This window comes from Saccostrea cucullata, unplaced genomic scaffold (genome assembly GCF_032062105.1).
Source record: "Saccostrea cucullata isolate Sc308-1 unplaced genomic scaffold, CSIRO_AGI_Scuc_v1 ctg8824, whole genome shotgun sequence".
NCBI lineage: Eukaryota > Metazoa > Mollusca > Bivalvia > Ostreida > Ostreidae > Saccostrea > Saccostrea cuccullata.
In genome coordinates, this window is record NW_026935185.1 from 1 (window position 1) to 64,400 (window position 64,400).

The 64,400-nt window shown below is 33.0% G+C and overlaps 5 protein-coding genes and 1 non-coding gene across 6 annotated transcripts; 3 read left to right on the forward strand and 3 right to left on the reverse strand.

Annotated features, from left to right (window-relative positions):
• Positions 1–1,245: 1,245 nt before the first annotated feature.
• Positions 1,246–18,088, forward strand: LOC134242099 (ATP-citrate synthase-like; the record flags this gene model as incomplete). The annotated part of the gene is made up of 17 exons (XM_062724119.1): positions 1,246–1,363; positions 5,422–5,567; positions 9,659–9,906; positions 10,031–10,083; positions 10,211–10,326; positions 10,547–10,651; positions 10,812–10,903; positions 13,747–13,933; positions 14,301–14,411; positions 14,546–14,673; positions 14,880–14,973; positions 15,655–15,809; positions 16,177–16,327; positions 16,577–16,720; positions 16,972–17,085; positions 17,509–17,668; positions 17,809–18,088. Coding segments are annotated over 17 exons (2,241 nt in total), but the record flags the coding sequence as incomplete, so codon positions are not given.
• Positions 18,089–23,540: 5,452 nt separating this feature from the next.
• On the forward strand, positions 23,541–23,612 carry Trnad-guc (transfer RNA aspartic acid (anticodon GUC)). Its single transcript has one exon. It is a non-coding gene; the product is annotated as a tRNA-Asp (tRNA).
• Positions 23,613–29,061: 5,449 nt separating this feature from the next.
• LOC134242097 (uncharacterized) lies at positions 29,062–30,101 on the reverse strand. The gene is made up of 2 exons (XM_062724117.1): positions 29,757–30,101; positions 29,062–29,594 (listed from the first exon to the last, which is right to left on the reverse strand). The coding sequence occupies exons 1-2, from the start codon at positions 29,817–29,819 to the stop codon at positions 29,100–29,102; spliced, it is 558 nt and encodes a 185-aa protein (XP_062580101.1). The 5' UTR covers positions 29,820–30,101; the 3' UTR covers positions 29,062–29,099.
• A 2,225-nt stretch (positions 30,102–32,326) lies between these two features.
• Positions 32,327–33,801, forward strand: LOC134242096 (uncharacterized). The gene is made up of 4 exons (XM_062724115.1): positions 32,327–32,467; positions 32,630–32,888; positions 33,022–33,473; positions 33,620–33,801. The coding sequence occupies exons 1-3, from the start codon at positions 32,405–32,407 to the stop codon at positions 33,276–33,278; spliced, it is 579 nt and encodes a 192-aa protein (XP_062580099.1). The 5' UTR covers positions 32,327–32,404; the 3' UTR covers positions 33,279–33,473; positions 33,620–33,801.
• A 7,076-nt stretch (positions 33,802–40,877) lies between these two features.
• On the reverse strand, positions 40,878–41,801 carry LOC134242098 (collagen alpha-1(X) chain-like). Its single transcript, XM_062724118.1, has 3 exons — positions 41,751–41,801; positions 41,419–41,573; positions 40,878–41,318 (listed from the first exon to the last, which is right to left on the reverse strand). Coding segments are annotated over exons 1-3 (450 nt in total). The 5' UTR covers positions 41,753–41,801; the 3' UTR covers positions 40,878–41,025.
• Positions 41,802–54,198: 12,397 nt separating this feature from the next.
• LOC134242095 (complement C1q tumor necrosis factor-related protein 3-like) lies at positions 54,199–54,977 on the reverse strand. Its single transcript, XM_062724114.1, has 2 exons — positions 54,840–54,977; positions 54,199–54,590 (listed from the first exon to the last, which is right to left on the reverse strand). The coding sequence occupies exon 2, from the start codon at positions 54,586–54,588 to the stop codon at positions 54,199–54,201; it is 390 nt and encodes a 129-aa protein (XP_062580098.1). The 5' UTR covers positions 54,589–54,590; positions 54,840–54,977.
• Positions 54,978–64,400: the final 9,423 nt, after the last annotated feature.

The window sequence follows — 64,400 nt, forward strand, 5'->3', positions numbered from 1 at the left end:
AATTTTAATTTCATAGTGTTTATTTGAATTTACTTTATAGATGTTTAAAACACAAAGCATAGGGGGTGTCGCCGCCTCACAACGGAACGTCAATTTTTTTAAGTGTATTTTTTTTAGAATGAAAAAGACAAACACATTAAAAAGATTCTAAAAAAAACACCTAATCTCCCATTTTTTAAAAGACACAATTCTCGTCATTTTCTAGTTTTTAATTGAAAATTAAATGACGGCATTGATATTTGTGATCATAAACATTTTATTCTGTTGAATTGAACAAAGGGATTGTCAAAATGGGAAAAAACGGCCTCGACGAGTTGTAATGCATTTATTGCTTCAAAACATGGGAATCATCACAAGCGACAGTAACGTTAATTAATCAGACTTACAGAATCGAGAATCTAAATAAGAGACATCTTAATAGATGGTTTCAGCAATTTTTAGCGGGTGATTGGTCACTGAATGATCAGCAGAGGACAAAAAGACCGAAAGATAGGAGATCGGACGGAAACGTTCAGTGGTGTCTGACGTCAAAAAAGACAGATGGATAGAGTGACACGTATATGTGAATTTCTAAGTTTGTCTTTGCTACTGTTCAAAATATTTTGACAGAGGGCTTAATTATGAAACGAGTGAGTGTATAATGGTACCAAGAACTCTTAAAGAAAGTGGAATTGGTGAAAGTGTTTGTGAATCACAAATATTTTTTTAATGAAACGAAGGGGAAACGCTTAAAAGTATGACGGTGCGCATCCGTCATATGACGTTATATTTAGGTGCGGCGACTACCGTAAACGCACATTGTTTAAAATCCGATATTTTGGAAAGTAAACACCATATTCCTTTGATTTTTTCGGGTCTGATTTGAAATAAATAAAGCTTCCATCATGTATAATTTTGTTGCCTTACGTCGATTTATAGCAATTTTATCAAAGTTATGACATTACTTTTGGATCAACCCTCGTATGTGGTGTCACAATAAAAGGCTTCAGTCCCTGCCATTATTATATATTTATATTGTATGTCATCCACCCTCACTGTATATCTCTTCCAGTACCCCCCTCCCTATGGTAATTTTGCTTTGAGAAGAGTAATTAGTATTGCTTCGTAAAAGAAAACAAAAAAATACTGAAATTTTATCTGATTCAAAATTAATTCTTTAGTTTTACATATCTTAATATTATTTATTTTTTAAAGTCATTGATTTCTGAAGGATGATAGATAATAAGTCTGCTTTTTTTTCTCCAGGGCATTGTTAGAGCTCTGAGAGAATACCAACAGAAGCTGATAGAAGGCAATGTTACTGTGTATGTCAGGAGGGCAGGGCCAAACTATCAGGAGGGGCTCAGGATCATGAGAGAACTGGGTATGTAAAATGGATGAAAGTTTTAAAAAATTATTTGTTTACTTCAAATTTTATTGAACTTAAACATTTTCTTGTTAAAAAAAAGTTTTCTTTACTAAATTAAATAATTAGGGCCCCGCAAGGATTTGTGGGTGCCCTATAGTAATCACTCTGTCTGTCCGTCCGTCTGTCTGTCTGTCTGTCTGTCCGTCTGTCACTCTTCCGTCCACAAATTTTCTGTTTTTTTCTAATAACTTTTTTTATGGTTGCCCAATCAAGTTCAAATTTGGTATGGTAGTTCAGAAGGCAGAAATACATATTTTGATGCTAAGTTTGGTTTTCTATGTCTTCTGGTTTGGAGCTGGGGTGGTGGGGTAGATTCCTTAACTATGCATAAGAATGAATGGGAAACTTTTTTTATGGTTGCCCAATCAAGTTCAAATTTAGTATGGTAGTTCAGTAGGCAGAAAGACATATTTTGATGCTAAGTTTGGTTCTCTATGTCTTCTGGTTTGGAGCTGGGGTGGTGGGGTAGATTCCTTAACTTTATATAAGAATGCATTGGCAAAGAGAGATAACTGCTGAAGATGTTCCCACTGTAAACTGAATGCTGCTACGAATCCCTTGGGATTAATTAGCTTTCCTCCTAAAGAAAATCCAGAGCATTATCTTTATCTGTCACATTGAGATGAATTACCACCTCTGTCTGCAAATGAAGTTTGTTTTGAAGTTAAGTCAATTTGGAATGCTATGAACACTCTGAAATGTGGATTTAAATATAAATTTTCATAATTTATTTTTGTTTAATAGTTATGATTTCATCGAATTCTAAAAACAAAAAATAGATTAAAGAAGATTTTTTGATTTACTTTTTTTCACTTTATGTTAATTCAAGAATATTATTAATTTTTAAAGGTACATGTAGTTGTATAAAAACCCCATTCTATCATTAATACTGAAAAAGTTCTTATTGTAACTTTAAAAGATAAAGTGCCACGCCACAGCATGATACGCCCGTCAAAAAATTACAATTACAATGTATCTTAAACAGTTAAAAGTGCAGGAAAATCATGTCAACCTTGATTTTAAGATTTCAATTATTTTTACACACCTTAAAAAATTTGTTTATCCATCTCCTGTGGTGTAGGCATTAATTATAACAAATATTGCATCATTCGTTGATTTCTATACTTTGCCAAATGCCTATCATATTAAACAATATCAAATTAGTCTTCACAACTTAATCTATACCTAATTAATTTTGGAAATAAAAGGCTGGCCATCAAATATAAACTGACCAGCAGTTCTTCTGTCTAATTCCCAAAGGATGCAGATAAGACCATGCTCTGAAGAAATGAAAGAGACATGCTGCTAGCCTTCCTACATTGAACACATTAATTAATCTTTAACTGGATACTTGTCTACTCATTACTCCCAAAAGATTATTGGATCTGCACTATGTACCACAAAACATTTTTAAAACATATAAAACATCAATAATTTTTTTTTTTTAGATTTGATGTCAGACAGTTAATTGTTAATAATATGCAATTCATATGGACATGCAGATTCCACCCCTACCCCCATAAAATTAATTTTCAAGTTCATAATATTATGTACCGGTAATATCAAAATAGTTTAATATGCAATATCAAATTAGTTTTAATTACTTCTCATCAAATTCATTTTAAAACTTCTGCTAGCCCAACGAGAGCTATTTTTAATCCAACAGGCTTACCCATTTGGCCCAACAGTCAAGGGATATAGATAGCACTGATGCTCTTACAGCTACTCCTCACACTAAACTCATTAATTTCTCTCTCTAATTTGACATGCAATTTTCTGTTATCAAAATTCTTCTTGACCAGTTGCTTGATAATTAGACTCATGGGAATGGTGGAATTTCTCTAACATACATTATATTTGTTATAGATTGCTGTCAAGTATATGCTAAAAAAATAAGTATTTTCTTGATTTAACATTTTTCTAATAAGGTTAGTGCAATAGTTTTACATTTTTGTGAATGTGTAAATGAATAGTGAAAACACACATTTTTTTTTTTAATTTCAATTAAATTAAAGGTCACAGTGACCTTGAAATAGGTCGCGACACACCTTCTACCTAAGATGCATGAACTGGCCAAGTTTGATGAATCTAAGTCTAATAGTTTTCTAGTTATGGACCGGACAGGATTTTTCCATATTTGGCTATAACTTTTTATACCCCCCGCAAACGAAGTTTGGGGGGGTATATAGGAATCACCTTGTCCGTCTGTCTGTCTGTCCGTCTGTCCGTCTGTCTGTCTGTCCGTCTGTCCGTCTGTCTGTCTGTCCGTCTGTCCGTCTGTCTGTGCAATCGTGTCCGGTCCATATCTTTCTTAGAGAGGGACATTAGAATCTACTACTCCACACTAAGATTGCTCATAACCTAAGGGTGTGTCATGACCTTGACCAAAGGTCATTTGGGGAAGTTGAAGGTCACTGGAAGAAAAATTTCATAATTCGTGTCCGGTCCATATCTTTCTTATGGATAAACTTGGTAGGTTCTCATTTCACACAAAGATTGACCATGACCCAAGGGTGTGTCATGACCTTGACCCAAGGTCATTTGGGGAAGTTCAAGGTCACTGGGAGAAAAATTTCAAAATTCATGTTTGACACATATCTTTGTTATGGATAAACTTTGTAGGTTCTCATTTCACACAAAGATCGCTAATGACCTTAGGGTGTCTCATGACCTTAACCTTGGTCTCATGACCTGACCCAAGGTCATTTGGGGAAGTTCAAGGTCACTGGAAGAAAAATTTCATATTTCGTGTCCGGTCCATATCTTTCTTATGGATAAACTTTGTAGGTTTTCATTTCACATAAAGATTGCCCATGACCCAAGGGTGTGTCATGACCTTGACCCAAGATCATTTGGAGAAGTTCAAGATCACTGGTAGAAAAATTTAATAATTCGTGTCCGGTCCATATCTTTCTTAAGGATAAACTTGGTAGGTTTTCATTTCACACAAAGATTGCCCATGACCCAAGGGTGTGTCATGACCTTGACCCAAGGTCATGTGGGGAAGTTCAAGGTAACTGGAAGAAAAATTTAATAATTCGTGTCCGGTCCATATCTTTCTTATTGATAAACTTGGTAGGTTCTTATTTCACTCAAAGATTGCCTATGACCCAAGGGTGTGTCATGACCTTGACCCAAGGTCATTTGGGGAAGTTCAAGGTCACTGGAAGAAAAATGTTATAATTCGTGTTTGATACATATCTTTATTATGCAAAAACTTACTTCTGAAAAACCCAGCGGGGGGTATTTTGTCCTGATTGGACAGTTCTAGTTAATTATAGGTCAGAGCGACCTACTTTTTGTGCGCGACACACCTTCTACCCAAGATGTATCAGCTGACAAAGTTTGAAAACTCTAGGCCTTATAGTATTAAGGTTATGAGCCGGACACGAGAAAAGCTAACAGACAGACGGACAGACAGACGGACACGAAGACTATAACATAATACGTCCCGTCTTAAGACGGGCGTATAAAAATGATGAGAGAGGCACAATTAATCCCTTGGGATTAATTATCTAGCCTGCTGCAGAAAATTTAGTAGGCTTTTCTTTATCTGTCACTTTAAGATTAATGAAAACCTTTGTCTGCAACTGCTGTTTGTTTGAAGTTAAGGTCAAGCCTTCATGATATTTGCATTCATTGAAGGCTGGATTTTATATAACACAAGCTTCATAATTGTTTAAATATACATTCAATGTTAAGTCGTTCTTTACTGCCTAATGTAAGTACAAGGATATTATTTTCAGGTTTTTGAATGTTCAGGAATTATCTTGAAATTTTAAGAATACAGTTGCTGTTGCTTATTCTTCATACATTTTTTAATCATTCCGTAAGTTGCACCCTTTTAATTCTACCCCATGGCGGGGCCCTTGCTGACTGGTCAGTTTTCTAGTTTGTACATTTCTGATAATATTTTGTATGCTTGCATTACTTTGCAATAACAATTTTATATTTGTTTTTGCATTCTATTAAAATAATGATGATTCCTTAAATGTTTTTTATTTTTATCACAGGAAATACCCTGGGAATTCCAATCCATGTATTTGGTCCAGAAACCCATATGACAGCTATTGTCAGTATGGCTCTTGGGAAAAGAGAGATTCCATTAACGCCACGGCCCATGAATACAACGGCAAACTTTTTGTTGCCAACTGGAGGGGTAGGTGTCTTAAAGCATATGTATAAACGTTCATTGTTATTGCTGTATAATATCAGAGCATGCCAGTGCTTAACACCTGTTTTGTCAGAAATTAAAAATGACGTGTTTTTTTTAAAATGTAATCAAAACTTTCCACAGCATTAGCAGGAAATGCATATAAGTATATTTAGCAATTAAGGCCCATTTAAAACCTTTAAAATGAAAATAATTTTGATAATGAAATATTACAATTAGTGAACATTTATTTTTATCAAATTTCCAGGTTGTTCAGGTAATATTGAGCACTTTGATATTGTGATTAGTATAGCTATAGAAGTGTAACTTGTATGCAATATACTATGGGATAAATCCAGAGTAACAAATTTACTAACATTTTTCTACTCTAATTAAAGTGAAGGCACCTGCATTCCACCAAAAGAGCAGTCATTTAACACTACATATGTACACTTAATAGTAAAAACAGTAAACATTGGTATATTATTATAATTATATAAACTATATAAGAAACTTCAAAGAATAATTGCTTCATGTGTCTGTGTCTGTTGCATGTAAATTTTTTTCTTACATTTGCTTGTTAAAACGTTCATGACTATCAGGTACATGTTTGGAGATTTTCATATAAAACCTTTGTCTATCAACCCCTTCAGATACTGCATGCATGTTAACAGCATGCAGACTTGATTCAATCTAAAAATTATGTTGAATATTTCTCTTCCCTAAAATTTATCTTTTGTTGCATTTTAATTCAATACGTGCAGGCTTTTACACAACTGGGTCATGTATTTAAGACCTAATAACATGTGTAAGTTATAGCTAAAGTGCACATGTAAATGTTATACATGTAATATTTTAATTTTTTTCATGACATCATCACACTGTTTGTGATTTGGTTTGATGTACCTTTCATGGTTTACGTAATATTTCAGGCTCCTTCATTTTACTGCCAGCAGGGGATGTCTTTGGGGGTAAAGTTTTGATGTTGTATTGTGAGCATGCAGAGATTGTGATTCCTTTTTTTTCTCTCCCATTTTTCATTATTGAAAATGCAGCATTCATAGTTTCTTTTGCAAGATGAGTTTCCAAGAATAATGATTCTGAGTTTCTAGTGATTGCTGAAAGGCAATGCCATGATAGTGTATGAGTTTATTGTGTTGTTTTCTCTTCCAGTCTATTGCATCGCTTCCAATCTGCAGACTAGACCAGTTCTCAAAAACTTTTTTTCTTTTTTTTTTTTTTCATATGAAGAACTTTTAAGACAGGAGTTTTTTTTTTTTTGCATATTCTTTGAATTAAATATGATTAAAACTGTTCTATTAACTGTATCAGATATATTTAAATTCCATGGTCTTAGAATAGTGAATATGAGATATTGTGTGTCACTTTTTCTCTAAGGCTCTGAGTGATGTTCTCATTTCATTAAGAATGTATTTGAGAAAAATGTTCTGCATAATTATTTCCAGGTCAAATGATCCAAAAATTTAAATGAGGTGGCAAGTTATTCAAGATTTTCTTTTTTTTTAATGAAATTTTGTCTGTGCCTTTTCTAAAAAACGATGAAAGATTCAGTCAGGAAATTTTTGTCTGATTTTGATCTGTACATTTGTACAGGTCTGGTGTTTTGTTTTTTCCGGCATTACTTCCGTTATCCACGGGAAGTAGTTTAAAAATATGCATTTTTGAAAAATTTTCATGTTGAAATGTTTATAGCATAGACATATAGGGTGTCTCAAGTCATTTTACATCAACCGGAAGTTGGGTCTTGAAAACCGGATGTTGGGTATTATAAACTGGAAGTTGTTCAAAAATGCGTTTTTTTCATTGAAACTAGAGAAAAGTCAGGGACACAGTCATTGTGGAATTTTAAGTTGTTTGAGCACTTCCAGTCACACTGGAAGTAATTGAAAAAGAACCGGAAATGACCAAATATTTAATAATTTCATTTTTTATGTGTTTTGTTAGCATATTTTGAATAATTTTAGCATTTATTTTATTTATCTTTACTTGCTCTTCCATCTTTAAGTGGAACTTTTAATGTCAAGATCGTAAATAGGTCTGAAGACCTACTCGTTGCTTTGCAACGGGCTCGGCTCTAGTTATTTACTATGTTGGCTAGGCAAGTGTTATTCTCAATTGGCCTATTGTTTTTAGCTCACCTGAGCCGAAGGCTCAAGTGAGCTTTTCTGATCACATTTTGTCCGGCGTCCGTCTGTCCGTCTGTCTGTCCGTCTGTCTGTCTGTCTGTCCGTAAACTTTTCACATTTTCGACTTCTTCTCAAGAACCGCTGGGCCAATTTCAACCAAACTTGCCACAAAGCATCCTTGGGTGAAGGGGATTCAAGTTTGTTCAAATGAAGGGCCACGCCCTCATTCAAGGGGAGATAATTGAGAATTAGTGAAAATTGGGTGGTATGTTTTAAAAATCTTCTTCTCAAGAACCACTGTGCCAGGAAAGATGAAACTTATGGGGAAACATCCTCAGGTAGTGTAGATTCAAGTTTGTTCAAATCATGTCCCCCGGGGGTAGGGAGGGGCCACAATGGCCGACCAAAGTTTTACATAGAAATATATAGGAAAATTCTTTAGAAATCTTCTTCTCAAAAATGACAAAGCCATAATTCATCAAATTTATATGGAAGCATGCTCAGGTAGTGTAGATTCAAGTTTGTTCAAATCATGACCCCCGGGGGTAGGGCGGGGCCAAAATGGCCGACCAAAGTTTTACATAGAAATATATAGGAAAATTCTTCAAAAATCTTCTTCTCAAGAATGACAAAGCCATAATTCATCATATTTATATGGAAGCATGCTCAGGTAGTGTAGATTCAAGTTTGTTCAAATCATGACCCCCGGGGGTAGGGTGGGGCCAAAATGGCCGACCAAAGTTTTACATAGAAATATATAGGAAAATTCTTTAAAAATCTTCTTCTCAAGAATGACAAAGCCATAATTCATCATATTTATATGGAAGCATGTTCAGGTAGTGTAAATTCAAGTTTGTTCAAATCATGACCCCCCGGGGTAGGGCGGGGCCAAAATGACCGACCAAAGTTTTACATAGAAATATATAGGAAAATTCTTTAAAAATCTTCTTCTCAAGAATGACAAAGCCATACATGTAATTCATCATATTTATATGGAAGCATGCTCAGGTAGTGTAGATTCAAGTTTGTTCAAATCATGACCCCCGGGAGTGAGGCAGGGCCAAAATGGCCGACCAAGGTTTTACATAGAAATAAATAGGAAAATTCTTTAAAAATCATTTTCTAAAAAATAGCAAATCCATGATTGGCCATGGGACTACTTTTGGAATTAAACTTTACAATAAAAAGCCATTTTCTACTTTTTCCTACCCTTAGTGCTCAGGTGAGCGATGTGGCCCATGGGACTCTTGTTCTGTATTTATATATTTAGGAATTATATGTAAAGTATGGAATTTACATGAAGTAGAATGAATTGAAGAATTAATTGACCAAGGAATCCATCTGATTTTTCGTCTATTGAGCAGATCGTGAGAAAAAAAAATTGAGAACTGGTCATTTAAATATTTATGGACCTTTTACACCAGTCCTGTGTTGTTTAAAAAAAAAATCAAATTATAGAAATACATTTTTACTTTATGTATATAAAAATATATGTGCATATATATATATTACATTAATTTCTTTATCATGGCTTTCTAAATTCAGTTTAATATATACATGTACTATTTATCTTGATACATGCACTACATATTGCAATAATGCTCAATATAAAGTCATGTAAATTGGTTGTTGCTCATATTCAAGTTGTTGAATGATGTGTTGTACAGTAATACAGTAAACATTTACTTATGTTTGAAGTGTAAGACTATATATTTTTGTTAGAAACAATTTTCTTGCACACTTCACACAATACACTAATAAAGATACAGCCAACAATACAGTAGTACAGTGTATTTAAATCTATTACACAGTTATCTAGAAAATGTGTACAAGTAAAAATCTCTGGATTAAAACATGGTTTTCATATATGATCTTCAAAATACTTGCAAAGGCCATTCAGCATCTCAAGTATACAAGACAATGTATTGTGACATAACTACATCTTTTCAGGCCTCTCCCTCAACTAGCAGAAGAGGATCAGTTAATGAATCCACACCGAAATCTGAGGTCAAGGTCACTGTTCAAGGTGAAGGTCAAAAGGCCACATCAAAGTCTGAGAGTACACGGCCCCTGTTTACAGAGAAGACACAGTGTATTATCTGGGGAATGCAGCAGAGAGCCGTACAGGGGATGCTGGATTTTGATTACGTCTGCTCCAGGCGAGACCCTTCTGTGGTGGCCATGATTTATCCATTTACGTGAGTGGATAATTGTCGGGATAAATTCTTTTGGATTTTATTCATAGTCAAGTGTTTCAAGTCACTAAACATGTTGAATGATTGTTAAGGTACATGATTGTAAACTTGTTTTGACTATTGACAGGGGAGATCACAAACAGAAGTTTTATTGGGGACATAAAGAAATCCTTGTTCCAGGTAGAATAGTTTTATGTGTATTGGATATATACAGAAAATACTGAGTTGTTGCAAAGAAGTATGATTGGTTGTGTTTTATTTATATTAGTAGAAATTTCATCATAACATGTTGGGTATTGTTTTATAGTTTACAAGAACATGGCTGATGCAATGAAGAAGCACCCACAGGCAGATGTCCTCATCAGCTTTGCTTCACTAAGGTCGGCTTTTGAGAGCACCATGGAAACTATGAGATACCCACAGGTATTATAGAAAGCTTAAAACATTTAATAAGTTATTCAAATCATAGTCTTACTTAATTGCTTAATTTCTGTAGTGGAATTAGATAAAAAGGATGCGCTTGTACAAAGTTTTCTGTTGAAATTTAATACGTGGTATGCTTATGGGGAAAAATACTTAAATTTTTAGTGCTGGAATTAAGAATTCAGATGAATTGTAAAGATATTTCTATATTTATCTATAGATTCGTACTATTGCCATTATTGCTGAGGGTATTCCAGAAAATCTTACAAGACAGATCATTAAAGAAGCTGACGAGAAAGGAGTGTTCATCATAGGACCTGCGACAGTAAGTTATAACTATAGTCTACCAAGAAAAGCATACTTTGCAACAAAATAACATTAGAAAGGAAGGTGCCCACTTAGATTTTACCCACAAGATAGCTTTAAGCCTCTAACTTGCACAAATTACACATGTATTAATATATCATTGTAAATTTATAATGTAGGTAGGTGGCGTGAAACCTGGATGTTTTAAAATTGGTAATACTGGAGGAATGTTAGACAACATCCTGGCATCTAAGCTCTTCAGACCTGGAAGGTAAGAAAAGTATGATGAAGGGGAAAATATACATAAAAGGATGCTGAGTATCTACATGAAGAAATAATCTACTAGTATATTGCTCCCTTACAAAATATTTGTAAAACATTAAGAGGCAGTCCAACGAAAATCCAGGCAGTATTGTATTAAAAGGCGGCACATCGAATGTGAGGAATATTTGGTATTTTATTAAAAACAGTATCAATGTAGTCCTAAAGGAATAATGTAACTGAAGATTTGTTTGAAAATTGCTTATTTAGTAAAATATCCTTGTGTTTTGTGTTTTTGAATTCCACAATATAAACCATTGAAAGTAGGTCAGAAACAAAGAACTGTAATTTCCAATACAATTTTAACAGGACTATAATTCACACTTAAATAAATCTAGAAATATTTCATCTTTTTGTTTAAAAAATAAAATCATTGGGAAAAACACTTTTAATAGAAGTTTTCTGGCAAAATATATAGACGTTTTTATGAAAATTTGCGATGCAAGAGTTATCTCCCGTGGCATTGGTAAATCTGCTAAACACATCGGAATCCTAGTGAAATATTTAGAATCAATACACTAAAGAAAATTATCAAACTCAAAATAAATAATTTGTTTTCAGAATGTAATTCATTTTCGCCTCCAAACATAATATTTAGATTAAAATTGGCTATAAGATTCAGGTTAAATCCAGGTTCCCATTGATGTATCAGCGACGTCATAATATTGCGTTACAATGAAAAAGTTACAAGTTTTCCAGAGAAGTTTGTAAATTCTTTGCGTAAAGTGTAAAGAAAAATATAAAAAAAAAAAAAATTATTTCTCTTTTCTCTTCTGTTAATTACTCCTCAGAGTGCATTATACTAAATGTTAAATAATGTTTTAATATCAAAATGTATTTTACACAGTACACGGGCGGCGTCTCAGCAAGATGACGTTTTGATAAGTAATTTTATACATGACCGAGAACTAATTTTTTTGAAATTGATTTACCAGGATATGCGTTAATTAATTAATGAAGTGTTTATTATGAACATTTCTTATAAAATTGGGAATCAATGATGAATGTTTTAGATTTACGCAACATTTAATTAATTCAACGAAGTTGGTAGACGTAAAAACTACAACTCAAATACATTTATCTATGCAATCAAATCAAAATAAATGATCTTCAGTACGATTAAAAATGAAAAAAAAACCTGAAAAATAAGTTATAAAAATATTACTGCTGAACTCCCGACTATAATTTGGCACTATATCGGAAGGTGGTTTAGTCTTTAGTGAAACATTTTTTTTTAAAATTATTTATTAATTTTTATTTGGCGATTGGAACAATCACACGCTCGTATTTAATATAGAGTATAAACCTGTGACTATGTTGACCAATACTAAAATGTTTTCACGTTCATGAAACCAATTTTTAAAAATAATGATGCTATGACCCCGCACCCCCCTTCCGCGCTTCTTGCTTGAGATTTATCGGCTCTTGAATAATTTACCTGAAAGAACTTATTTTCTTATTCATATAAAATCAAATTTTGTAAAAGAGGAAAAGGCTAATTTACAGATGACAGGTAAGAAAAAACTTGGATAAAGTTGAGACTGTACACATAAAAATATTTCTTGCATTTAGGCAATTTTAATTTCGCCACGAATAAAAAAGAAATTTTACTTGGAAATGAGATGAATAATGAAAATAGAAAGTTTTCTGCTCTGGTTGTTGCATAATGCATGCAAAAATATTTTTTTTAAAAAATCTATTACGAAATCAATCAGGTCAGATGATTTACACGTAATCTTCATGTAAGTAAAATACATTTGTAATTTAAGTAATACATACATTTGAATCTATGGTTACACTCATTTAAAAACAGTAAACTGACTGAAAAGAAATAACAGACTAGCATTTTTTTCTGAGAAATTTACATGAAGAGCCAAATTTAGGAAAATTTTCTAAATTTACGGAAAAAAACCGATCCCGATTGAAATAAAACCGATCCCGATCGAAAATAATGTAAAATTAATAAATTTATCAAACTAAAGGCACTTGTCACCTATATAATATGTTAAAAAAATAAATCAAGTAATTTCTTAATCATATTACAACAAAAGAGCCAAATTTGACATTACTATTTTAGTATTTTCTTCTTTATACAATTCCGGTCGGGATCGGTTTCATTTGTGAAAAATATAAAAAATAAGTAAATTTGACTCCTTTTATTTCTTTCAAAATACCTTTTCCCAATGATTTTATTAAATGACCCAAAAGTTTGTACATTGTATTCATAAAAACATAAGTAAACAAATATGTCCTTGTATTGTATTGGGTTTTATTACGTAATTAAAATTGGATACTGAATTTAAACATTTACCTGCTAAACTCAAATTTGGACCAGATAATTTTTTCTAAAAGGTATAAATTGGAGTCTTATTCATTCATAAAATAAATGATAAAAGTCTATTCTATAAATAATATTCATCGGCACATCCACCTCTGGAGTATCTGTTACATATAAAACAAAATAAAAACGTAGTATTTTTTTTACCCTCATGTTGACCTTTTTGCACTTAAAATTAAGCATTTACCAAAACTAGGACTAGAGGAGCACTATAAAATTTTTTGATGTTGCCATGTGTAAACACTTGCTTTAATAAGTCTACATGCAAAAAATAATTAAAATCTATGACATGCGATGTGCCACCCATTGCCTGGTTTTTCGGTGGACAGCCTCTTAATTATTTTTTAATCAGAATTTTTTTTAAAATATACTGGAAGCTTGCTCATTTTGAAAAACTGTTACAATTCTTTTTTTCCACTGGAAATTCCTAGTAATTCATTGTCTCTTTTTTGCAGTGTTGCGTATGTATCTAGATCAGGAGGCATGTCCAATGAATTGAACAACATCATCTCCCTTAATGCTAATGGTGTTTATGAGGGGATAGCCATTGGAGGTGACAGATACCCTGGCACGACTTTCATGGACCATATACTAAGATACCAAGACGACCCAAAAGTCAAAATGATTGTATTACTAGGAGAGGTAACTCTGTCACTTTTATTCTTTAATTTAAACCTGGGACATTGGGAACAACACAAAGGGAGAAAATCTACCTTATCTTATGATTTTACACTTCATAAATTCAGTGCAACTTAGCTTTTCTTAGTACAGTCAAATCTTGTTATTTCAAACTCTATGGGACAGAGGAAAAACTTAAAGATATCAGATAATTTGAGATGTCAAGGGTAAAATACTGAATGAATAAGTGGTTGGGACTTCCCAATCACTTTGACATATCCATGGTATTTGAGATACCAAACTTCAACTGTATTCTGTTGTTTTCTTATATTAGTTTTATTACTGAATACATAATACATGTATTTGAATTGTATGTAACGATTGATTACAGGTAGGTGGTACAGAGGAATACCACATTGTGAGTGCTATGAAGAGTGGACGTATCAACAAACCTCTGGTTGCCTGGTGTATAGGAACCTGTGCCAAAATGTTCACATCTGATGTAAGATTTAATTAAATGCAGTGTTCTTTCATACCTTATTAACTAAATTAAATGTTTTATTTTAATGCTGCAAAAGTATTGTCCAAAAAAATTGATACAGAAAGAGTCTTCAAAAATGTTCCTTTTCATACCAGGTGCAGTTTGGCCATGCAGGTGCTTGTGCTAATGCAGAGGCAGAAACAGCCTCAGCTAAAAACCAAGCTCTAACAGAAGCAAAGGCACATGTTCCCAGAAGTTTTGATGAATTGGGCACTCTCATAAAGTAAGCAAGTGTAAAAGTCAAGGGGTTCTTATGAGCATTAATAGGAAATGTTTAAAAAAAAAAATCATGTTTTGTTGCTTAAGTGAATTAAAAATACATATTGATGGTATGAAACTAATCTTGATCCTTGTTATTCACTTCTCTTTTATAATTTCATCTTCATTTTGTAGTCCACAAAGATATCATTATCATGTTGTTTTTTACAGAGAAGTTTATGACAAGCTGGTGGAGAATGGGACCATCGTACCAGAACCTGAGAGACCCCCACCCACAGTACCGATGGACTTCACATGGGCAAGAGTAAGATACTGTCTAGTGGAATATTGTACAAGTACCATAATGATTCATACTTATATAGATGTAATGACAGGTATTTGTACTCCATTTGAGTAAGAATCTTTTTGAAAATTGAATTGAATTATGTCTCTGGAGTTTGAGACAAATTTCCTATGATTGATATATAAATAAAATTTTATGTTCCATAAAATATTTTATATGCAATCTTTTTTACATTGTTTGACAAAGATGAAATTACAGTTGTTCTCGACTTATTGTTTTGACATCGGGATCGAACTCCTGTTAAGATCGGGTTCAGCATGATCGGCCATTATATTTGACTGTGGAAACACGAGGTTGTGATTAAATTCATGTTTTCTCTAGTGGGTAAAGCAACAAGAACAAGCTGCGGAAAGGCATTTCACATTACGGGATTTATTATTACTAGTGGAAAAGTTGTGAATATAAATAATCTAGAAAGCAAAGTACAGTGGACCCTCATTTATCCGGACGCTTTGGTTCCCAGTTAATTTGTCCGGATGTGTGAAGCGTCCGGATATCTGAATTACCAGTTAAACAAAACCAAATAACGTTTTAAAAATTCTGTTCCGATGAAAAGTCGTCCGGATACTGAAGCATCCAGATATCTGGCGTCCGGTTATCTGAAGGTCCACTGTATCCTATGTGCATCCCTTTTTTTTGCAGGAGCTGGGGTTGATCAGGAAACCTGCTTCCTTTATGACCAGTATCTGTGATGAGCGGGGACAGGAACTGTTGTATGCTGGGATACCAATCACGGATATATTTAAAGAAGATATGGGTATCGGAGGTGTGCTTAGTTTGCTGTGGTTCCAGAGAAGGTTTGTAAATAGATAATTGGTTTAAATATTTGTACTTAAGAAAAGACATTCCATAAGCATGTCAGAGATGTATATCTCAAGTAAATATCTCATGTAGTGTATTTACAAAGATTACACCACTGTGACATTAGTTTTAGAAGAGATTGTGCTTTACAATGTTTAGCACAACTATTTAAGGTTAGCACAACTATTTAAGGTTATAGAAATTAAAAGAACATTTATATCACACTGAGCGAAGTTCATGACTTTATATTTGTTGCTGAGTCCACAACTATTAAGAAGTTCAAAATGAATAAACTTTGTGATTATAAATGCAGTGTTATCAGATGCTATTACTTTTTATTGTTATATGTTCCAATTTTCCCAGGTTACCAAAATATGCTACAAAGTTCATAGAGATGTGTTTGATGGTGACAGCTGATCATGGACCGGCCGTGTCAGGGGCACATAACACCATTGTGTGTGCTCGCGCGGGCAAAGACCTGGTCTCCTGCCTAGCCTCTGGTCTCCTCACCATTGTAAGCTCATTCTATAATTAAATTTGATCTGACAAAGAGAAATTATAAAACTTTAGTCTGTTCGTGATATATAGAATGGATTTGAGAAGTTAAGTTTTATAGATAAATAAAAACTAAATTTTTACAAGAGTAAAATTGAATTGATGGATTTGAAAACTTAATGAACAGAAAAAATAATTCTTTGATAAATTGAAATGACTTAAAAAGTGTGGAATGCCATTTGAAATACTTTTATAATTTTACCTACAGGGAGATAGGTTTGGAGGTGCCCTGGATGCAGCAGCCAAACAGTTCTCTGATGCCTATACCAGTGATATGATACCAATGGAGTTTGTCAACAACATGAGAAAGGAGGGAAAACTTATCATGGGGATAGGTCACAGGGTCAAATCAGTAAGTAAGGATAGGTCAAAAAGTCAGATCAGTAAGTAAGGATAGGTCACAGGGTCAAATCAGTAAGTAAGGATAGGTCAAAAAGTCAGATCAGTAAGAAAAGATAGGTCACAGAGTCAAATCAGTAAGTAGGATAGGCCACAGGGCTAAGTAATCAAGTAAGAATATGTCACAGGGTCAAATCAGTAAAGTTAAGGGAAATTAAGGATAGATCATAGGATTTTTTGCAATATTCAGTTTGCCTTTTTTAGATCAATAATCCAGACATGAGAGTAGTGATACTTAAGGAGTATGCTCAGAAGAACTTCCCCGCTACACCTCTACTGGATTACGCCATAGAAGTGGAGAAAATTACAACTTCTAAGGTAATAAAGGAAAATAAGGGTGGACTTGATGAAGCATTGAGTGATCTTTGGTATTTTCATTATTCCCATCATTGATAACCTGTAGCATGCATGCATGCATATTGAATCATATTATGCAAATGGGAAGGGGGATTGAATCCATTTACTGGTTCATAATTTCTCCTAGTTTTAACACTCATTTTCCTCACTTTTCTTGATTTATAAATTCTATGAGTGGTACATCATCTGGTTTGATTGAATAAATGTAATCATTTGTTTCAGAATATTTGTGCCTCTAAGTGGAGTGATAGTTGTATTGAATAAATGTAATCATTTCTTTCAGAATATTTGTGCCTCTAAGTGGAATGACAGTTGTATTCTTTATATTTATATTTAGATCCTTCAGTGTAAAAAGATTATAGTAAGTTTGTGTTTTTATTTTAGAAACCTAACCTTATTCTGAATGTGGATGGTTTTATTGGAGTGGCGTTTGTTGATCTACTGAACAATTGTGGATGCTTTACTGGTGAGGAGGCCAGGGAATTGATTGATGTTGGGGCCCTCAATGGGTTATTTGTACTCGGTCGTAGCATGGGATTTATTGGTAAGTGTGATAACTTATAACCCCATATGTATACGTTTAAAAACTACTACTGGGTAACATCTAGCTAAATTGACATTTTATTTTGTGTTTGTAGCACTTCCATTTGCCCATTTGAATTATTCGCAACTTTTTTTTTTAAGGTCATTTCCTGGACCAGAAACGACTTAAGCAGGGACTGTACAGACATCCTTGGGACGATATCTCCTATGTCATGCCAGAAACTATGGGATTGATGGGGGAGGATACAGATAAAATCTAAAAGACCTTTAGACCTGTCAGTAGTAGGGAGTATTGTCCAGGGCGGGCCATGAACAATTCAAGATGATGTGATCTCATACGAGGGACTGAATATTAGTTTACAAAATGCTTACTAGGTAAAGCTGTGTGGGATATACTGTAAATGTATTATATTTGGCGTGTACAATATTTCGAGGAAATTGAGTTTTGAACAAGTTAGCGTACATTTGATTTAGCGCATTTCTTAATGTTCCTATTTATGTATATATGTTCAAAACTAGGTAAAGCTGTGTGGGATATATTTCCAAACCATTGGAAATATTGTAGTTGTTATCTTTTAATTTGTTGTGGAAATAATCAATTTTTGTGATAAATCATAAATGTGCTAGAAAGTAGTACAAAGGTTAGGCTGGGAGCAGTATTTTTGTTATAAAATAGCCTGTATTTATATAGGGTGAACTAAATGTATATTTGATTTCTTGTAAAAGACATGCATTGACTGGACCATTAATTCATACATGTATGAGCACTGCATAATTTATTTCTGTGCAATAGTTGCTATCATTTAAGAGTGCTTGATGTTAGTTGGCGAAGTTTTTGTTTGAATCATATGCAACAAGTAAATGTCTCCTTTGTTAGAGAATGCATTTAAACATATTTAATTTAAAGTTATAGTGAGCATCCATTTATTTTTCTCCTCTGTTACATTTTGGTTTTTACTGTGGCCATATTATGAAATGTCTCATTTCACATTTGATTACATTCTATAAATGTACTTGATATGAGAGTACTAAATTATTCATGTTTAAGTTTGCAGTGTGAAAGTTTTCTGTTATTCAGTTTTCTGATTTTGGTTCATTTCTCTAGCTTCCTTATAAGGTATTACATGTATTACCTTTTAGAAGTACTCCATGTATTAAATCATGTATTTTATTAAATACATATATAATTTATTATTTTAAAAAATTAAGCTGTATGTTTCCATCACAATTTACTAATTCTGATGTCAGTTGTTAATGGTTGCTTTGTTGTTTTAATAATTCTAAGGAAGGTGGGGTTCAGATTATGAAAATATATACACATGTATGTACATGTCATATCTAATATATTTTACGACATGCTTGTATGCAAAAAATAATATGCGAACTTCTTTATTGTTTATATATGTTTAAAGTAGTAAATTATTTTGTTACTGAATCTCCTCTATTATAAAAGATATATAATACATTTATTACTTGAAGGAAAGCTTGATTCTAGAAATTGAAATCCAGTTGGCAAATAAGAATTTTTATGTATCATCTAAAATGTTGGTAGAATACTTAAGTTAAATTTTATCATAATTCATGTCGAAATCATTATCAACATTATTTAGCCTCTTGTGCATTTGATGTTACATTGGGATACAAAAAAGTTCATGGTGCAATTTAAATGGGACTATGACTCTAAATTTTGAATAGGTTTTCATTTTCATTTCAGAGGTTCTCTTATAAGAAAATCCATGTAAAACATATCCATTTTGTGTATTGTCTTAGTAAGTTGCTAATGAGTTGTAATTTATCATTGATCTGCATATCAAATATGTCTGCTGATAAAATAAAAGAAATTAAACAAAACAGAAGCATTTGTATGGAAATTATCTGGTTCTGGGAGGTCTTTTGGAACATTTTACATGTACGTGTAATTGTTTGTAATCTAAATCCAGTTTTCATCCATCTTGCAAGATGAGAATTGGTTGTACATGTAATGTTGAAAGAGTCACAGGAATTCTGCAGATTTAGTAAATTTTATACATTTACTTTTCTTATTTATATCCAAATTTTCATTAATTTTCAAGCACTTTTTCTTTTAGAAAGCTTGTCCAACTACCAAATTTACAAATTCTATTCACCAATACACTTTATCAGATTATAAACAAACATCTCAAGCAAGCTGCCTTGTTAGCTTACCTGAGCTGAAAGCTCAAGTGAGCTTTTCTGATCACCCTTCTCCGACATCCGCCTATCTGTCTGTCTGTCTGCACTTTTCACATTTAAGACTTCTCAAGAACCAATGGGCATATTTTTACCAAAATTGGTACATGGCATCCTTGAGTAAAGGGGGAATATAATTCGTTAACGTGATGGGCCATGCCCATTTTACGAGGAATTGATAAATAAATCAAAAAAAGACAAAAATAGGGTGGGGTCATTAAAAAATCTTCAATCCAAGAACCACAGGGCCAGAAAAGCTGAAACTTAGGTGGAAGCATACCTGGATATAGTAGATTCTAGATTGCTCATATAATGTTACCCCTGGGGTAGGGTGACTCCACAAAAAGTATGAAAGTCTGGTAAGGAACAGAAGGCCTTATAATATATATGTAATTGAGTATTATGGCCCACGGGCCTCTTGTACTTTTAGAAGTACCTAGTCCATGCCTTAAAATCAGCTTTTTAATGAATAAAAATTGTTTAGTAGAATATAGTTCTTTATATAGATCCATTATAATGTGAAGACAAATTATATAAGTTTTATCTGCTTTCAATATTGATTTAGCTGGAGAATGTTGAAGTATGTTTTGTTTACTGTAGGTTTTAAATTTAAAAGTAAACTCTAATTTGGAGACGGGTAGTACCTATATATTTAGTATTACCTCTTTGATAAGTGGTGTTTTACTTAAGTAAATAAATAGGATTCAAATACCAATATTTGCTTTCCTTTCAATGGGCTTATATCCCGACATCTACAAAAAGCATGAATCAGGGTAGAGAGACCCATTCATAAAAATAAGCTGTATTTGTGCAAGAAGAAATAATATCTTATTGATAAACAGGTTTTACTTGTAGGAATTGACTTGACAGGGGAATATACTGAAAGATTTCTATCCAACCTCTGTGAGCCCTGTTGATATGTCTGGTAAAATTTTAAAGGAGTTCCCTGGTGATTTCCTATTTTAGCTTAGAAGTGAATAGTTCTTTTGTAACAAGAATCCAAGAATTACCTTACATGTAATAATGACGGCTCAGAGAAGCTATTTTAGACAAGCATGTTTTACTTTAAAAAATCTTCCTTTACATCACTTCTAGAGATTCGGGATTTTATCATTGTCTAACATTAATTTTAATTTAACTTTTTATTGTGAATTTGATAACTATGCATGTATTGGCTGGCACTAAAAAAAAAAAGTCTTCATACATTTACAAAATTAATGTGAATTTATCTGTCAGGAACGTGAGAATACGATTTTTTTCTAGCAAATTTCTTATACATGTATCTAAGGTCTGTCTTTCTGCGCTTTCAAGGAAAGAAATTGAAAAAAAAGCTCTTAATATACTTCCTTTTATAAGGATTACTATTTTATAATGGAGGTTCTATTTCTTTGTGAAATTTCGTCTTCAATAAGGATTTTCTTTCCCCTCATGTACTTGTCCGTTCGATATGCTATTTGCTTGGATTTATTTTAAGCTCCATTTTTTGTTTGAAAAATGAAGTCATTGAAAAAAAATTAAGTTACAACTTCTCCATTTAATTAAAATATATTTTAGAAATAAATCATAGTTCCAGATCCAGTATTTGGTTTTATATGTACATGTATATAAATTGAGGCCACGAACTATATTAAGTATTGTATGCAAATGTCATGGTGATACTTACCCAAAAAGCTAGAGTGGCTGAATGCATTCATGATAGCATGCAATGCAGCGTGGTTAGTTACCAAAGATGTTAAGGTTAGAAAAAGTTTCTTAAAATAAGGTAATATTTGTTTTTTACTTAGTTTTTACTTATCTAATAAGGGTAGTGTAAATACAGGGATGGAAAGTCAATATTTACTTTCCTTTCGGTAAGCTTATTCAGACAGAATACTTAGATATCACAGATAATAAACCCATTCATAAAATTTGTTCTGTCTGTGCAGAAAGTTGAAGCCGACGCTAAACAAGGGGTTTAAAGACAGCCTTGAAAGGACCACAGACTGATAATTTTTTCTGTCGTGCACGCACGTGCATGTTTATCAGTCTGACTAGTAAGGAATTATCATGGACTTTCCCCAAAATTTCCTGAATCGACCTTGATCAAAATGAAATGTAGGTTATTATTACTCATATAAAAAATCACAGCATACAGCTCCTAATGAGTCATAAGTATACATTTGCGGGGGGGGGGGGGGGGTAATTAAGATATTGTATAAGTGGAAATTTTAGAGAGAAGCAAATTTAGCGATTTGTCCTCAAAATGCGATCTCAGCACCCTTCCTAATAGTACATGTAATAAGGCCAAAAATATATACACACTAAGATTCTGCTTATACGGGTATTTTATTTCGTTTCCAATGAATTTCCAAATTCTATCATAGTAAATATAAAATAAAATTCCCATTAAACTCATCTTATCTCAGGGGATAGGTTGGGTGAATGGGTTAGAATTCATTATTGTAATTTCAGGATCCACCCCTTCCTAACTTGATTATTACCTATATCCCCCTTTTCTCTAACATTTTTTTATAGTCATGTCAACTTATTATAAACGGTTTTTGTAAAACTGTATAAAAATGAGGAAACAAATATAGCATTATGACGTTTAAGACTTGCATTAAAATTCAAAGCACGCACTAATCAGCTTTATGCGTTCTACATGTATGTACACTTGTACATAAATCATGCATATATGATTTTCATTCAAGGTGAAATTAAATATCCTTCAGTTACACACAGGGCGTGTAAGCAGCAAACATGCCTTTGAGCCAACACTTTGGGTGGAGCATTCTTTTTCATGTCGTTCTTCACAGATATATTATCTTTGTTCATTTTAGTCCGTAAAATATAATTAAATGCAAAGTAAAGAAAACTGAGTGCAGCGAATTTGTACTTAACAACCTTCTCTAAACTATTTAAAAAAAGATTTTAAAAATTATAACATCCGATTAAAGCGCTATTATATTTGTTTTGGTACCTAAATATAGTTTGTAAAATAATTTTAATCCCCAAAAAAATTACACAAAATGTTTCCTCTCTATTTCTCTCTCCATCTCTAGATCTTAATCTGCATGCATGCATGGAATTTGCAAAATGTGTGTCAATTTCATTATTTATGATATTTGAGAGGAAAAATAAATAACGTGTTTAGTGTTGCATAGTTTTTAACAAAAACTATTATATAAATACTTTCATCTTCGCTAGCCAAGGGTTTCTGATACGCTACTCTCCTCATCTTCGCTAGCCAAGCTTTAAGGATTGGCTAGCGAAGATGAAATATTTTAAATAATTGAATAAAAGAAATAAATAAAATAAATAAAGGCATGGAAAAGATGAGTTAGCCATTTCGATTTCGAAATATATAGGTCTAGGTTATCTACTTGAATTGCTCATTTTTAACCCGCAGTGTGATAATAAATAAATTCAGTATTATTATTATTTTTTTTTTTTTAGAAATTTTATAACAGAGACAAATAACGTGCTTGTGTTTCCCTCTTAAACTTATAGGTCTGTGTTCGCTAATAAAATGTTTCGTTTTCAAGACCAAGAGAGGACGATCCGCTCCCAACGATGACGGAATCAGCCGAGGTTTGCCGAATGCAATCTAATTGAATAAAAAGTCACGTGACATCTACTCTACTAGTTTTTGCTCTGAATGGATTTAAACGCTGTATTCTCATGAATCCTCGGTAGTATAGTGGTAAGTATCCCCGCCTGTCACGCGGGAGACCGGGGTTCGATTCCCCGCCGGGGAGGATTCGTTTTTTTTCTCTCCGCTTTAGCCTTTATTATACAATGTATAAAATGAATACATTTAAAAAAAAAAATTCATGGGTTTAAATGAACTGAAAAAAACACTACAAATGTACATGTGTGTACATACATGTACATTTACAACAGGAAAATAACTAAAAAGTTTGCTTATAACATACATAAGTACAATATTCTATTTCATCTTTTTTAAAAATCTGAACTGTACTCTGAGGCACGTATTACATGCCAAAACATTAAAAACAAGCATTTAGAGAGTTTTTGTAACGTACACTTTTCTAAGACCATAAAATTTAAATAAATCTGATATAGCTAGAACAGTTTTAATTATAATTCACAGAACATGCCAAAAAAGCAACTCCTATTTGTACGTTACAAAAACCTTTGTATATATTTCGTACAGCTGATATAATCCTATCTTTTTATCTCTTTATTGACTTCTGTTTTTGTTTATTGTCACTTTAACTTAATCTACTCTAATTCTATTATATACATGTACATACCGCTAAAATCTCACCATTCGCTCCATGTATGTTTGATACATGTACTTGATTTCTTAATATACTCTTTACTTAATCTTTGTTCAATGCCGGTGTATGTTTTGTTGTTAAAAAGATATATATTCAGTTGGAATCAGACCTTCGGAACTGATAGTTCCCAAACGCGTGCAGGTAAAAGTTTATTCCATGATAATTCCATGTAAAGTACTAACAAATTTGTCAATGGCAAGTTCTCGTATTTGAGTCTAGAGATTTTCATGAATCTGGGTTAAAAACTCATTGTTGACCTAGAAATAGTATTTGAAGGGCAAATTAATCCCGTAATACGAGGGGTGATCAAAAAGTTCGCAAACTAATTGAATAACTTCCATACAAGAAACAATATTTGGTTTTAATGTTGATTATTACCGTCTTCCTTGGAAGACGGTATTGTATAGTTGAAGTTTTTTACAGTCTTCGGACTATGCACTTCCTCTCTTTTGTGATTGGTAGAAAATGCATGATGAGAAAATTTTCAATTATTTCATTGGTTGAAATGCTGTGCAAGGCAAGGGAGATAACTTTCTGATGATCTAATTTTCGTACGACTTAACAATTTTGCAAGATTTTCAATCTTAAAAAAAATGACAAAACGAACAACAAAATCAGCAGTAATTAATTCCTAATAACATGATTTTTTGTATAGCAAAAAAATAAAAAGATCTCTTTAACTTCATTATAAATAAAATTTGATTTTTATTGCTTGCAGGCTTTACAATTTGTTATTATTCTTTTCCCCTTTCTTGTTTGAAGAAGGAAATGGAATCAGCCGAGGTTTGCCGAAAGCTCTCGGCGAGTCAAAGTTTACGGAGATGACCGAGCGACAACCGTGGTAGGGCTAATGCCAGTAAAAAGCTAATGTAGAAATACAAAATCAAGAAATTCAAAAGAATTATACGGTCTGATAGGTGTAGATCAGTTTACAGTTTAAGACTGTTGCTAAAGACGGGAAGCTTTTTAAAAAAGCTCTACTTGTATTTTAAATTAATCCTCCCCGATTTTAATGCACATCAACCACCGTTCTGCGCATGCGCGAATCACGTGATATTGGCGGTCACGTGACCCCCTCCATAGCGTTCTGTCACAAAAGTTAAAAGATTTTTCCGAGTTCCATATTTCTTTCCATGTGAGTTAATTTTTATGACAAGAACAGTTAATTTGTCAGAAATGGTCATATCTCGGCAACAGAATGGGTGGATAATAAAATCCTTTCCAAAAATAAGCATAGCGACCATTAAAACACAAATCTTCTGTCTCAGGAGAGACCTTTATTCAAGGTGGATAGAGAATGGGTGCATCCTTTTTATCATATCTAATATGTTTAAAATCTAAAGTAAATGATATCTTAGGTATTTAATTAATACTTATATCATTGTTCAAATATTCAACTATTTTTCAAAGAGCTAATTGGAGGTCTTTGATAGCAAATTGCTTAATTAAAAATACATATCTTTTCAAACTTGCTTTCACTGGGCAAGATGACAAGTATCATTTTTAACCATCAGCCTTCCTTCACTAAAACGATTAATCCAATCATTAATTGAATTTATAGGAACTCATTTATCTCAATAAACTGTGTACAAATTATTATATGATACTGTAGAGGGATTTCTAAGATATTACAATAAATTGTACAGTCGTTTGTTGAACGAGTTCGACTGAGACAACCATTTTTCGTCACAAGTGACCTAAATAGTGACGTCATTTTCATATTGTGACGTAACAAACAAGGAGAGAAACTTTATTCAGCATATGCTATTTATAGACCTTGTGTATGGCTATGTGTGTACCGAATTTCATTCTAATCTGAATTGTGGTTTTGTAGATATAGAGATAGTTTGCGAACTTTTTGATCACCCCTCGTACATTGCACAGTGTAATAATCTTACAGAAACTAAATGAAAGAGAAGTGTACTGAAACTCCCATAACGATCATAGCACATACATGTACATTTGCTTAAAAGTCAAAAACTTTTGGAAATAGTTAGTCCCATTTTCCTATTTTTCTCCTTTTCCCGTTTCCCACTTCATGATTTCCTTTAATATTTTCTTTCTCCAGTTCCATCACTGTAAAAAAATAACTAGTTAATGTCACGAAGAAAACTAGTAGATTCACTGTCCATACAATCACTACCTTAATAGTAGTTTTACCCAGATATTGGTATATTTACTAGATAAGATTAATAAATTTAGAATTGATGAGTAACTTTCACTAGGTATCTAAGTATCTATACGACCCCCGCTCCACAACTCACTATCTTAACCAGTAAACTGAAAGTTTACTAATCACGACCAACGCTTTACGAAACACACTAGTTAAATTCACTAGGTTTTTCTTTCAGTGATCTTTTTTCTTCCTTCCAGCCAATCACCCGTCTTCCTTTTGACTATTTTTCTTATGATGATTTTGTAAAAAAAAAATATATATATATATTAATTTTTTAAAAAGTTGTAATTCACACACAGGGGTTTTAAGATATCCCCACGAATATTCACCTAAGCATTTTCGATTTTTTTTTCTCCCTCTCAAAAATTATCTTACAATTTCATATTTGTAATATATACTAACACTTCAAAATCTTTTCTTCAACAAGTATATTTTGTTATTTCTATTCCACGTTGTTATACATAGTTACTTGATTAGAATTTTTTTGGAGATATTTTTTGAGAAACAGTCGAAATTGACCCGAGGTTTAAAAGGGGTGTGCATGTGTCCTGTCCTTAAGCACCTGTTGATTACAGAAGGCAACCTTGATTTTGCACATGCATGTGTGTTAATTCAGTAACTTAAATTAAGTCGGTCAATTAAACAGTACCTCCCAGCACATAGCTCTTGTGCAAAATATTCTCTTTTGAAGTCATTCGATCTTTCAAATTTACTTCGATCATGTGAACCTTTTGATTTCCTGCACTTGAAAAGAAAAATCAACCTTCCTATATAATAAGTGTATCGTTTTGAATAATAATTCCCCTAATAAGTGTTTTAAACAACTCTTGAATTTTTCAACCTTTCTTTGATTTAATTTAAAAAAATCAAATTCTGAAACACAAATCCCTTTCAAAATAAACACTACCTTACATGTATGTATTATCTCTTTTATGCGTAGAAGTAAGTGATCGTGATAAATTCATGATAAAAAAATCTTCAGGTAATAAAACTCTTACTGTACCAAGGTACCATTGCAGAGAAATACATTGTTGCACATTATACGCACGTTGTGCGATATATAATTACACGCTTGGCACTTATAAAGTGAGGTAAAATAGATGTCAAATTATATACTATTAAATTTTAGCTCAAAAGATGCATGTTCCTGCAGAGAAGATTATACCGGTACGTTTTTTGAAACCCTTTATTTTCCCTGTAATGTGAACAATGTAGATTCAATTTTGGAATTCATCTAGCTCGACCATCTATTAATGTATCCCTATAAATCTTTTTATCATTGCAAGATGCATTTAGATCCTTAAAAAGATTAAATTAAAATACATTCCGATTTCGCCCCACGTTGAGGTAGCAACTTCGATACCCAATTCTCAAGGTCTTGTCATTTGATACTATTAAATCATCATCATCAAAGTTAAGTGATTAGACATTTAGAATAAGATTAATCTTCAAATAATGCACCCTCCCGAAGTTGAAAGGGAGTTGAAGCGATTTTTCATCTTTTTTATAATCCTCGAAATTGATCCCTGAGTTTCTTTTCATTATGTAATCTTTTCGGATTCCAGAACCACCTTGGTCCCTGCTCTCTGCATGCCGTGACGTCACTATCCTTAGACTTCGTTGCCAAGGTGCTTTAAATGAAAAAGAATTTTCTCATTGTGTTAGAGTCTTTGCAGGTGAAATATTTTGCTTCCATTAACATCAGAACTCGCTTCATGTCGTGAGAGTATTCGGAATTGTTATTTTCCATAAGAAAACTTAGTAATGAGTTTCGATTTTCATTTCACCATTTTGTTCTCTTTCTTGTTATGACCCGATGAACCAATCCATCAATTACTTAAAAAAATTAAGGTTAAGGTGTCGCTGTGACCCAGTGACGACAGAGGATATAATCTTTACTTACACTGATAACGAAATCAATGGCAGTCATTGTTCCTATGTTGAGATCATTTTTATTACACCTGCATAAATTTCATGACTCAGGAAGATATACCTGTATGACTGAAATTAAATGCACAGTTCCTATACTCCTAACCAAGACAGACGATTCTCTGCATATCAAATACATTTATGGCCGAAATATGATTCATTGTTTGTTTTCCTCTCTATTCATTATGTAATAACAGACAGATAGGGACGCGTTTCTGCGAAGAGATTTTCATTACGTCTTTTCCCACGACCTAATCATTAGCATATATACAACACAATATGTTTTCATCCGGTTTAAAGAATATGCTGGATTAATACATTAACATTTTAAATTTCTAAAGAAATAAAATTCAAATGCTTAATACATGCATTTGTTCGTCGTATATCTTCTGCTGTTATTTAGAATTCTTGAAGTATTATAGCATTTTTATAATTAATTAAACAATATATGACGTACACCAAATAATCCTGCTTGGTACGCCAAGATTTTTCCTCAATAATATACTTCATATTCCCCAACAAAAAATACTATTATGGTTAACCATAGTGATACTTTTGAGGGTTTGAAAACTATAATGACACTTTGATTTACAATAGTGTAAACTTTGCAAACTTTGATTTACTATAATGAAATCTTTGATTTACTTTAGTGATCATTTTGACGCTTTAATGATACCTTTGTAAATTTTGTAAATTATTGTTAACATAACATAGTAGTTTTTGTTAGAGTTTGCATAATGTATTATAATAGAAATAAATCCTACGTCTGCAACTAGATTAAAAATGAAATTGTTTTTTTTTTTTTATTTAAATACACGCAAATGATTTCTTCGAATTCATGTTTTATCGATTACATCTGAATTTGAAGCCTTTGAATTTTGCGAATATTTCTTTGACTGCTTCCAGAGCCTTATATTTTTCATGAGAATCGCATGATACTTTGCGTCATCAAGTTCGTCTTCCTCCAACAGAGAACTCATCAGTGGTATAGCACTTCCTTTTCCGTTGAAAGACGAAGATAACGGAAGCACGGGGGTTGATTCGGCATTTAAATCTTCCATGGAGTCCATGGAACCATTGTTGTCTATTTCGTCATCGACAACTAGAGGTTCACTTCCATATCGGACCAGTGGGTTTCTGAGATTACACATGACGTCATCATGAGCTCTCTTCTTTAGATATTTGAGAGCTGGGCGTTTCTTTCCTGAACAACTAAAGGTAGCACTCCTTGCAATGGGATTTCTCGTTCTTGGATTCGTGATAGATGTTATGGCACTATTGATGGCTAAAAGTTGTTTCATAAGCTTGACATCTTGATTCCGTATATCCTCCTAAGAAGGGAGAAAAAAAATAAAATTATACAAAAGAAATGTATTATATTAATTTTCTTGTCCTTATCTGAAATGATAATGTCCTATATTTTGATCACAGAAATACATTGCAGCGACAAAAGCACACAAAGGGTAAAACCGAAAGTAAGAATAGTTACTTACCAAGTCCGATTTAAGCCGTGATAAAGCTTGTGTTATTCTATCTACGGATGAGTCTTTCTCCATTTCCGTGTGTAAAATCAAGTGGAATTCCACTATCGTTTGACGACTTTCGACTTCTGTTCAGAAAATTTTCTTGGGCGACACCAATATGGGATGTTTTCATTTAAACAGGAGAGATCACATGCATTTACCGGTATATTCGTAACATCCATTTAATCAGACATTTTATGTGGTTTATATGTCTCCTCTTCGATCAGTAAATTTTTACCTTTACTGCATTTTATTAGAGGTTTCCACACGGCTGAGTAAACATACATTACAACAGTTGAACTTTTTATCAATTTATTATGCAGACTTTCAAAAATGTTTAATGACGAATGAATAGTGATGAAGATTTATCATGTATTTGCCAATCATATCGTAAGCCGAGCAGGCTTGACCAAACAAATGCTCAATAATTTATCTCAAGTGCCAAAAGCTTTCCTTTTTATACGAAAAAAGAAGGGATAAATTCCTCACCTTTTGAAAAATTAAAACCAAAAATAGGGGTACGTCTGATGGTTTCAAATGGATATAGCGTTGTTTAAAATTTGTGTGTTTAATGCAGGTCAATGTATCTTGTAAGCTTTTAAGATGATTTATTCACTACAAAGGAATTTTTCTTTTCTAGCTTAGTAGTACATGCACATGAAATTGTATTCCTGTGTTAATAAATACAGATAACATAATACATTTATAAAAATATCAACCAAATTAAATGCTCTTTGTTTCCTTTTCGCAGAACAATGTGCAAAGTGCTTCTCGTCAAAGTGTACCTCTTTATAGGGGAAAAAAATTAACAAGTTGGCAATTCATAATCCAACACAAAGTGCATTCCATAAACAACCAAAGAAGCATTCAATAGTTCATCTAATCAGTAGATATGAACTGCAAAGCACCGAACTCAAACGACTTCAACATAATGTTTAAAGTGCTTATAATTACAGAGAAACATATTTAAAGATCATAGTCTGTTCTTAACTGAGTGTATTGTTAATGTATGAATTTCTGAACACTTTTTTCCACGTATCTTTAGTGCATCACATGATACGATTCTGATTTGTCAATTTCTTAAAGAAAAGCACTTAGATGAGTTTATTTATTGAAAAAGGCACATTGCTTTTTTTCTCACTTATTTACTAGTATTAACTACATAGATGTTACAACAAACATTTGTTTCACAAAATACACAATTGTTAAATAAACGGTAACATTTTGATAACACTACATTGAGAAAGTCACAGAAGTGTCTTTTCTTTATTCTTCCCCCTTTTTTTGTTTCTTCTTTTATAATTCATTTTCCTTCATTTTCTCTGTTAAAAAATAAATACCTGCGGTAATTTTCATTTCAGATAACTTTTCTTTATATACCAATTTTTCTTTATATTGTTTAGGACTTTTCATCAGAATTGACCATCATGGAAAAAAAGATTATTCTGTATTTAAAAATGACAATGACACATATATATTTTTTTATTTTTGAAAACAAATGCAGATGCAAGTACATAGCCAATAGTAAAACGATTTCAAGACTTGCCCTCTTTTTTCTGTTAAAATCTCACACCAAAATCTAAGTTACAATAAACAAAATATTAATCATTCCCTCGGGTGAATTCAGGTGGAAATTAAGAATAATCCTTCCTTTCTCCAGAACCTGATGTATGTCAAGATTCATCAGCAGTGGCAATGAAATAAATTAAAAATTCAAAATAGAATTAGTCATAACAAATGTAATCTACATAAAAATCTGTGAAATGGAACTCTTTTTTCACTTTAAAAAACGTGAAATGACACAGGTTACGCACAAACTTTGCATGATGTTGATATTGCTGAATTCAGAATTAGGTCAACTTTGGTGATCAAATTACTTTTATATGACCTTTAGCATTGAAATATATTGTTACTTATAGGGAAATATGAAAACAAATAAAACATTACCTGTACGCGTATTACGACTTTAAAAGAACTTTTTTGAAATATAGGGAAATATTAATTTAATTTATATATTATATACAAGTGTATGGATTTGCACCTATGAACCCAGTTACTTTTTTCGACACTAGTATTAAAATTTTATGTCCTTGTTTGATTAGGTGTATTATGAAGCCAATTTGTGGAATGAACGGCTTTCTATGTAAAAATGAATGTTTAACTGGAAAAAGAATAAAGATTGAGATTAGTATCTTCCCAAGTTAATGTGCTGAATTGTAGATCAAGGTACTTTAAACTCCTAACAGCTAAGTGTATTTAAGATGAAAAAATATTTATGTTTATAATGATTTTACCACTCCTTGAGTACTAATACAGAAATGATATTTGTTTTTTTTGTTCTAAGGTCACTTGGCGTACATGGAAGTCCATAATTCACATAAGCTAATTGTCCCGTGCACTTTATGACTACCTATTTAATTTTTTGGTTGTTAAGTTTGACAACAAACAAAGTGGGCTGGATGAATCACGTGATATGTGGAAAAGATCTAGAGAGACCCGTCAATCAATTTTAAAAACGAGACAGGTCCCTGCTATAAAATCTCTTGACACCTTTGAAATAAGGTTAAAACTCTGTAAACTGTACTCGTGCAAATACGTTTTCAATCAAACGGTGAAACATGGAGAAAGATTCATCTCTAGACAGAATTACTTTAGCGCTTTCAAAATTAAAGACAGAATTGGTAAGTAAAGATATGAGATATTAGCTTTTTAAACATAGATTTATCAAACATTTTAAAGATTAAAACATTTCTTTTTCATTTTTAAAATGCAATTAAAACATTTCTGTCATAAAGCAAAAAAATAATTAATTTATTTTTATCATTATTCATTTCATTGTTCAGATGGAAATGAGACATCAGGATGTGAAGCTGATGAAGCAGTTAATTTCAATTAACACAACTATTGGATCCATGGCAAACACAAGACATAGGAATCCTGTTCTTAGAAGTGCCAGCTTTGGTTCCCTGAAGCGGAGGAGTACAGAGAGGATCAACAGCAGCAGAAATAGACCCGGCGAGATGATGTGCCTAAGAAATCCCCTTGTCCGACATAGAAGTGCTCCAATCATGGTTGATGACAGAAAAGATGAACAAAATTCAGGTGTGTATGATTTTTTAAAATAATTTTATTGCAGTCACTTCTTGTGTCTTATAATGTATTAAAATAAAGTTCAACAGCTTTCATGTTTTATATTTGACAATATTTGTTATTAATAATCATTTTTCTTCAACAGATATGGGCAGTTTGGAAGATGTTGGGGCTAGCAGATCGTCTGATTCAGAGAATGATCTTGCATCACTGTGTAGTTCTGCATCATCACTCGTATCAGCCAATCAGGCCTCGCCCCCGCCGTATCTGCGACCGCTTCCTGAAGAGGAGGACACGGACGAGAAGATGTATTACGGAATCTTAATGAAAAACATTAAACTCTGGAAATATTCTCAGGAGTCTATTAATAGCTCTGAAAGTGACAGCTCCTTTGACAGCTAATAAAAAATGACTTCATTAGCAAATTTAATTAATGTGGTTTTGTATGTCGGAAGTGACTCATGTGCAATATTGACAGGAGTAGACAATAATATAATGTTTTGAACGTCTTACTTTCTCCAACCTCTATCATCAAAGTGGGATTTTGCCCATCGAACAACAGTTATTCATCCTTTTTCTGGAAACATTAAGCTGCAGGTATGCAATGGATACAAATATTTATTTCCTTGATCAAGGATTGCTTAGAAATAAGGCAATTTTGAAATATATCGTATAGGTTTTTTTTTAAATTGTAAGAAAAGATTAAACAATAGATTTCTAAGATATGATTTTATCTTTTTCAGAATGGAATAACGAAGCCTCGTCAAGAAAAAATTGTGAAGAGGGGAATGAATGTGTTTAGACAAAGCACCAAACATCTTCCTAATACTCATTCTTGAAAATATGTGCAATACTGTGATAAAAATCAGAACTTTTTGTATCAATATGTGTGTGTTACTACGCAAATAAAAATTTCAAATATAAATATTAGTTTAATCATTTTTAAATCTGGGAAATCTTTACAATTTCAAAATATATTCAAGTATACATATGGCAAGGAAGATATCAAATATAAGTACATTTATCAGTGAAATGGACTGTTTTAGAGGCTTCTCTGCTTCTGATTTGTATTGTTTGAGTAGACTTTTGAGCTTGAATGGTGTTCGTTATCTTAATATATTTAATGTTAAAGATTTGTTACATCAGGGAAATTCTAGAATTCTAACAGACTTAACAAGAATGAAAGTTTGGCAGATCTGACAGATCAACAGTCTAGTTAATACTTTATAGCTGATACCAAGTTTGTTACAAACTTTGATCATAAACGATCGATCTGAGTTGAAGATACTAGAAATTTTGAATTTCCTTAACTTCCAAACTGTACAAAATGGAGAGATATAGTAAATGTTAAGTTACAGAAGATTTCTTAACTATAAGAAAAGCACTCTGTAAAAGAGAAAAGCATGCGTCCTATACAGGGTTATAACTAAAACTAATAATTTTGCAGCAGGGATCAAAGTTATTATTACTTATAATAATAACCACATACAGATTACCATATACGAACGTGAATGCATTGTAAGCTGGAATAAAATATGTGCACGTTTTACACTATGAAAAGCAAAATCATTCGATATATATGCAATTAAAAGTTGTTTTCTTATCTTCACAATTACTTTTTAAATCTATAATATGAATTTGGTATAAAAGCCAAAAAAAAAAAAATGTACTGACGCAAGTCTGTTATTTATTGCATTGAATTATACGTTAAAAATTTCCGGTTTTATGCAACAAGTTTTTTTTTTTTTTTTTTGGTGATTTTTATCTTCAATTATGTTGAAAGGCAGCCGCCCAGTCTGTTGAATCGTTTAGTAAATATTTGTAAATTGATACCTACAAATATTGACTTCTGTCCGGTACGCATGGGAAAGGCAAATGTTCATTCAGTAAATTCATTTCAGAAAATAGCAACTTGGCATTGATCCAAATTATTTTTCAAAGCAGTGTTTCCTCTTTATTTTGACTAGCCATAAAACTGTTAGACCCTATTCCCCCTAAAAAAAAGAGTTGTTTAAGAAAAAAGGTATATGTAATAAAAACCAAATTTATGCTTAATTATAACATTTTAATTGTCAACTTTTCCTATAAATACAGTGATATACTCTTTTCACTAGCATGTAGGGTTTATATTTCTCAATGATTGATTTGATACGCAAGAGCATGCTCTACGTATAAACAATTTATAAAACGAGATAAGTTATTGACACACAAGTTAATGAAACAAGAATATCAGCTGTCTCGTTTTAAGTCATCATTTCGTAAGTTCCATGGGCGATACAATGACCCTGTTCGCAAATTCACTTATCATTTAGTCAAATGTTGAATGTTGTTTTTTCATACTACTGGACTATTATTTACACACTGAATTGTCCATGGATTTTCCGTTCATTTCCGATCGTGAAAAGGAGCACATGGTGGGTGTGACCGGTCGGTGGGGGATACTAACTCCTCAATGGCACCTGATCCCATCTCTGTTTGTCCGTGTTTGCTGTGCTGCCGAATTTTATTTTTTCAATGGACCTTTTAGATTGAATATTTTTCTTTATCATCATTATATTTCATTGAAGATATAAAGAATGTGTTTGAAAGTCTTCCGTTTTCATTTATTTGTTGCGATTTTTTGAATAACCAACGGAATTTTTAATCAACAAAGTAAAGCTTGTCAATTTTTTACGCGTTTTGAATTGTTTAAAATTGTATAGGTAAACAATTTGCCTTAATATTATTTCAAATACTACAAAGTAGAATTAAAATGTGTGTAATTGGTACACGTTAGCATGATTTAATTGACATTTATTAAAATAAATTTGACATGATCAATATTTTAAATCAGAAAATTAATGATTTAATTTAAAGGTTTTGATATATTATGATTGCAGTACCTGGTGCATCAGATAAAAACATGTCACACTTCATCATAAATTCCGCAGATAGCATCGTTTATCACGGTGCCTTTCTTCTTTAAATTAGTCTATATAAACACGAACTCCTTATTCTGAATTGAATTAAATTCTGTCATCAGTAAATTCATCAAAGTGTATGAAATAATACCAAAGTAAACACATCAAGGACGATTAGGTTTCTTTAATACCCTTGCTTTAATTGGATAGTTTGATCTGATTATCTTTTATCAAGGCGTCAAGAATTTGTGTCTAGATTTTTCCTTATAAATTAAATTAATACATATCTTTTAGAATTTTCCATTGGTGCAAAATGTTTCTGTCGAGTGTTCATTATCTAGTTTTAACAATATCATCATTTTCACATTTAATAAATGATTTATAAAGGGTTTTTTTCATGATGGTCGGTTCTATAATGTATTATAATGAACGTTTATTATACATATTTAAAATATAAACTTAAGATAAAATATGCAGCTGATTTGTCAATGTTCAATACTTGAGCCTTTTAAAGTAATTTCCAAGTTTTATGTATACAGAAAAGTACTTTTTAAAGTTAAACAGTGTTTTACTTTGATTTTTTATTAAATATAAAAAAATCATCCATAGAAATTAATCCACTTTATATAAGATATGCCTGAATAAAAAATATAAAACTATAACGCGACTAAGTTTGTTTTTGTAAATCTTAAAGGAAATAATTGAATAAAAGATCAAGAATGAATGGAACTTAGAAACACGCCTTTGAATAAGGAAGACTTAATTTAATTTTTAACGTGGATGTGTAATTATTAGGCAAAAATTGAAACAAATACATGTATTTAATATTAATACGCTTTTATACGTTTTTTCATACGTTTTTTGTATAAAATATGCTTATATTATGTCTTTCAATATTATTGAAAAGAATAAGTAAAATTCCCAATAAGACACAAAACAGATCTTCTTTCAAAGACCTCGATTCTTTTTTATTTAAACATAATAATAATGTAATTATTATGAATCAATTTATTTAAGACATTTTCGGAATGAAATACCGAAACTCTTTTGACAATGAGTCCCAGTCTTTTAAATTGTCATTCAAAATATTTGTTTAAGATAAGTATAACGAAATTTTGTATTGATTTTGTTATTCAAATCCATGAGAAACTCAAACGTTAATTCACAGAACTCAATTTAAACACTGATATATTTGCCGATCCTACTTTACCACTCCTTTAAGAGTATGTTAGAGAACCGGATAAAAAAGTACATGTATGACCAGCCCAAAACGCTGCAATTTATGAAAAACGTTTTAATTTTGAAAAATAATTGAAGAACAAGAACAGTAACCAATCTCACAAAAGATGCCAACGACAAGATAATTAGTAAGACAATGTTTTATAATTAACCCCAAACCATTATGTTGTCTTTATTATTCTTCTGCCAAAATTTTCCTGAAAATGTCACTTAAGTACATACATGTATTGGTTTGGTAGTTACTGTAATTTGTAAATTTCTTTGTGTAAAAAGAACGATAGCTAAATAATTAGTAAAATTAAAGATTAACACTTTCCATAATCATTTTATAACACAAAAGTTTTATCTGGTTTATATATATTCGTTTAATCTTCTCTAAATTTTAGAATCATTTTGAACATGTAGTCCCTTTTCTTCTTTAATTATTTTATTTTGTAAATTGATTAAATACTTTGTACTATCTAGTTAAAAAAAATTAACTAAAGCTTCACTTAACCACTTGTTGACATTGATTCCCAATTCAAAATTCATAGTTTGAAATACAGATTATACACGATCGATTTGTACCGTCAGCGAATTGTAGATGCTACAATGTACATGACAAAGAGCAGTAACTATTTACCAGAAAACGTTTTAATACTCTCTATTACCTAACTTCTTCAGAAAAAATAAGTAGAATTCTGACATATAGATGTACATGCATTCTTTTCTTTAATTTTACATTTTACTTTATTTACCAATGAGGTTAAATGGTATGACCGGATATAAAATGGTTTGAATGCTAGAATGCTTCACAATGTTGAAAAGTAAAAAGTAAATGAAATATATTGAGATACCGAACAGTAAATCTAATTTCTTATTGGCGTCTTTAATATAAACTGTAAGGCCATTATTCATTTCATATATTTGTCATCGGTCAGTTGCAAAATTACTTTGTTCAAAACATCTTGATTTACAAACAGGTTCTCTGTTGATATTATAAAGATGCTCGATTTTCTGATTAACAATAATTATGTGCTTTTTGGAGACCATGTCTTCCAACAATCTATTGGAGTTCTCTTGGATACTACTAGTATTTGCGCCCCGTTATTAGCAGACCTATTTTTGTATTCAGTTAAATCAGAATTTGTTCAAAATCTTATATGTAAAAAGAAAAGGAAAACATCGCCTGTGGCCTTCAATTTGTCATTTAGATGTATTGTAAATTAACAATTGTTATTTCCATTTTTCTGTCGATACGATATATCCGGCCGGTGAACTTGAAACAGAAATATTACAGAGGCTGACATATCTGTTTCATATTTCGATACTTAACATGAAAGACTTTAATGGTAATCTAACCTCCTAGCTTTATGATAACATGATAACTTTAACTTTTCATTTGTCAACTAACCTTACTTATGCAGCACTATACATCACCTGCATACGTCGTTTATATCTCAGTTGATTCGATACCCAAGAGCATGCTCCACGTATGAACATTTTCTAAAAGGTGAATTAGTGACAGACAAGTTGCTGAAACGGAAACAAGAATATCAGCAGTCTCGTTTAAAGTCATCATTTTGTAAGTTCTATGGTCGATAAAATGACCTTAACAGCAAATACAGTTTATCATTGAGTCAAATGTCGATTGATTTTTTTCATACTATTAGGCCATTATATACACATTGTCGAATATTTTTACAGTTATTTCCCGATCATGACACACGGCGGGTGTGCTGTTCAGCAAGGAATGATAACTCCTCCTTGAAATCTTATTCACTTCTGATATTGTTGAATTTCCCTTGAATTTCAATATGCCAACAAAGAAATTTACACAGTTAACTAAATGTAGGTAATATTCTTAACCACGAGAGAGTCCAACCTTGTATTCCACCATAAATCTATTTCACATTGAAGAAATATTTTTTTTTTTTACAAACATACATCGACTATTGTTTCCAAACGTTTAATTACAAGAAACTAAAAGGCCATGATATGGATTATTTGAAATATATAATCCTCCATCATGCTTATGTTCTTCTTCACGCTAAAAATTTATTACTGCTGGGCATTTTATCAGTGGTGACGTACATATGCACAATGTACATGTAGTTAAATTTCGAACCTTAAGTCATTTATCTTTAAATAGAATAAATAACAAAATTTATTAAACCCCGATTTTCATCTCCTATCATTATTTGAAAAATATTTTGAATTCTGTGGAAGTTTAATACCAGCGATGGGACGGACATGAAAAGGAAGACCTTGGCACTTTATCAGAATTGATTATATAGTACTGTATACAGGGAAATGTTCGCCCCCGTTTTATTTTCGCCTCATTAGGGCGAATTTAAAACTGGACGAATTAAAAAAAATTAGTATAATTTCTTAAACAAAACTACGATTGGGCGAATTAAAAAACAAGGCAAATTTGTTTTACATTGTGAAAGGTCGAAAATAACACGGGGCGAAAATAACCCTGTATACAGTATTATAATTTTGTTACAATCTCACATTGAGCGATTGAGGGGCAATATAAAAACCATTTAACCTTCTGTTTTCAGTAGATCAGAAGATAAAAAAAAAATCAAATAGATTACACGATCAGCATATACATGTGCTGGTCCGAGTTGCATGACAATGCAGGTCACAGCATTGTCTTTGTAAGGGTCATTATTTCTATTATAGTATATTAAAGTATCTGAGTTTCAATTCTATAAAGTGGTAATCTTACTTATACTCATAGCCCCCTTTCTGATATCATCTAAAATCATTTGTCAGCTTCCAATATTTTCAATATTCCACACAACGAAAATAAAAATGATATATCTATAATGAATTCCGAAACTTCATAAAACAAGTCTACAAAGAAACATTGCGGGGAAAAATAAATGTTCTACAAAGCGGTTTATAAAAAAGTATAAACTGCCCCAAGTTATGTTATATCGTATAACAAAGATTAAAATAAACTTCATTCCATATAATTAATTTCAGAGTAGACAATGAACCAAATTTCCCTCCAAAAATGGCTTCGAATAGGGCATATTTTTAGAAGTAACGTCAAGCGGAGTTGTACGTTTTTGATGAATTCTCATTGTGACGTAGGTAAATAAAGTTATAAGATATATATTAAAATATTTTATCCAACCAAATGATGTGTTACAACTAAAGGAGAATGTATAGTTTTAGCTTTATTGTGCCCTAAAATGTAATGTCATAAAAGAGGTTTGAAACTGGCTTAAATATTAGTTATGTATATGACTGTGATAAATCAGGAACGAATATTGCATGAAAGAATACTATTCTGCAAATATGACGTCATTAATGTGAAACATTTCTCTATTTTAAACAGAAAACACATCAAAATGGCCCATTTAAAGGGTAATTTTCCTTTAGAAAATAGGGTCCACAGCCGTGGCCAACTATAATTTTTTGCTATGTCGTGCAAAAGTCAACAAAAAGTCACTAGGGTGTTTCATAATATATGTTACATTTTGAGATCTAATTATTTTTCTTACCTATCATACTTCTATTACAAACTTTATATCATTTTAAACAATGAATCCTGCATTTTTGTTCCATGTGAAAAAGTCAAGGAAATCATGGTCTTGAAATGATTAAATGTGCTATAAATGTCGCTGGTTTTTGCGGACAAACACACACACACACACACACAGAGAGAGAGAGAGAGAGAGAGAGAGAGAGAGAGAGAGAGAGAGAGAGAGAGAGAGAGAGAGAGAGAGAGAGAGAGAGAGAGAGAGAGAGATAGACAAGGCAAAAATTATATACCCCCGGGAGTTTGTTTACGGTGGCATAAAATTTTTAACCATTCCATTTTTATCAAATAAAAGATATTGCCATTTAAGAATGAAGACAAAAATGAGAATTATGAATAATTTTAATGGAGACTTTAAAAGAAGATTGGTGTTACAACTGAAAACCCGAAAATGACGACCAGTTGGGATGTACAGATTGCCCATGGCTATCATATGTTCGTATCCATGCCTTATCACCCTTCTTCATTTTAATTACAGCGGCAGAGGATCCGGTTTCATAGATGCCATTTTGACTTCCATTGGCATAGTTGTATAGCCAACAATTTTATTATTCAATACAATTTCTGTATTAAACAGTTTACCCTTTCCTGTTAGAACAGTCCATGTAAAATAGTAGATGCCATCTGTTGGAGCAGTGAATTTCCCAGAGGACGGATCATATGCGTTTCCTTCATTTAGGGTTATTTTTCCAAATGCAACTGGTACATTGGTTGCCAAACTGGTCAATTGTTTAGACATGAGTGCATGGAATGCTGCAGGAGGCCCTGAAATGAAAGAATAACGTTATAAAAAAACTCAAAAGCCATTTAAGAGTATACATGAGTCTAAGAGTCATTTCTAAGAGTCATTTTCTGGTTTTAATACCTCTTTCTCTTCGTTTGCAACCTTGGTCCTGATACCCCATGCCAATGCAAATTTCATGGTATTTCTTGTAGGACGTGACGAAATCAGAGGAAGAATTTGCATCAGTTTCTTTATTAAGGATGAGGATCATGACCACCACATTTAGAAGAAGGAACCTTAAAAAATGAATCGGTATCTTTTAGAATTTCTATGAATAAAGAGCTTTATTTGTAGCTGTCTTAATTACAAAAAAATACTTACTCTGAATTAAAGGAAATAAAGTATTTTGCACTTTATTTAATATCATAAACACCTAAACATAAAATAATGATTTTCCCTTTAACAATACTTACATTTTTTAGTCTAAGCACAAGTAGCAAACCTGTGGAAAAAAACAAGGAAGATTTTGGCTTTTGTTAAATATTAGTGACTATATATACAAGTATATGTACACCCACAAAGTAATTAAAATGAAATAAAAGTTTTGTAACTGATGCATTTATCAATATTAGACACTATCTCTAAGTACACGCTTCAGTTATTTAGTACTGAATTAAGCATGTTTGTGCCAAATGATGTTTCCTCATATTGGTATGAAAAAAGTGTAACTAACACAGGAGTTTATTTTAAAATATTTCCTTTTAGAACGATTTGTTTTCTCTATGATATCTCTTTGAAAGTTAGTGGACTTGATTTCTTGGTAATTCTAACGAAATGTAAATTTTGTCAAGAAATACGTCAGGAGCTAAGGAGGCCTTATATTCATGTAAATTTGATTAAAAAGAAATAAATTATGAATAATGAAATTGTGAATTAGAAGTAAATTTGAATGTTTCCACGAGTCTTACTCTAAAGTGATTTGCCAGTGTAAATAAATTAATGCAATGTTTAAAAGAGGCTTTTAAGAACATGGGCGAGTAAAAATGATCATGACATTATCTGAGATCATCGATGTACCGGGTAGATTTTAGATACAGGCGGACCAAATTAAATGTTTGTCATCTCTCACGAGAGATCACACATTAAGTTTGATTTTCGGATGTGAAGTCCCAGTGTAAGCTGCTATTTATCAATCGGCAATCCTCGGCTGACTCCACTACGCTACATACAAAAAGTGTGAGGCCACCCGAGGATCACCGACTGGTCAGTTTGACACGATGATACGATTTTCTACATATAGAGATGTAAACAACGAGCAATCTGCCTTATTATTGAAAAGAAAACAAGCTGCGAAGAAAGCATAGAGAGTCCGACACACACACACACACACACACACACACACCCTCTCACACACGCACACACACAATCGCCTGGATGATAGGGGTTCTTCAAAATATACACTGTATGTTTTCTATATATTCGATCAATGCATACTATCTTTGCAAGATATATAACTGTATTCAGCGGCAGCTCACACATATTGGTCCGACCAAAATAATTCCATCATGATAAGTAGATACAACATTATTGTTCATGATAAGAGTAAAGTTGTGTATGTCATACGTTAAAGAAATCAAAAATAACGTCAAAATATCATTAGAAAGTCACTTTCCCCCCGAAATGCAAATAAAAAATATCAATATTTCTACGCTCGCTCCCTCCTCAGCCTTTGGGGGGGGGGGGGGTCGTCTTGAACATAGTAAATAGCCATAACGTTTGAACGGTAAGTACTAGGGCTTTTATATTTTAAATATGTAATCCTTGTGAAAAGAACTTTTATTGGATACGACGAACTTTGACCCTTTGACCTAGACCTTGGAGAACACATGTGTACATCTGAATCTTTTTTTATGTTTCGTTTGTATGGCAACTGTGAGCGACTTATTACAATTATTTTGAAAGTAGAAATCACTTTGACACATTGCAAGGAATAAACATTGAAAGTTTCAAAACGATTGCCTGAGTAGTTATTGAGAAAATCGAAATTAAAGAATTTTAACTTTCACCTGGTTTCCATGGCAATAATCGATTATTTGAAAATTTTAAATGCGAGACGCACAACTACAGATACTAATCATTCAAATAAGAAAAGTTTCATGACGAACGTTTAAGGGACCAGAGAGAACACTCTCGGACAAAATTTGTCGCTTTTTACAGGTTTCCATGGCAACGGTAGACATATTGGAACTGAACGACCTCACTGCACAACTACAACCAGTGATCGTCCTTTGAGGAAAGTTTCAGGAAGATTGTCCCAGCCATCTCCGAGAAACAGCCTGGATAAAAAAAACATGCGTACAATATCAATATGTCGTCCCCGACTTCGTTCGGGGCGACATAATAACTCCTGAATTTTTCTCATCAATAACTCCTGAATTTTCCCCTTCAATTCGAGCATTTCTGCATTGCAGAGAGCTGATGTTGTTATGAGAAGATAAATCATGTGTAAACTTTCTCAGTTTAGCGGAATCATGAACATTTTCGGCGATATGAATGTTTTGTATACAGTGGTGATCAAGGCTTCGCGAACCTGCAGGAGTGGATCAAAGGATTTATGAATGAATAAAAACTATGGAAATGACGTACCAATTTTTTAATTTATACTTGCCTTATCTAATGAAATGAATAATATACAAGTGACAGATATACAAGAAAACGCGAAATGATAATAAATGCAGCTGACAATCGTTATTTTTTTTTATATAGATAAAATAAAATATTTATAAATTCAAGAGACAAAACAGAAGGAGAATGAATGATGGCAAAATATCACATGACGGGAACTGAATTTTATGAATGAAGATTTTAAAAAGTTACTTGTAAGTTGTATATGTTATATCTGTGTATTCTACTTGGCTGTGTGCTTCAAAAAAGGGGGGGGGGGTCGTCTTGAACATAGTAAATAGCCATAACGTTTGAACGGTAAGTACTAGGGCTTTTATATTTTAAATATGTAATCCTTGTGAAAAGAACTTTTATTGGATACGACGAACTTTGACCCTTTGACCTAGACCTTGGAGAACACATGTGTACATCTGAATCTTTTTTTATGTTTCGTTTGTATGGCAACTGTGAGCGACTTATTACAATTATTTTGAAAGTAGAAATCACTTTGACACATTGCAAGGAATAAACATTGAAAGTTTCAAAACGATTGCCTGAGTAGTTATTGAGAAAATCGAAATTAAAGAATTTTAACTTTCACCTGGTTTCCATGGCAATAATCGATTATTTGAAAATTTTAAATGCGAGACGCACAACTACAGATACTAATCATTCAAATAAGAAAAGTTTCATGACGAACGTTTAAGGGACCAGAGAGAACACTCTCGGACAAAATTTGTCGCTTTTTACAGGTTTCCATGGCAACGGTAGACATATTGGAACTGAACGACCTCACTGCACAACTACAACCAGTGATCGTCCTTTGAGGAAAGTTTCAGGAAGATTGTCCCAGCCATCTCCGAGAAACAGCCTGGATAAAAAAAACATGCGTACAATATCAATATGTCGTCCCCGACTTCGTTCGGGGCGACATAATAACTCCTGAATTTTTCTCATCAATAACTCCTGAATTTTCCCCTTCAATTCGAGCATTTCTGCATTGCAGAGAGCTGATGTTGTTATGAGAAGATAAATCATGTGTAAACTTTCTCAGTTTAGCGGAATCATGAACATTTTCGGCGATATGAATGTTTTGTATACAGTGGTGATCAAGGCTTCGCGAACCTGCAGGAGTGGATCAAAGGATTTATGAATGAATAAAAACTATGGAAATGACGTACCAATTTTTTAATTTATACTTGCCTTATCTAATGAAATGAATAATATACAAGTGATAGATATACAAGAAAACGCGAAATGATAATAAATGCAGCTGACAATCGTTATTTTTTTTTATATAGATAAAATAAAATATTTATAAATTCAAGAGACAAAACAGAAGGAGAATGAATGATGGCAAAATATCACATGACGGGAACTGAATTTTATGAATGAAGATTTTAAAAAGTTACTTGTAAGTTGTATATGTTATATCTGTGTATTCTACTTGGCTGTGTGCTTCAAAAAAGGGGGGGGGGGTCGTCTTGAACATAGTAAATAGCCATAACGTTTGAACGGTAAGTACTAGGGCTTTTATATTTTAAATATGTAATCCTTGTGAAAAGAACTTTTATTGGATACGACGAACTTTGACCCTTTGACCTAGACCTTGGAGAACACATGTGTACATCTGAATCTTTTTTTATGTTTCGTTTGTATGGCAACTGTGAGCGACTTATTACAATTATTTTGAAAGTAGAAATCACTTTGACACATTGCAAGGAATAAACATTGAAAGTTTCAAAACGATTGCCTGAGTAGTTATTGAGAAAATCGAAATTAAAGAATTTTAACTTTCACCTGGTTTCCATGGCAATAATCGATTATTTGAAAATTTTAAATGCGAGACGCACAACTACAGATACTAATCATTCAAATAAGAAAAGTTTCATGACGAACGTTTAAGGGACCAGAGAGAACACTCTCGGACAAAATTTGTCGCTTTTTACAGGTTTCCATGGCAACGGTAGACATATTGGAACTGAACGACCTCACTGCACAACTACAACCAGTGATCGTCCTTTGAGGAAAGTTTCAGGAAGATTGTCCCAGCCATCTCCGAGAAACAGCCTGGATAAAAAAAACATGCGTACAATATCAATATGTCGTCCCCGACTTCGTTCGGGGCGACATAATAACTCCTGAATTTTTCTCATCAATAACTCCTGAATTTTCCCCTTCAATTCGAGCATTTCTGCATTGCAGAGAGCTGATGTTGTTATGAGAAGATAAATCATGTGTAAACTTTCTCAGTTTAGCGGAATCATGAACATTTTCGGCGATATGAATGTTTTGTATACAGTGGTGATCAAGGCTTCGCGAACCTGCAGGAGTGGATCAAAGGATTTATGAATGAATAAAAACTATGGAAATGACGTACCAATTTTTTAATTTATACTTGCCTTATCTAATGAAATGAATAATATACAAGTGATAGATATACAAGAAAACGCGAAATGATAATAAATGCAGCTGACAATCGTTATTTTTTTTATATAGATAAAATAAAATATTTATAAATTCAAGAGACAAAACAGAAGGAGAATGAATGATGGCAAAATATCACATGACGGGAACTGAATTTTATGAATGAAGATTTTAAAAAGTTACTTGTAAGTTGTATATGTTATATCTGTGTATTCTACTTGGCTGTGTGCTTCAAAAAAGGGGGGGGTCGTCTTGAACATAGTAAATAGCCATAACGTTTGAACGGTAAGTACTAGGGCTTTTATATTTTAAATATGTAATCCTTGTGAAAAGAACTTTTATTGGATACGACGAACTTTGACCCTTTGACCTAGACCTTGGAGAACACATGTGTACATCTGAATCTTTTTTTATGTTTCGTTTGTATGGCAACTGTGAGCGACTTATTACAATTATTTTGAAAGTAGAAATCACTTTGACACATTGCAAGGAATAAACATTGAAAGTTTCAAAACGATTGCCTGAGTAGTTATTGAGAAAATCGAAATTAAAGAATTTTAACTTTCACCTGGTTTCCATGGCAATAATCGATTATTTGAAAATTTTAAATGCGAGACGCACAACTACAGATACTAATCATTCAAATAAGAAAAGTTTCATGACGAACGTTTAAGGGACCAGAGAGAACACTCTCGGACAAAATTTGTCGCTTTTTACAGGTTTCCATGGCAACGGTAGACATATTGGAACTGAACGACCTCACTGCACAACTACAACCAGTGATCGTCCTTTGAGGAAAGTTTCAGGAAGATTGTCCCAGCCATCTCCGAGAAACAGCCTGGATAAAAAAAACATGCGTACAATATCAATATGTCGTCCCCGACTTCGTTCGGGGCGACATAATAACTCCTGAATTTTTCTCATCAATAACTCCTGAATTTTCCCCTTCAATTCGAGCATTTCTGCATTGCAGAGAGCTGATGTTGTTATGAGAAGATAAATCATGTGTAAACTTTCTCTGTTTAGCGGAATCATGAACATTTTCGGCGATATGAATGTTTTGTATACAGTGGTGATCAAGGCTTCGCGAACCTGCAGGAGTGGATCAAAGGATTTATGAATGAATAAAAACTATGGAAATGACGTACCAATTTTTTAATTTATACTTGCCTTATCTAATGAAATGAATAATATACAAGTGATAGATATATATACAAGAAAACGCGAAATGATAATAAATGCAGCTGACAATCGTTATTTTTTTTTATATAGATAAAATAAAATATTTATAAATTCAAGAGACAAAACAGAAGGAGAATGAATGATGGCAAAATATCACATGACGGGAACTGAATTTTATGAATGAAGATTTTAAAAAGTTACTTGTAAGTTGTATATGTTATATCTGTGTATTCTACTTGGCTGTGTGCTTCAAAAAAGGGGGGGGGGGGGTCGTCTTGAACATAGTAAATAGCCATAACGTTTGAACGGTAAGTACTAGGGCTTTTATATTTTAAATATGTAATCCTTGTGAAAAGAACTTTTATTGGATACGACGAACTTTGACCCTTTGACCTAGACCTTGGAGAACACATGTGTACATCTGAATCTTTTTTTATGTTTCGTTTGTATGGCAACTGTGAGCGACTTATTACAATTATTTTGAAAGTAGAAATCACTTTGACACATTGCAAGGAATAAACATTGAAAGTTTCAAAACGATTGCCTGAGTAGTTATTGAGAAAATCGAAATTAAAGAATTTTAACTTTCACCTGGTTTCCATGGCAATAATCGATTATTTGAAAATTTTAAATGCGAGACGCACAACTACAGATACTAATCATTCAAATAAGAAAAGTTTCATGACGAACGTTTAAGGGACCAGAGAGAACACTCTCGGACAAAATTTGTCGCTTTTTACAGGTTTCCATGGCAACGGTAGACATATTGGAACTGAACGACCTCACTGCACAACTACAACCAGTGATCGTCCTTTGAGGAAAGTTTCAGGAAGATTGTCCCAGCCATCTCCGAGAAACAGCCTGGATAAAAAAAACATGCGTACAATATCAATATGTCGTCCCCGACTTCGTTCGGGGCGACATAATAAGAAAATTGAAAAAGAAACATAAGAATAATAGAAGGGTCTTCCGCTGAAGACGGAAGACCCTAATAATAATAATAATAATAATAATAAGAAACAGAGTAAAAACAATATGTTCCCCAACTTCGTTTGGGGAACATAATAAATATACTGTTCAAACTACCACTGACTGACTTGTGTCTTGAATTGATGTTTAAAATGAACCCAAGTATTACCGACATGGGATACAAATGGTCTCGTTTAAAGACACCATTTGGTAAGTTTCATAGTCGATACAATGGCCTTGTCAGCAAATACAATTTATCATTGAGTCAAATGCTGACTGACGTTTTTCATACTAATTGTTCTCCATTATTTACCACTGAATAGACAAAGGTTTTTCCGTTATTTCCTGATCATGACAAGGAGCACACGGCGGGTGTGGCAGGTTGGCGGGGATGTTCACTCCTCCGTGAAACCTGATCCCACTAATACTGTTTTTGAGGTTCCTGCTTGCTCTACTTCCCTTTTGTATTGTTTTATGGACTTTTACTTTTGGGTTTGGATATTGTTCATTATCTACATATATTTCATTTATATGTAATCGTAAGTTTTATTATGCACCAAATAAACTTTTCTTCAAAAACATTCACATCTCGTTTGATATCAGCATTTTGTAAACTCTTAGTTATTATAGTTATCTAAAGCTTGTTGGCAAAGTAGCCTATCATTGAGACGTATTTCGTTGACATGTTCAAACCGATTTTTATGGTAATTTTTATTCTGAATTCTACAATATTTTCCATATATCTGATTTTTACATAAGACTCACGTTGGATGTGACCGATCAATAGGGAATGCTTACTCCTCCTAGGTACCTGATCTTATCTTTGGAATTTCAAGGGGTTCGTGCTTTATGCCCTTTTCACAAATTTGTATTGTTTGTATCTTTTTTGAGATGGATCTGTTTTCGCTATTTTCCTCTTTGTTTCATTGATTTTCATAATTATTATGATTTTACACGTTTGAAAGCGATGGCAAAATTTGGAACTTAACTGACCTAAATGTATGACATTAAGAATTGAAAGAGAAATTGTTAATTAAGACGAGACGAGACAATCATTTTAAACTTTATATTCTTCATATTTTTGGATAGGTTAATCGTGATCAGTAAAAATAATCACATAAACATACATATTTTGTTGGTTGTCTTACAAACAAGTTTATCTTTTAAAAAGATAGGTGAGCTAGCGCCGTAGCAATTTTTAAACACAGAAAGGAAGATCCGTGATAAGTGATTTATTTTGCTGAATTCTTTAATTTTTATCGAGGCTGGAGAGTGATAAAGTTATTATTGTTTTGTGAAGCATATTTTATAGACACATAGGTAAAGAAACACGGGTGGGTTGGTGACCTATAATATTAGAGTTTTGGCGCAACGGAACATATATAACCTTTACTGAAGGGGGGGGGGGGGCTCTATGTAATATGAAGAAGATGCCGATTGAGACATTGCATGTACGAGCTGATTTAAAGAAGAGAATTGCTTGGCAATTTAGCAAGGAAAATACATGGGAGTTGAAAGGAATATAGAAAATAACTCAAAGTGTATGTTGTGTAAAGAGTCCAGAGAGTTTGGAACGCATGTGAAGTAGCTTAATGGGTCCTTTGGGTCATCTTTGTCAAGATATCTTAGGTTAAAAGCCATACACATCAGAATTTTTTAAACGCACATAGTGGATTTATTCGTTATTTTTAGTGTAAATTCTTGCTTCTGTTTCTGGAATTTGGAAGATTGGCTGAAATGACCAATAAAAAATTAGAATCTATCTTTGGTTGTGCTTATAGATGTAAAAAAAACAATCAGAAATTAGAATCTATCTTTGGTTGTGCTTATAGATGTAAAAAAAAAACATCCCTTGTCATTGCTTAGAAGAATCAGATAATGACTCGGGCTTTTCCGTCAGCAAGCAAAACCCCCAGAATTTGAAATATTATAAATATGAAGATATTTCATGCTACAACATGATACAACGAAATTGTTATCGTACGGTCTATCCGTAACAGATTTCACAGTTTTCCCAGAATGCACGGCCATGGCGGCCGAGCTTGCGTATTCAAGGAATTTGGACTAACGTAGTTGCTAGCGCCCGAGAGCGCTAGCAATAAAAGCGTATTTTCACCAAGGTACGAACAAAAACAACAAAAAAGGGAGATGTAAATATTGTGTTCCTTAGCATTTACATCCTAGAAAATAAATATTTACAAGGTTTAGAATAAATATACATAGTAAACTATTGAATTTAAAAAAAAAAAATCTTTATTTTCCATTCCCTTTTGATACCGATGTTTTAAAATTATTGCTGTATTTTACTATATGTCTTCATGTATTGAAGTAAATAAAGTCGTTTTTACGTATATGAGCCTTAGTGTGTCCGCTTTTCTGCATACACAAAGAAAAGAGAATATTATTTAACATTATCATTTCACATAACACCTGTACTGTATTCCGTTTAAGTAACTATTTTACAATCTTATTTTTTTTTGCTCATCCAATCAGCAGAGCCCTTGGGTATCACGGGATCAAAGAAAGATTTTGGCGAAAAAATCACTTTGTCCTGCTGAATTTTTGAAAATTCACTATCTATCCTCTCTACAACTGTTGGTTATTTTGTCTTACCAACCATTTTTTTTTAATGTAAACAGCAATTTATTTTACTTTTGACTCTATCTTGTACTATTGAGGAAGTCAAAGTGAAATATGTATGCTGTACCTTGTCAAAATTTTCAGATTTGTAAATTAATTCTGGTCATGCCATCTCCCTTATTTCCTGTATACATATTTATTATTTCACAATTTCCAATGTCTTTATGGTTCTTTTGTCTAAAATGTATGATACTCAATATTTTCTTATCCTTATTTTAGTATTGTTAACTACCTGGATTTGTTTTGCTTCATATAATTATTTATTTTAATAAATTACTTTTTTCCCCATCTACGTAATATTATGCATAAAAAGTAGCTTGGTAAAATTAAGAAATATTGATTTTATAAATGAAAAAAATTCATCCAATTTTTTTTTTCAGTACTCATATGCAATTCTTCCTGATATCCTGATAACGTCAAGCAAAGTTCTCGTAATGCACAAATATTTTCTGCTTTATCCTATTATCCTTACCATCCAGCAACGCGAATGCATATCTTGTACTTTGTTATTATTAGCTCACCTGAGCTGAAAGATCAAGTGAGCTATTCTGATCACAATATGTCTGTTATCCGTCTGTCTGTAAACGTTTCACTTTTTTGACTTCTTCTCCAGAACCACTGGGCCAATTTCAACCAAACTTGCCACAAAGCATCCTTAAATAAAGGGGATTCAATTTTGTTCAATTGAAGGGCCACATTCTCATTCAAGGGGTGATAATTAAGAAATCGTACAAGTTTAGTAACACTCGGTCGGGAAAGATTAAACTAATGTGGAAGCATCCTTAGATATTGCAGAATCAAGTTTGTTCAAATAATGACCCCAGGAGGTAGTATGTGTAGGGCGGGGCCACAATGGACGATCAATGTTTTATTTAGGAATATATAGGAAAAATCATTAAAAAAAATCTTCTTAAGAACAACAAAGCCATGATTGGTCTTAGTTATTTGAAAGCATCCTCAGGTAGTGTTTATTCAAGCTTGTTCAAATCATGACCCCTAGGGTAAGGGTGGGGCCACAATGAACGTTCAAAGTTTTAAAACTAAGGACTATATAGGACAAATCTTGAAGAATTTCTTTCTCAAGAACAACAAAGACATAATTTGTCATATTTATATGGAAGCATCCTAAGGAAGTGTAGTTTCAAATTCGTTCAAATCATGATCCCAGGGGGTAGGGTGGGGCCATAATGGACGATCAAAGTTTTACATAGGAATATGTAACGAAAATCATAAAAAAATCTTTTTCTCTAGAACAATAATGCCATGATTGGTCATATTGATAAAAAAGCATCCCCAGGAAGTGTAGATTAAAATCTGTCCAAATTATAATCATACATGTACATGATTGTAGGGTGGGGCCACAATGGATGCATGTCAGCAAATACTCGGTCAAAGATATCCATTCTACATAGTGTTGGCAAATGCACTAGAGGCAACGTACCATATATCCTTTTTCTCTCGAGCTCTCTCTCCCTATTACTTCTGGTAATAAGTTTTCCATTATAATTAAATGTACATAAAAAGTTGTACTGCTTCTTTTGTACTGTGAAATAACAAGAAAATTCATTATTATAGTTTCTAGCACACAATCGATCAATCATTCATGTAATAATTTTGGATCAAAGTGTTAAGGGACCAGTATATTCTTCATTTTTTTCATTGAGATTAGTGTAAGTATCGTAACAGTGTAAGTAACATAAAGGACTTTGACCCCGGCGCTGTATTCTTCCAAATGCGGTAGATTTTGGAACATGCCCGATCTGATAGGTCCCTAGGTCGGCCCATGCTTGTGAACAGGGACGTTTTCATGCTCGCACCAGTGAGAGGTGATAGACTTCTCTTGATAGCTTTCTCTTTGGCACATCTGATCTTTCCGTTTGTTTGTTTGTCCCCCCTAAAAAATTATTTTTGCCATATTTTAATTGTTTGGCGGTATGGCTTTCATATTTTAAATGTGGCATTTATTGGGCAAGGTATTTCTTCGGATAACAATATACCGGGTATTTGACCTGTTGACCTTGACCATTGACTTTGACTCACTTTTGCAAAAATGTCCAGTTGTTGCTACATGTAAGGATTTCATATTTCACAATAATATTCAATGGGACAATATCTTTCCATTGATATTAAACTTTTATAATTTTGGCCTTGACATTAAGACTTTAAGAAAGAAAACTTTTAACTTTGGCCATAGATTTAAGTAGTTATGTTAGTAGTAGGGCCTTCATATTAAGGAGATGTAATTGTTGTGAAAAGACCTTCCCTTGGATACATTTTTTTTACCTTTTCACCTTGGAGTTTTTTCTATTTTGAAAAACTTTAACATTGGCGATAAGTTTTGGATAGGTAGTGCTAGGACTTAAATATTGCATACGTGTATTTCTTATGACATGGCTTTCCCTCGGTACCTTAAATGTGACCCTTAGACATTGACCTTTGAATTTGACTAACAATTTAAAAAAAATTGACATTGGTCTAACCTTAATATTTTGTGCTTGGGCTTACATATTTCATATGTACATTAGTTGATACAAGTCCTTTTTAGAGGTAACAACATTTTGATCTCTTGACCTTGTCCTTTGAATTTGATTTGCATTGGAGAAACTTTTAACTTTAACCAAAAGCTGCCATACGGTGGCATCAGTGTTTCACAAACACGTCTTGTTCTTAGAGGAAAAAAAATTAAGATAACAAAAAGCTGTAGGTCTGATAATTCCAGTAAGAAATACAATCTATGAACAGGGCAAGAAACCGCCTGAGAAAAAATGTCGAAGAGAAAAGTTGAAACCATCCCGTTTTTCATAAAGTTTACTTACTAGCTGTTAGTTCTCTCAGCCTTTTTAGTTAAACATCTAAAGACGAAACAGATATGCCAGACCTTATGTTTTCCTTATTTACACAATGCTCAGGAAGTATTTGGTTTTTATAATGAGCTGTTTTATATTACTTTTATCTGTTTGTAAGTAACATAAAAGTAAAGGCAATGGACATGATATTGAGATTTATTTCCCAAATTAGCTTCCATTTTACAGTGACTGTTTACAATTTGAAGCCGGAGAAGGAAGACCAGTCACCAGCAGCAGATTCCCCTTCACCTCCCATGGCCTTAATCCAAACTTGATCCTTCCTCTTCATCCCAATCACCGCAGTCGAGGACCCGGATGCATAGTGGGAACTTCCACTCCTACCATCAGCATGGTTGTGAGCGACAGGCTTACCATTGTAAACGATCTCTGTGTGAAAAACACCCCCAGCATGGGCCAGAATATTCCAAGAGAAGAAGTATATACCATCTTCTGGTGCCGTGAATATTCCTGTGAGAGGGCTATAGGCGTATCCTGCATTTAGAGTTGTGGTCTCGAATATAACAATGGCATTTTCTGGAAGGCTCCTTTGATTTTTCGTTAACTTTGCTTGAAAGGCTACCATTCCTGTTAAACAGAGTATGATTATTTTTGAGTCTCTGACTGTACAATGTTATATATTTTATGTCCTCTGTTTATAGGTTTAGAGACTTTTTATGAGAAAAACAGTTAACTTTAAAATATGAACTTACTAACATGAAATAAGTTTCTGTCTTTGAAAAATGAGAGTGAAATATGAAGAAATATAAAGTATTGATATTTTTGGATTGGAATCCTGTAAAAGAAGTAATTACATAATTATGTACCCAATCATACCTTCATAAAGGCTTTTTTTCGCACGTCCAAACAACTGAGTTGAGATGCTATCCTTTTTATCATTTGGTGCTCCATTTACATGAAGGACGGCCAGAGCTCCTATAACTAGGAGTGTCGTCGTCTTGAGGCTGAAAAGTTTATTCAAAGAGATAAGAAAAGATAAACCATACTTTCCTACCCACATGCTATAAAAAATGAAATATTGAGATAACGAACAGTATTCATGCTAAAAGTCCATTAAAACAAATTGGTAGCAGAGCTAGCACGGACCCCCAAACACAAAAAAGATGTGATCAGGTGCGACGGAGGAGCAAGCATCCCCCGCCGACTGACCACACCCGCGATTTAACATGCTAAACGGATCAATTAACCAGGTTAATGTCTCTACAACTATGAATTCAGACAAGTAAAATTTTCGAACAATTTTGACAAAAAGATGAAAATCATGAAATAAGAGACTAGTTTTAAACTTTTAAATAGAATTAAATAATTGAGAGTTAATCGCACTCAACTCAGAGAAGCATATATTTCCATTAAAAAAAAAACAGGAAACGTGAAAGATTCTTTTTTAAATTTTTTTAACCATGCACAGATTTGCCAAATAAAAATAAACGCGTCTTATCAGAATTGAGTTAGAAATGCATTCTAAAACCGGCCTGTAGGTTATTTTTAACAAGCATTCTGAGAGTATTGCATAAGCAATACATGTCCCCTACCGGGTTCCCCTTTTTCTTCAGGATGCCATTTTTTAATGTGCAAAAGTCATGTCCAAGGTTAAACTGAAAGATTTTCAAGTTGTAAATGCCTTAAATCTAATAAAATAATAAACATTAAGACGACAATTCAACTCATTTATCCATCGTCTTTTCCTCGCTTCATATTTTTGTCGACAATCGGAAGTTAGCGCAGTTCGAACCCGATCTTAATTAAGCGATTATGAAAAATATTCAAAATGCCATTTCTGTCAGAAATCAATGAAGCGAAACGAAATTCAAACTTGATCTGTAACTCATTAAGATACACTCACCTACCAAAATTCAGCTTAATATCTGCAAGCGTTTAGAAAAAAAGTGCGGAAAACCAAGTGAGAATGAAAAATTATCAAAATGCCACAATTCTGTCAAAAATTAATGAAGCAAAACGAAATTCAAACTTGATCTGTAACTCATTAAGATACACTTACGTACCAAAATTCAGCTCAATATCTGCAAGCGTTTAGAAAAAAAGTGCGGAAAACCAAGTGGGACAGACTGACGGGGACAGACAGACAGACGGACAGACAGACAGACAGACGGACGGACGGACGGACGGACGCAGAGGAAACCTATAGTCTCCTCCGGTTTCACCGGTAGGGGACTAATAAAAGAAAATAAATGAAAAACACGTTTTAAGGGGATTACAAACTATACTAACTGTGCATCCGAAGTTACATTTTAAATCTTTAGGTGTTTAAAAAGAAAGAGTGAGAATAGCAATAAATTCCTTTTATATATGTATTCTTTCATTCTTGTTGTTTTAACATTTATTCTACACTTTATATTTAATTTTTAAAGCCTTGTAATTATAAAAAAGACATGTCTATTTCTTATTTTATAAGATTGAGATAAGCAAGAACCCAACTTCCTACAGCTTATATTTTCAGAGAACATATGAAGATATGTGAAATCTAATAAAAGTAAAGAAAAAACAATTTGTTAAAACTTACATTTGCATGATTGCCAATACTAGGTCACTTTGTAAAATGAGACAACCATATTTCAGTCAAAATTTCTTTATATATATATACTTCCATGATCAATTTTGAGAAACATTAGCTTACTTGCGTGTGGGTTGTCATGTTAATGTCCTATTATTGAACGTATCATTGGGTAAAAAGATGTACATTTATTATTATAAAAGGAATAAGCTGGGCGACACGTAACTGACCTTGCAATTTTTTTAATGAGCGAAAACAATAATTGAAAACCTGTCCAGTGAAACCTGCTTGAATGGTGAAAATATCGCTTTAGGCCGAGCCTAGATTTATTAAGAATTTTCTGACACATCTGTTACTGAGATCAATAAATATGATTCCTATGATTGCTTAATATGGTATTGACACAGTTATAGAAATTAGGAATAAAGTACAGAAGTCTTAAAATCCATTGCGTCTGCATGTAGTTAAAAAATCAGGCATATAATATGTTTTTAAGATCTTGTTAATTTGTAAATACTAATTCCAAAGAGCTTGACGTATACTAGTTTCCTAGAAAATAAATATAATACAAGATTTAGACATACATAAACATACAAGTAGTAAAAAATAGTGAGAAAAAACTGACTTAAGGTAGTCCGATCCTCAGGTTTATATAATTAATAATTAAGTAATAAAAAATACTCATAAAAATATCCCTGAATCCACAAAGTAATGTAAATTTATCCACAATATTTCTTTAAAATTAAAGATTAAATTTAATCATATTAAATAGGGGAAATTGTCAAATCTCCAATATTTTTTGTAGAAAAGGCGAATAGGAATATCAGCAATGCATTTTCTAATTGCAATTTGATATTTTAGGTTAAAAGACAATAGGTATGCAGGCATTCAGAGAAATTGTCATGATTTTTATATACTTATTTGGTATTCTCTCTGTCTTCTATTTCCTTCATGTATTCTATAATACATAGTGTAAAAGGCTTTTGTAATCATTGCAAGACATCACAAATCACTTCCTATTTCATATCATGCTAATTAGCGTTTCTCTAAAACCGTTTTTATTTTTTTCCTTTAATAGGGTACAAATGTCAACTTTTATTAGACCTTTTCTAAGACTTCCAAAAACCTTGAATCATATAAAGATGAATAAAATGAAATTGTTGCTTGAAAAAAAAAATAATTTTCAAGCTTCATTTTGATGCAAATCAAATAAAATATAAATTTTTTGAGTTATCCTTCCTAGCTGAGGATCGGATATCCTTAAGAACCCTCTCTACACTGCACACTAAAGATTTTGATTCTAAGGTATTTTTCTGCAGTTAGAGTGATCTGCCCTTAAGATCCTTATTCTAAAAAACAGAAATTTACAATACATTACTCAATTTCTAATGAATTCAAATATTCTTAACATTTTAAAAGGTCAAGATAAATTAACTGAACTTGTTATTTAAAGGTATTTTCTCTATTGAAGTAATTAACAGTGATTTCTTTTCACTGACAAGTGTGTTGTCTTTGAACATTTTTCAACGGGTTAAATGCCACGCACCATACCCTGAAAATTAAATAAATAAGCTCAATATTAACCACCTTTATACAATATATTTTTGTCAATGTAAAAAAAATTGCACTTGTGTAGAAAGGGTCCTTAAATTATATCATATTTACTCATTATTTCTATCCCCTTTCATTTTTAAATTATTGCGATGATTTACTTAATTCCGTTTATGAATTAGAGTAAATAGAGTTGTTTTACGAACACTTGGCTCAATGTCTCCGTTTGTCTGCTTTACTCACATTCACCCTACACACACACACCCTCACATCAAAAGAAAAGATATCTTTATTTGACACAATTATATATTGCTGTTTTAGTGCATAGCACTGTCTTTTAATTACCTAGTTTTACACTGTATCTTATTCCATTTAAATAACAACTTTGACATTCCTCCTTTTACTTTTTGTGTTCAACAAATCAGAAGAGCTCTTGGACATTGTGTATCACCATTTGACTCTTTACCATGAAAGACAGTCACTCTGCTGTGCTGAATTTTTCCAGTCCTTCCCTCCGTATTCCCTATATACATCATGCTATAATTGTGACGTCATTCCGGTGCAGGAAGTAAAATTTAACAATTTGTCTGAAATATGTAGTACTCAATATTTGTTGACTCCCTTTAGTACTTTAAGCTATTTTAATACTAAAATATTGTTAAGTATTGTTTGCTTCCTTCTGTCTTTTTTTCAATAAATTATTTGGGATTTTAATTGCTTTCTACTTGATGATTTGCGTACGCAGGTGTTTGGTAGAGCTAAGAAACTAGATTATTTAATTGCACAAAACCCATCTTAATTATCTTTTTAATACTTACATGCAACTCAAAGTCTTCTAAATCGTGACAACTTCATAGCAAGTTCTTGTAATATCCAGGGTTTTATTTAAATTCTTCTATTGTCCTCATCATTCAAATCACAATCAATGTAAACACGAATATATACATGTATATTGTGCTCAGTCTTTTTTTCATTCTAAGGCCGCTCGTGTCATATTTCTAAAATCGCTGAGCCAATTTCAACAAAATGCTTAGATGGGTCGCGTATTGAACATCAAGATTTGAATCTTTTTTATTCCGAAACATGGGTATTGAGATCCTAGTTTCATAATTTTTTGTCCCCCGCTTGAAAAGTGGGGGATATTAATTTGGGTCTGTCCGTCCGTCCGTCCGTCTTTCTGTCTGTCTGTAACGCTTTCGTTTCCACACGATATCTTAAGAACCCTTTGAGCTTTCGCAATGAAATTTTGCATAGCAACTCCCTATGGGCTAAAGAAGACCCCTATTGATTTTGAGATCAAAAGGTCAAAGGTCAAGGTCATAAATAAGCAAATTCTGTCTGTTATAACACTTTCGTTTCCACACGATATCTCGAGAACCCTTTGAGCTTTTGCAATGAAATTTTACATAACAACTCCCTGTGCCCTAAGGAAGACCCCTATTGATTTTGAGGTCAAAGTTCAAGGTCGTAAATTTATACATTCTGTCTGTATGAAACACTATCTTTTCCGGGCGATATTTTAAGAAGATTTTGAGCTTTTGCAATGTAATTTTATACCAAGGGAAGGATATGGAAATAACGAACAGTATTCAATCTCAACGTCCATTAAACAAATATACAAAATAAGAGCAGAGCAAACACGGACCTCCGAAACATCAGAGGTGGGATCAGGTGCCATGGAGGAGTGAGCATCCCCTGCCGACCGGTCACACCCGCCGTGTGCTCGTTGTCATAATCAGGAAATAACGGAAAAAATCCGTGGTCAATTCAGTGTATAAATAGTGGACTTACAATTGGTATGAAAAACGTCAGTCAGCATTTCATTCAATGATAAATTGTATTTGCTGACAAGGTCATTGTATCGACCATAGAATTTACGAAATGATGACTTTAAACGAGACTGTTGATATTCTTGTTTCATCAACTTGCTTGTCAATAATTTACCTCGTTTAAGAAATTGTTCATACGTAGAGCATGCTCTTGCGTATCGAATCAACTGAGATATAAATACTCCGTATGCAGGTGATGAAGGTATATTGCTGCATAAGTAAGGGAAGTTGACGATAGAAAAGTTAAAGTCATCACGTTTATCATATAGCTTGGTTGTTAGATTACCATTAGTGTCTTTTTCAAGTAAAATATCCAAGTATGAAGCAGAAGTGTCGGACTCTGTGGTATCTTTTATCTCAAGCTCACCAGGATATATCGTGTCGACGTAGGAATGGAAATTATCATTATTAATTGACAATACGTCGTCGATATATCTAAATGTCGAGTTGAAGGCCACAGCAAGTGTTTTCTTCTTTTCACGCAAAAGATTTTGCATAAATTCTGCTTCATATGAATATAAAAATAAGTCTGCTAATAACGGAGCGCAATTTGTACCCATGGGAATTCCAATAGATTGTTGGAATACCTGGTCTCCAAAAACCACATAGATATTGTCAATCAGAAACTCAAGCATCTTCTTGATGTCAACTTCAGAGTACTTATGTGTGCAATCAGAATCTGTTTTAACAAAATAATTTTTCAAATGACCAATGACGAGGTAAGTAAACTTACGAGTTCCATTTTTGTTGAAGAAGCAGCTGTCAATGATATTAAAAAGCCTGGATTTTAATTTGTCGTGGGGAATTGTTGTGTATAAAGTTGAAAAGTCGTAAGTTTTTATGCTGTTGATTTTTGTAAAGTCTTGTGATTTCAAATTGTCCAAAAGTTCTTTAGAATTTTTAAGTATCCACATCTGATTTACACCACTTCTTGAATATATAGTTGTACAGTACTCTTGAAGTTTTTCCTTCACTACTGTCAATATTTTAGTGAGAAGTAACGAAAGAGGCTTGGTTGAACATTTACTGGAACCTGCAATGTATCTTTGTTTGTAAGGATTCTTATGAAGTTTCGGAATCCAATATATATAAGGTAGTTCAAATTCATTTTGGCTCTGTGGAATATTAAAAGTATTCAAAACTGACAGGTGATTTTGAAGAATTTCTTCCTTAGAAAGAGAAGTATATGTATAAGTAGGATTACCACTTGTAGAATTAAATCCAAGTTCTTCTAGAATGCAATTTATATAATGAGCCTTACAAACGAAGACAATGTTGTTACCTGCTTTGTCGGCAGGAACCAGTACGTACTGATCGTGTAATCTATCTAATTCTTTTTTCACTTCTGGTTTATTGAACACAGAAGGTTAGATGGTTTTCATTTTGCCCCTCAATCTTTTAATACGTGACTTTAACATGGATCTGATACATTTAATCCATTCTGACAAGTTGTCAATGTCTTCTTTTTCATATCTAGCCCATCGTCTGGCGTAATTTTCAACAGAATCCATAACATTTATGAAATTCCGACGCCAGTTGAAGGATCGGAGTTCCCTATATTTAGGACCTTTTAAAATAAGTGATCTAAGGTCCTCATTACGAACTATTTTTACGTCACCTGTAATAACGTGTCCAGCAGGACTATAGTTTAAGGGCGAAGAAGAACATGAACACGAAGGGGGGTTATTTTTCAGATAGTCGATATCCAGGCCATGTAAAGTGTTTCTGTAATTGAAAGGTTTGGAAGCAATGGTCGATGTGTATTTGTAGGAAATACAAGGCGTAGTCTTTAACTTGAAATATGGTGGAATACAAGACTCGACCCTTTTGTGATAAAGAATACTACACTTATATTGACCGCGTCAATTCCTTTATCGACATATTGAATTTTAAGGGAAAGACAGATTGTTTTAGCTGCAATTTCTTCAGTGAAACGTCGGGGGTTAAAAAGCCTATGATTTGCAATACCCATAATCACAGAACCGAGCCTATATTCAGGTGTCGAGGAATCTAAATTTGGATGTTCCTTGGTCTTTTCAAGAAGACTATTTAAAAGTTTCAAAGGGACAGAGTAAAGTTTGGTTCGAATATGATGTAGACCTAACTGTTGATTTACATAAGGTAGTAATGAATCAAAAGAGACGTCGTGTATTGCAGGTTTATTGTACGAACGATGTCCATGACTATTACGTCTCTGAGTATTGTTAAAAAGTCCCATCACATTTACATTATTACACTGCGGGCTTGTAAGATTTCCAACACTATCGACATTGTCATTACATCCATAGGGAAAGGCTGTCCCTAGTTTCCTAATCCAAAATTCTTCACGTTGTCTACGGAAAGGTGTACTCAACGACGGACTATTTGTGTGGTGATAAATCTTTTCCAGAATTCTAACTTTCATTGATAAAATAGAATGATCAGGTGAATTAAAATGTTTATATAAAAGCTGCTGACCACCATGATTTATTTGAAATCGATGACCTGATATTCTTTTGTTAAGCGATCCCTTGGTTTCACCGACATAAATAAGTCCATACAGATTACAATTATATTCCATAGACAACATTAGAAGATTTGCAGTTCAGATTTTCCCAAGTTTTGGTATAGAAGCTCTGTCCAGTAAGATTACTGGTGAAAGAAGTGTCAGTTATCAAAATGTCACAGGTTTTACAGTTTCGCACAGAACATTTTGAAACCGAAGACATTGGATCGGAAAAGGAATCATCCAATATATTTGTAATAGAAACTTTACACTCTTTCAATTTGGTATATGATGTATTGGTTTTATACCAAAACTGGGAATCTGAAGACTGTACATATGACATATGTTTAATATCCCTGAGGATAATCCGAGGGGCACCAAATGAACTCCTTGAGTCTGTGTCCCTTATAGACTCAAAGGAGTGACGCCTTATTATACTGGGCGACGCTCCTGCCAGTATCATTTCGTTATTATGTGTACTCATGCATGAATAAGTACCGAACGACAAGTATCCTCGGGGACAAATTGTCCACCAGCAGAGATACATGTTCGGTGGTTAAAAGAAGGATATGGAAATAACGAACAGTATTCAATCTCAACGTCCATTAAACAAATATACAAAATAAGAGCAGAGCAAACACGGACCTCCGAAACATCAGAGGTGGGATCAGGTGCCATGGAGGAGTGAGCATCCCCTGCCGACCGGTCACACCCGCCGTGTGCTCGTTATCATAATCAGAAAATAACGGAAAAAATCCGTGGTCAATTCAGTGTATAAATAATGGACTCATATGAAGCAGAATTTATGCAAAATCTTTTGCGTGAAAAGAAGAAAACACTTGCTGTGGCCTTCAACTCGACATTTAGATATATCGACGACGTATTGTCAATTAATAATGATAATTTCCATTCCTACGTCGACACGATATATCCTGGTAAGCTTGAGATAAAAGATTCCACAGAGTCCGACACTTCTGCCTCATACTTGGATATTTTACTTGAAAAAGACACTAATGGTAATCTAACAACCAAGCTATATGATAAACGTGATGACTTTAACTTTTCTATCGTCAACTTCCCTTACTTATGCAGCAATATACCTTCATCACCTGCATACGGAGTATTTATATCTCAGTTGATTCGATACGCAAGAGCATGCTCTACGTATGAACAATTTCTTAAACGAGGTAAATTATTGACAAGCAAGTTGATGAAAGAAGAATATCAACAGTCTCGTTTGAAGTCAGGACCTCTCTCACCCCTCTCAAAGTGTCCCGCCCCGTTTGTTTTATTAGTATTTATTGTATTACATGTCGCTATTTTTAGCACAGGGGCATGAGAGTTATAAAACAGGTTCTCGGTGGACTTTATATTCTTATTACATTAGAACTGTTTAATAAAGGTTAAATTAGACACCATGCATTGTGTAAAATTTTGACACAAACGTGAATGTATACATATATATGACTTCATCTTTGCATATAATTTACGGTAGTTTAAAGCGGCGCCGTGGTCTAGTGGTATGTCTCTCGCTTCAAGGACTTCCGGTTGAGTTTTTGCAGAGTGAGCACGAGGAAATTTCGCTTGCGGCAAATTACCTATAGTGTTATCTGTAAGTGGTGAACCCCTACCATTTGTCTTTTGACAGAAGGTGGACTGTATATATGTTCGTATTTTGTGTGTATATATTTTGCAATTTCATTAATTGCTGAACATTTCGTGTAAAACAAGTGAAGGATGGCAGCCACGTCCAGTGGCGGCCATCTTGGCGGATCAAACAATATTTCTGTATCCAGAAAGTACAGTAGAGAACATTCCTTAATTGTAAATGTCAAGGATAATTCTGAGATTAAACCTACAGATATTATCAAATTTGTACATGACAATTGTGGAATTGGAACTTTGTATGCTTGTGTACCCAAATCTGGGAATCTCTACGAAATCACGTTAGATGGGAATGCACCAACACAGTATTTACTTGAAGGTGTCAAAGTGGGCGA

Excerpts from the sequence above, each read along its gene's own strand:
- LOC134242098 (XM_062724118.1), bottom strand. Across the intron at positions 41,319-41,418 it reads TTGCAAACGAAGAGAAAGAG|GGCCTCCTGCAGCATTCCAT; the intron begins GTATTAAAACCA and ends CTTTCATTTCAG.
- LOC134242096 (XM_062724115.1), top strand. The coding sequence starts at position 32,405 with ATGGAGAAAGATTCATCTCTAGACAGAATTACTTTAGCGCTTTCAAAA. Across the intron at positions 32,468-32,629 it reads CAAAATTAAAGACAGAATTG|ATGGAAATGAGACATCAGGA; the intron begins GTAAGTAAAGAT and ends TTCATTGTTCAG. Across the intron at positions 32,889-33,021 it reads AAAAGATGAACAAAATTCAG|ATATGGGCAGTTTGGAAGAT; the intron begins GTGTGTATGATT and ends TTTCTTCAACAG.
- LOC134242095 (XM_062724114.1), bottom strand. The coding sequence starts at position 54,588 with ATGGTAGCCTTTCAAGCAAAGTTAACGAAAAATCAAAGGAGCCTTCCA.
- LOC134242097 (XM_062724117.1), bottom strand. The coding sequence starts at position 29,819 with ATGGAGAAAGACTCATCCGTAGATAGAATAACACAAGCTTTATCACGG. Across the intron at positions 29,595-29,756 it reads CACGGCTTAAATCGGACTTG|GAGGATATACGGAATCAAGA; the intron begins GTAAGTAACTAT and ends CTCCCTTCTTAG.